Here is a 71,643-nt window from a genome sequence, read left to right as displayed (position 1 = left end):
TGATGTGGTTGGAAAAACACCATTTTTGTGGCAAATTGGCCAGCCCTACCTCCAACACGCAAGCCTTAGCCGAAACGCTAGCAAGAGGCGCTACTGTCCCTTTGGGAAAACACTTGATGGGGTCAGTTTACTATACGATGCATCAAATTGCCGTGAAGCTATCATCTGGGGAGCCCATCGGGAACCCTGGTGGTCCCTGGTGGTTTATCAACCTCTGGCTTAATTTACATATGAGCAAAATCTCCAAAGAATGGATCGAAACCAAGACCTTCCCCAACGTCGAATCAGAGACTGACCCATCGGCAAGGTGCCGTTGTACCTCTTTCGGAGAAGCTGTATCGTCTTTTCCAGGTAGTAAGCTCACTCCCTCAAGAACAGTCGTGTACTTTAGATGCTTTTATAACAGCTTCAGTGAAGAAACAACGAGTTGGTACCCATACCAGAGAGAAATTCCAACTTTTGAGAATCCTGATTGCCTTGACTCGAGTACCAACTCTTTTGACGACAGGATTATGGACATTTTGATCAAACCTGTAATCCTGCTGGCAAACTTCTTCTCTTGGAAAGACTCTCCGACGTACGAATTCTACAACCTGTTGGTAGCAGCCCGGCAATTCAGCCTAGGACAAATGCCCATTGGAATTTACTTCGTCGGCCGGGTGAAATTCCGAGAGTCGGTCTCAAGAGGATTTGAATATAACAGAGTATGTAATCGAACACCGGACCCCAGCACTATTGACTTGAGCACTTGGCCAGTAGCACCCTTCTCTAGTCAACAATTCAAATTATGGTGGGCCGAGTGGAAACAACACCTTTTCTGTGCAGCTTCTGCGGTGTATTGCAATCAGCTGAACCCTGCTCACACCGATCCAAACGCAGAGGTAATGAAACTTTCTCGGCCGATTTCTCGCTTTCACTTTTATGCCACAGAACTTTCATCACTATCTTCTCTTTTCTGCGCAGGTTGATAGCCACATGCCCCCAACACACAGCCGGAGTGGTAGGCCGATAGAGACCCATCATCCGTACACGCCGTACCCTCTTATCGACTATCACACCCCATCGATGGAAGATATAGCCACCGGCCTCAAGATGTCCTTCACAAAGAAAACAAGCCGCAAGGTATGAGCTCGTACCGAATCGGCGATAACTCAGACAGCCGACCAATCGGCCACAACGTCGGCTGAGCCCTTAGTAGCACCAGTCCAAACAGATGTTCTGCCGACGATTCAGGATATCAACCCCCAGGCGGCATCAGAAGCTGGATTGGCGGTTCCATCTCTTCTGGTGGAAGTTATACAGGTAATCTTACATGCTTTAACTCCTTTAAGTGTATTGCCAATACTAAATTCGCCTCTTCTTATCAGGCTGCACAACTTACTTCGTAGCAAACTGCTCCTCAATCGGCCGATCCTCGAGCAGAAACTACACCACCCCAGCAAGCTTTCCAATTGAGGTAAAGAATGTGCTTTTCACTTAGTCTCCCCAATTTTTAACTAAAACTGGCTAATTTTTGGCACAAGATGCTCCAGACATGTCGGTCATACCCTTTGAGCAACCATCGGCTGCGCGATTCCAGAGGTAAGATAACCAAGACCCATATTTAGATCTAATATCCTTTTTATACTTACAAATACTCCCCCTTCCATTTTCCAGGAGGCTGGCCCAAGCACTTTACCAGCTATTACCAGTGAGCCGATTATTGTTGAATCTTCCTCCTCTGGTGAGCTGCCACCGCTGATTCCTGAGACGGGAGCAGCAATTCTGCCAACCCAGGTGGAGGAGATTCATTTTAAAGAGGTAAGGGCCTCCCATCTCCACTAGCCGATTTCTTACTTCTGTTGGGTAAAACACTTTTTTCCCCTTCCTTACAGGAACAAGATACGCCCAACAACAGCCTCTTCTCTTTCGCAGTTGCAGTCTCCAACGACGAGGAAGTCGCATCACGCCAGATAACCTTGGGCTCAATACAAGAAGAAATCCACGCCAAGCTTCAGAATATGCAAGCCCTTCTCCAGGATAACATCGGCCGATTGGTGGAGGATGCCGAGCCGATACGGCGAATATTCAACAAAATCAGAGGCCAAGTCCCAGAAGACGCGAAAGAGGCTCTCGCACCCGCGGCATACATTGAATCTATGCACATTCTAGTGTTTAGAGCCTTGCAACATATGGTTGATCATGCTAAACTGAAGAGGGCACGCCAAGAAGAGGAATCTTACAAGCATCGTGCGCAAGAGGTACACCAGTGGATCGGCATCCTTGAGACCTCTCGTCCGAGCGTCGTCAGTGCAATAGACCGGCTTAAATGGTGCAGAGCAGAACTCGCCAAAGAAATGGAACAGGTCGTAAAGGCCATCGCTGTTGAAGAAAAGAAGCTTGAAGACCTCCCGACTATCATCGCTGATTTGAAATAGGAGAGGCAGACCCTTGCTCATGAGGCCATCCAACTTCATTGCAATATGCCGGAAATCCCAGGGTTGGCCCGCGAAGGGCTTGAGGCTACCTCGTGTCAAACGGAGTCAGGGGAAAAGCAGATGAGCAACAGCGGTCCTTGCCCGATCCACTCGAAAGTGGAAATGGTCATCTCGACTTCTCGTTCAATCCTGACCTTGAGCCATGCCCATAGAATCTCGATCGAGGGGAGGCTAGTGGGCCACCCGAGTCGGTCCCCGGAACGGCTCGTGCATGTGCCGGGAGACGGGTTAAGGAGCAATGGAATGTCACATGAGGGCTATGCCAACCCCGTTATGAACGATGGACCTGGATTCCACTCGGACATGCCCGTTATGAGCTCACCGAGCCCGTCACTCGAGCCATCAAGGCAAGTGACGTCAGCTCAACCCCTCCGGTTGTGGAAACCGTGAACGGGGTGATGCATGAAACTCGACTGATCCCGACCAATCCCAACGAGGCTTGGGGACTCGGGCCGCCAGATCCTGACTCGGGAATTCGACCGGCGACACAGGTCGCGGTCGGGAACACGCACAGACGGATGCCCCAACCCGCAATAGGGAACGCCTCATACTAACTGGTGCGGACACAGGAGTCCGTGACCTTGGAAAGATTCAGCCTCTGACCGACTCCCCAGTCAGCCACAGGCTCAAGGGCTAGACCCACCGGATCTGCTCGTGCAAACCCGGTAGAAAATGGACTACCAGCAAAGTCCCCCCCCCCTCGGGGGCTGGGCGCCTATACCTACTCGACGCACCTCCGCGGCCTTCGGCAGTCCTCTCCTTGAGGGCTAGGCACCTGATCCCACTCGGCAACCTTACACAGCACTGCAAAAAAAGGGGGAAAATGCCAAGGTCCCTATGACAACCCGCCTCCACGGCGTGATGGGCATAGGAAACATATAATGATGAAAGCCTTCATTGAGCTAAAAAGAGCAGTAACCTGCTGGTCAAAATCCAACAACCCCTTCATGGCTTCAAAAAAGCCCCAAAGGGGCTCGGGGGCTACTAACGGGTTCATAGACCCAGGATCCCTAATGGCCCACTTTCCCACAACACTTGGCCCAACAAGAGTTGCAGCGATACTGCATGCCTGGGCCGGCCCATCAACGCAACACAGGTCGAGACCAAGATCCGGCCACCAACCGGCTCCCCCAACTAGGAGGCCTGGTTGGTGCCCCAACTAGAAGGGTCCAGACAGGGATGGGACCACAGTCTGACCCCGACCAAGTTTCCCCGATCAAAGATGCGCCGTACCACACCGCTCTTCCCAACTGGCTCGGTCAGGGTTGACTGGGACAACCGACCAGGGACGCTCACTCGACGTGGGCCTAGGGAGCAAATGGAACGGATAAGAGGAAGCGCCTAGGTCAACTACCATGTGAGGAACCGTACCGCACCACGCCCTGCGCACACCCCGCACAGTACCGCCACAACCTACCCGCTACAACGGAGTGGCCTGACGAGATGAACAGGGACCGAGGATGGTGGCCATACTATACCAGACGACGTGGGCCTCGACAAGACTAGGCAGTGCCCGCACTCTCTCTTTCTTTCTCTCTCTCTTGTAAGGGTGTTCCCTTGTACTATAAAAGTGAACGAGCCCTCCCCGTCTGAGGACAAGGGGGATAGGCAGACACTTCCACGCTTCACACAACACGCGCATACACACTCTCGAACACATAGCACATGTATGAGCCCTTGGTTGCTCTCTCCCACTCATACTAGAGCATGACCAGGTCTCAGATACCCCATCTCATCCCTCTCGTTTGTACCCCCACTGCAAACTTTGAGCACCTGGGCTCAGGAATATAGTCAACCGACCGACCCCAACTGGACGTAGGCCCCGTTGTCTGAACTAGTATACATCTTGTGTCATTGTGTGCTAGGCCATATCCAACCTAATGCACGGTAAAACTACTAACATTTACTAGTTGGCCAGATTCCGCACCGACAAGTAGAGAAGAGGAGCCAGTACTCCAAGGAAGCAGCTCTAGCAAGCCCACCGGGGTTTATAGCAGATCCTTGAGGCCGAGAGGATAGAAAAGGGCTCCTATTAGTGATGATATTGAAGAAGTTGAGGAGAGCAAGAGAGAGACAAGTAGTGATGATGATGAGGAAGAGGAGTACATTGTTAAGCACTGCAATGGCAAGGAGCTAGCTGGCAGTGATGATGGCTGTAGTGATGGTGATAGCAATGATGGTGGTAGTGGAAATGATGATGATGGTGATGAAGAGGATGATGACAATGAGGAAAGTGAGAATGAGGATGTTGGTGACATAGCTATGCGCTCCATTCGCAGGCCAACATATCCCATTCATAGATACCTGCAAATTACTTTGGGGATGGGATGACTGAGACAGTAAAGAGGTTGAGAAGAGAGGATCCATGTAGTGTTCCTAAGAATGCCCAAGAATACAGATTTTGGACTACTTTTTAGCAGGACTTCTATACCACTGTCATTCTTAAGAAGTCCAAAATCACACATGAGGCACAATGGGTAGATTGGGATTATATGAGGAAGAAAAATAATCCTATCTTCAATGAAATAATAGATGCTTGTGCAAACAAAAGAATCAAATATCTCATGGGTTTCAAGCATGGTTGGAACAAGGATATCATTGCATAGTTCTATGCCATCGTATACTTTGGACATGTTGCAAATGAGAGGGCTATATTTTGGATGACAGAGGGTGAGAAGCACCATATCATTTATCCCACTTTTGCATCATTGTTCAGAGTTGTAGATGATGATCACACTTATCCTAAGCTTCATGATGAAGGTGTTCTTGAAACATCAAAGATGCACTTCATGTATCCCAAGAACAAGAGAGAAGATTGGGGGAAGGTAAAAAGCCTCTACACCTATTATGCCATTCTAAACCGGCTATTTAGAAAGACCCTCACTCCTAGAGATAGAAATTCTTCCGATGTGACTCTCTTCCCAAGGAACTTAATGGCGGCTTTAAAACTAGGAGAACCTAAATTTAGTGTGGGTGATTTTATTTGGCAAGAAATCAAGAACTTATTAAAGAATCCTCAGAAGATTTGCAACTACAGTCCCTATATCATGTATATGATTGAGAAGGTGACAAAGACAAAATATCCTAGGGATGTGAAGCACAAGTCATTGAGACCTCCTGTGAGCAAGACTCCTAGAGTTCCATCTCCTCCATCAGAAATAGCACCTGAACAGCAAGGACAAAGGGCAGAAGGGCTTGAGCAGCAGCAGTTTTAGCAGCCGGATGACACCCAGGCAGGGACCGGTCTGATCGGTTTGGACCTGGGCAGCACAGCCACTCACAGAGGCAATGTGAGAATCCCTCCTTTTCTATGAAAAAGCTCATAAATTTTCTGGTTGGCATGTGCAACAGTCAAAGGGACATTGAGGTGGAACAACAGCAATAGTGGAAGGCTAGCAAGAAAGAGATAGATTCAATTAAGATGATGCACACTCACATGAATCTTCAGCCTCCTCCCTCTCCCATTTCTCCCTCACCTCCATAAGTTGAAATCCTATCAGTTGAGGCAAGAATCGGAGAGTTCATGACATCCGGCTACTTGGATCAGTATGGCAGCATGTTGTATCCAGATGTGGGAGGTTCATCGTACTCTCCTCCACCTTTTCAGCCTCACACAGCAGGAGGATTTAATGCATTCATCACAAATTAAAGTCTGAGCGCTCATGGAGGTGTCTATCCATGTTATCTGGGATCCACCTTTGGGCCATTCATAGGAGCTTCATCTTCAACAGCAGCTAGTGGCAATATTCTGGGTTATTCATTTGCAGCAGCTCTTCCACCTCCTACGGACACAGCCGAGTTTGCAGTACAGGCTATCTTTGGGCCTACTCCTCCTCCTCATCCATCTACCCAGAGTAGGTCTGACAACACTCTTGCTCCTCTCTCTGAAATTACAGTAATAGACCCTATTTACCTTACGTCTTCTATGCCTGGATGCATGAAGGCTTTCATTGGATTGAGCACTCACTGGGAGGAACAAGAAATGGACATGAGGATCAGTGACTACAGCTACATCTTCTCCAAGCTCTTTTATGGATGCTTGATGACAAAGGGGGAGAAGAAATGGATTAAAGCAGCTTCATCTTTAGGACTTAGTGTAGCTGGTCAGTAGTCACCGGTCTGACCGGTCAGAGGGACGGTCTGTTCTGTTGGCTGAGAGATAGTTCTGTAATAATTCAAATTTAATTCCTATGTGGACTTGATAACTTGTAATATGTGCTACTGTGTGTGTAGAACTTATTTATGCTCTTAAGTGACTTTGTGTTAGTTTTATATGCATGTTATGGTTGATGATTGTTTTGTGTGTGTGCTGATTGGGCAAACCAGTCTAACCGGTTTGACAGACTGGTCTGGCCCTTGACAGCACACACACACACACACACACACACACACACACACACACACACACACTTATCTCTTGTTGAGTGTTGTAACATGTCATATGCATCACGTATTTTATTTGTTACACACACTTGTTGCACCCCCATAGATTCTGAGATATAAGAGAAGCTTCCACGATATTCATGTTTATGTGCATTTGGCATGTGAGGCCAAATTTTTGAAATTCCACTTAAAGCACATATTAAGGAGGAGCTCATGATATATCTGAGAATCTAAAAGCGCTTTATTGATATATTTGTAAGATTTAATCGGGTTGTCATCAATCACCAAAACACGGGAGATTGATGTGCATCTAGGCCCCTAAGTGGGTTTTGGTGAATTGAATGACAAAATAATTAAAGGATTAACTTGTTTGCTTAAGATTGTGAGAAGGGTTTTATTCTCATATTTATGATGTGATATTGTCTCATAAGTGGAATATGTACTATATGGATCAAAATAAAGAAAAGCAAGCGAGTATGTGATCCCATGATGCAATTATATGATCAATAACAAGCAAGGGTGAAGTAAAACTTGGGAATATGTTTTATGGTTGATCTATAAGTCTCCAAATCATGTGATAGCTTGATTGACAAGTAAAGGGATCATTAAGAAAAGAATAGTGATATTCACAAATGGATATTGCAAGACTTCATGTACATATGATAAAAAAATATGAGCTTATATGTTACATAGTGGTCTTGTTATTGGAAGTTTGCAATTCATGAGACATTCCTTATCAATCAAGAACAAGCATTTGAAGAGGATTTCATATGGGATTTCATTGTTGGTGTCAAAAGCAAAGCTAAAATCAAAGTAGCAAGAATAGGTGAAAAAATCAAGCAAGGTACTAAAGCAAGGGACTAAGAAAACTTTGGTCAAGCGACAGCTTGAACTATGTGTGTTTTGCTAAGGTGAAGTGGCTAGTATCCAGGGGGTTTTGAAGTATCATATCTAAGCCTTATCGAGAGAAGCAATGCAATGAATCTAATCTATTGTGATTGATAAAATGGAGTGACTTAAAGATTCATGTACATCTTATCATGAACTATGGAAAATCTTAAGTCACTAGCTCAAGACGGATGTACTCAAGATGATAGCTATGTTGAGAGCCCTCAAGTGACTATTGATCAAAGTATGGCATGGATGAAGACTTACAAGCTCAAGTGGATGATATAGTGTTTATATTTATTCTTGAGTATAGGTATGCCATACTATCAAGAGGGATGCAACATTAGCTAATTGACAATACCAAAAGTGCTCTTAGTGGACCTATGTGAGATTGTCCTTGAGAAAACCCTTGAGTGAGCTAATTGTCCTGGCTCAGCTGACTTAAGTCGGTTCACTCAGTAGGTGGACTGAGTAAGTGTCTCTGGAGGTTTTTGGGACTAACTCAGCCAAACCGGTCTGACTGGTCAAGGGGATCAGGGCGCCAACAACTAGTTTTTCAAACTAGACCGGCCTGACCGGTTTGAGCAACTCTAACGGCTAGTTTCTAGTGTGTGGGGGTATTTACACCCCTTGGTCCCCTCCTTGAGAGGTTGCTGGTTACACACGTATTTGACATCATCTAGTGACCAAAAAAGCTCTCCCCAACCTCTCTTTGTGAGACTTGAGTGATTCTTGAGAAATCTTTGAGTTGGGTTGAGAGAGTGATCTTGTGTGAGCATTAGTGAGCTAAAAAGAGCAATCCATGGCTTGACCACTTGTGGTTTGCGTCAAGAAAAAAGGCTTTGAAGCATTTGTTACTCTTGGAGGTGTGCCTCCTAGACGGCTAGGCATCGCCGGCTAGCTCCCAAGGTGTGGTGAGCAGCGGCAAGTTTGTGAGGGCTACGATCTTACCTCCGCAAGGAAAGAGTGTGATGACCGGCCCCCTAATCTCCCGAGTTAATCTTAATTGGAGCCCTGATCCCCTGTCTTAGTTTTCCAGGCCTATGTGTTCAACCTTCCAACCGGTCCCGACCCCTGAGACCCGACCCCTCCCCGCTTCGCTTCGATCCCGACCCCGGCAAACTCAGCTCACCGTCGGATCCTTCTAAGTCTTCCTCAAACGCCCGTTCTATCCGCACGGTGGACCCGCGAGATCTTTTTCCCCCAGATCTTCCGCGACAGGCGCACTCGAGTTGCATGCCCGCTTCAGAGTCTCACCGCCGCGTGACTCATCTTCTCCGACACCGCCGCTCAGTTTTGTCTCTGGCTCGCGACCGAATGGATCCTCGCGCCCCCTTCCCCAATGGCGGCAGTGTTGGGATACGAGGTAGGCTACACTAGCGCAAATCAAAATTTCTACCGCGTATAACCAGGAAGAACTGCCGTATAAGGATCACGGGATTACCACTCGACGCACTACTGGTGCGGAAGATGTAGATATGCGTCGGTGCAGTGAAGACGATCACGTAGTCGTACGTAGTCGATCACGTCCAGCAGCTCCTCAGCAGCTCGTCCACGTGCAGCAAGATCGCCTCCGGTGCCGCGGCTCGTCGTCGGCTCGTCGTGGCTCGTCGGCGGCTCGTCCAAGTGCTGCAGGCGCAACACCTCCAAGGTATCCACACGTGCAGGGAGGAAGCGTCGCAAGCCGGATTGCTAGATCCGCGAGTTGCAACAGGCGAGGGCGTGGGAGGCGCGGCAGGTGTGTTTTGCCAAAAAGGTGTAAACCCTAGGGCGCCCCCACCCCTCTATTTATAGAGGTTCCTGATGGGCCTCTGGATCCGAGGCCCATTAGTACTCCTAAACCTAATCCAACTCGGATCAGATCCGAATTGGGCTTCCAGCCCCTTAAGTGTGTGACCCTATGGGTTCGGATACGTATAGACATGGCTCGAGTACTCCTACTCGGCCCAATAGTCGGTAGCGGCCTCTAGCAAGACGTGCCAACTCCTATACGCACACGAAGATCATATCAGACGAACCATCACAACATAATATACATGCTATTCCCTTTGCCTCATGATATTTGGTCTAGCTTCAAGCCGACCGCTCTTTCTCGATCCTGTGATTCGGAATCCCTTTGTAGGTTAACTCTTAACCGTACGTAGCATGGCCATGCATTTTTGGATCCGATCACTCGAGGGGCCCAGAGATATCACTCTCAATCAGAGAGGGGCAAATCCCATCTTGATTGACCATGTCTCATAGCATGCTTCTTGACAAACCCGAAAGCTACCTTTATAACTACCCTGTTACGGCGTAGCGTTTGATAGCCCCTAAGTAGGTCGATCCACATCTAGAATACATGCGACAATCTCAGGTCTAAGGACAAAGCGTATATGTTGTTTAAAGAGAGAACTACTTCTCGTGTTGGGTCAGTCCTAACACATGTCTCCACATGTGTCCACATTATTAGTTCAACATCTCCATGTCCATGACTTGTGAAACATAGTCATCAACTAATACATGTGCTAGTCTAATATTCATGTGTGTCCTCACATGAACTCCAACTAGGGACAACTTTAGATAACCATACAAGTAAAGAGTTTCACATACAATTCACATAATTGCAAATCAATTCAAGTAGCCTTTAATGGATATTCAATGAACACAATATACAAATCATGGATACAAATGGAATATCATCATCTCTATGATTGCCTCTAGGGCATACCTCCAACAGTCTCCCACTTGCACTAGAGTCAATCTATAAGGTACCTAAAACCCAAAGCTCTTACATGCGCATCATGCTTAGCCTGCGGGAGTGGTTTTGTCAACGGATCAGAAATGTTCAGATCCGTGTGTATTTTGCATATCTTGATCTCACCCTGGTTAACGAAGTCTCGAATGAGATGAAATCGCCGCATTACGTGTTTGTTCTTCTGGTGGTTCCTTGGCTCCTTTGCTTGCGCAATTGCCCCATTGTTATCACAGTAGAGATTCAATGGGCTGGACGCATTCGGGAACACACCAAGCTCAATGAGGAAATTCCTTATCCAAACACCTTCCTTCACGGCTTCCGAAGCCGCGATGTACTCGGCTTCTGTCGTAGAATCGGCCACCGTCTCCTGCTTGGAACTCTTCCAACTAACAGCACCACCATTTAGCGTGAACACAAATCCTGATTGTGACTTTGAATCATCTCTGTCGGTTTGGAAACTAGCATCGGTGTAACCTGTTACAACGAGCTCCTCCTGACCTCCATAGACGAGGAACATATCTTTAGTCCTTCTCAAGTACTTAAGAATGTTTTTCACCGCTGTCCAGTGACTCTCACCTGGATCAGATTGGTGTCTGCTTGTCATACTTAGTGCATATGAAACATCTGGGCGAGTACTTATCATTGCATACATGATAGATCCAATAGCCGAGGCATATGGCACTCTACTCATGCGATCCCGCTCATCAGCAGTCGAAGGACACTGAGTCTTGCTGAGATGTATGCCATGTGACATAGGCAAGAACCCTTTCTTTGCCTCTTCCATGCTGAACCGCTTCAACACTTTGTCAATGTAAGTATCTTGGCTTAAACCTATAAGCCTTCTCAATCTATCTCTATAGATCTTAATACCCAGAATATATGCCGCCTCCCCTAAGTCCTTCATCGAAAAACTATTTTTCAGTGAAGTCTTTATGGACTCAAGCATAGGAATGTTATTTCCAATCAGTAATATGTCATCCACATATAAGATTAGAAATACTACAGAGCTCCCACTAACCTTCTTGTAAACACAAGACTCTTCTTCGTTCTTGGTGAAGTCAAACCCTTTGACCACTTCATCAAAATGAATGTTCCAACTCCTAGATGCTTGCTTCAATCCATAAATGGATCTCTGAAGCTTGCATACCTTTCCAGCATTTTTCGGATCGACAAAACCCTCGGGCTGTATCATATACACGTCCTCAGCTAGGTTTCCATTCAGGAAAGCTGTCTTGACATCCATCTGCCATATCTCATAATCGAAATATGCAGCTATAGCTAGAATAATCCGAATGGACTTAAGCATCACTACGGGCGAGAAGGTCTCGTCGTAGTCAACTCCTTGAACTTGTCGAAAACCTTTTGCGACAAGTCGTGCTTTATAGATGTGAACATTTCCATCCATGTCCTTTTTCTTCTTATAGATCCACTTGCACTCTATGGCTTTAACACCATCAGGCGGGTCAACCAAGTTCCAAACTTCATTGTCTCCCATGGACTCTATTTCGGATTGCATGGCACTCTGCCATTTTTCGGAGTCTGGGTCCATCATTGCTTCTGCATATGTCGCAGGCTCATCATTGTCCAACAATAATATTTCCCGCATTTCGCGGAGCCTTGCCGATCTTCGTGGTTGTGGCGGTGCTTCTCTTGCCATGGGTATCTCAACTTGTTCTGCTACGTTAGCATCACTCATTGATTCTTGCCCGATTGGCTCATCTTGAACTTCTTCAAGATGCACTGTCTTTCCACTCTTTTCTCCTTTGAGAAACTCTTTCTCTAGGAAAACCCCGTTCCGAGCGACAAACACTTTGCCTTCTGATCGGTTGTAGAAATAATATCCCAAAGTTTACTTTGGATATCCCACGAAAATGCACTTATCCGACTTGGGTGTGATCTTGTCCGACTGAAGTCGCTTGACAAACACTTCACATCCCCAAATCTTTAGAAAAGACAAACTAGGAACCTTTCCAGTCCATATCTCATATGGTGTCTTAACTACGGATTTAGATGGTACCCTATTAAGTGTGAAAGCTGCTGTTTCTAGAGCGTATCCCCAAAATGACAACGGTAGGTCCGACTGGCTCATCATTGATCGAACCATGTCTAACAAAGTTCGATTACGTCGCTCGGACACACCGTTTCTCTGAGGTGTTCCAGGCGGCGTAAGTTGTGGAACAATTCCGCAACTCTTTAGATGATTGCTAAACTCGTGGCTCAAATACTCGCCTCCACGATCAGATCGTAAGGCCTTAATTTTCTTGCCACGCTGATTTTCAACTTCATTCTGAAATTCCTTGAACTTTTCAAAGGTCTCAGACTTGTGCCTCATCAAGTAGACATAGCCATATCTACTAAAATCATCAGTGAAAGTTATGAAGTATTGGAATCCTCCTCTAGCCGTCATGCTCATTGGTCCGCATACATCACTATGTACGAGTTCCAACAAGTCTACTGCTCTCTCAGGAAATCCTGTGAAAGGCGTCTTGGTCATCTTGCCTAGCAAGCAAGCCTCACATGTCTCGTATGATTCAAAATCAAACGAAGTTAGAAGTCCATCAGAATGGAGCTTCTTCATGCGCTTTTCACTTATATGACCCAAACGACAATGCCACAAGTAGGTAGGACTCAAATCATTAGGCCGAGGCCTTTTAGCACTTACGTTACAGATAGGTGAACCATCAAGATTTAAAACAAATAATCCATTCACAATGGGTGCAAAAGCCATAAACATATTATTCTTAGAGATCACACAACCATTGTTTTCACTCGCAAATGAATAACCATCCTCCATCAAGCATGAAGGAGATAAAATGTTTCGACTTAAACTAGGAACAAAATAACAATTATTCAACTCCATAATAAATCCTGACGGGAGGTGGAGTTGCATCGTCCCGACGGTCAAAGCAGCAACTCTTGCATTATTGCCCACGCGGAAATCAACTTCTCCTCTTTCCACGCTTCTACTTCTTATCATTCCCTGCATCGAATTGCAAATATGAGCAACCGATCTGGTATCAAATACCCAAGAATTAATAATTGTATCAGCGAGAAATATGTTGTCTATAACATTAACAACAAGCGTACCTGAGGTAGAAGTACTCTTACTTCCGCCATTCTTCAAGGAAGCTAGGTACTGCTTGCAGTTTCTCTTCCAGTGACCAAGTTCATGACAGTAAAAGCAGTCTTTGTCTGGAGCAGGTCCAGGTCCAGCTTTAACCTTGGGTGGTGGGTTTGGCTTGGACGTTCCAGCCTTGCCCTTCTTCTTCCAAGAATTGCCCTTCTTCTTAAAGCTGGGCTTGTTCTGTATCGCCATCACATGGCTGGTACTAATGCTTTTCTTGATGTCAGCCTCTGCTGTCTTGAGCATACCACACAGCTCATTCAGACCCTTCTTCGTCCCATGCATATGGTAGTTCGAGATGAAGTTCCCATAGCTAGGCGGAAGAGACGAAAGAATGAAATCAGTGGCCAACTCTTGGCCCAGTGGGAAGCCTAGCTTCTCCAACCGTTGAGTGTAACCAACCATCTTGATTACGTGTGGTCCTACTGCTGCGCCTTCTGCTAGCTTGCTCTCAACAAAGGCCTTAGACACATTGAACCTTTCAGTCCTGGCCTGTGTTTGGAACATGTCTCTAAGCGCCACGATCATATCGTGCGCCTCATGGTTTGTTTCGAACTGCATCTGCAGCTCGGGTTCCATGCAAGCAAGCATAAGGCAGCTTACTTCGAGGTTAGCATCACATGCTTTCTTGTAAGCATTCTTAGCAGCAGCGGGTGCATCATCAGCAGGTTCTTCTGGTAGTGGGTTGTCTAGAACATCTTCCTTTTTCTCAGCCCTGAGAACAATTCTCAGGTTACGGATCCAATCCGAGTAGTTTGTTCCATTCAACTTGTCCTTCTCAAGGACCGAACGCAAAGCAAACGGTGTAGTGCTGCTAGGTGCCATTTAATCTACAATAAAAGTAATGCAAAATACACTAAGACAAACGTATCCAGGATAGAGCAAATTACATTAAACTATTTTAACAGAATCTACTCCCACTAAAATCAATATCCCTCTATTGAAACTTAGTGATTCAGGATCCACAACTAACAAGTCTACTAGTGAGCTTTAGCATCACCGCTAGCAGAGCTTTAGCATCACCACTAGCAAACGAGGTAGATCGGTAAGCAACTTTTGCTAATCATATCACATATGACTCCTGTTGTTGGGGTGACATCTCTATGTCTCGGCGCCCAACCTTTATGCCCCAAGGTCCTTAACCGTTAAGATGACCTTGTTAAGCAAACCAACCCTTATGCGTGTAAGTGTCCGACACAAACCCGTCTAGTCAAGGAAAACTAGTGGCACCCTAATTTCATAGACCCACCACTAATTGTACAAGACATGGGACGGTGCAAGTTTTAGTTGGGAGGGCATACTAACTTAAACTTTGCGAGGGATCGTTCTACTTCTAACATCACAGCATGCAGAAAGTAAAACATAAACAGAATAGCATTCACACAGTTGTGACACAGTATGGCCCGTTTTTCATATGGTGATCTCCATCTCCATAGAACCTGTTCACCATGGTGATCTCCATCTCCATGTTCCATGTGCGCCATCCTCCTGGTGATGAGTCCTCCAAGAACTAGAGCATGCTATTACGCCTAATAGCTAGTAAAGAATCTAGTAATGAAGATTACATAGTTGCTTGGATCATCACAGATTGGTACGCAGACCATTAAATACAATAAAGTGACAACACATATGGCTCCTGCCGTGTTGCCGTACGCGCGACACGCAGGTCACGAATGAGTTACACACATGCATCACATACACAAGGGGCCATACTGATCACAAGATACATACATCCTGCAAAAGAGAGTTAGGCGTCCTAACGTTCCAAACTTCGGAGGCCCGAAACTCCATCTTCCAAGCCGAATTTGGGAAATCTAATTTCGCCGAAAACGGCGAAGCGGTTGAATTTCATGTGTAACTTTTTCTGTAGATCAATTTTCGTATAAAAATCGCCCCGATCCGAGATCGTACCGAAAAGTTACGGCTGATTTACCGAAACATACGCATACGGCAAAAATCCCGACCCCGGCAGTAGATCCCATCTACTATAGCACATCTAATGCGCCTGGCGTATGACCCTGGATCTCGATTCGACCAATCATATTGATCTTCGCTCACTGCAACTGGATTTACGTGTATCACTTAACTCCGATGGCGGAAACCGACCGGTAGGAGTATGTCGTTACACTACCATTGCAGCAAGGGCACGAAATCAGGACATAGATCAAACAGAGAACTCGCATATCTCCATATGCACACATCCCGAATCCAAAACTAAGCAGCTACAGCTCTTGATACCACTGTTGGGATACGAGGTAGGCTACACTAGCGCAAATCAAAATTTCTACCGCGTATAACCAGGAAGAACTGCCGTATAAGGATCACGGGATTACCACTCGACGCACTACTGGTGCGGAAGATGTAGATATGCGTCGGTGCAGTGAAGACGATCACGTAGTCGTACGTAGTCGATCACGTCCAGCAGCTCCTCAGCAGCTCGTCCACGTGCAGCAAGATCGCCTCCGGTGCCGCGGCTCGTCGGCGGCTCGTCGATGGCTCGTCCAAGTGCTCGTCCAAGTGTTGCAGGCGCAACACCTCCAAGGTATCCACACGTGCAGGGAGGAAGCGTCGCAAGCCGGATTGCTACAGGCGAGGGCGTGGGAGGCGCGACAAGTGTGTTTAGCCAAAAAGGTGTCAACCCTAGGGCACCCCACCCCTCTATTTATAGAGGTTCCTGATGGGCCTCTGGATCCGAGGCCCATTAGTACTCCTAAACCTAATCCAACTCGGATCAGATCCGAATTGGGCTTCCAGCCCCTTAAGTGTGTGACCCTATGGGTTCGGATACGTATAGACATGGCCCGAGTACTCCTACTCGGCCCAATAGTCGGTAGCGGCCTCTAGCAAGACGTGCCAACTCCTATACGCACACGAAGATCATATCAGACGAACCATCACAACATAATATACATGCTATTCCCTTTGCCTCATGATATTTGGTCTAGCTTCAAGCCGACCGCTCTTTCTCGATCCTGTGATTCGGAATCCCTTTGTAGGTTAACTCTTAACCGTACGTAGCATGGCCATGCATTTTCGGATCCGATCACTCGAGGGGCCCAGAGATATCACTCTCAATCAGAGAGGGGCAAATCCCATCTTGATTGACCATGTCTCATAGCATGCTTCTTGACAAACCCGAAAGCTACCTTTATAACTACCCTGTTACGGCGTAGCGTTTGATAGCCCCTAAGTAGGTCGATCCACATCTAGAATACATGCGACAATCTCAGGTCTAAAGACAAAGCGTATATGTTGTTTAAAGAGAGAACTACTTCTCGTGTTGGGTCAGTCCTAACACATGTCTCCACATGTGTCCACATTATTAGTTCAACATCTCCATGTCCATGACTTGTGAAACATAGTCATCAACTAATACATGTGCTAGTCTAATATTCATGTGTGTCCTCACATGAACTCCGACTAGGGACAACTTTAGAATAACCATACAAGTAAAGAGTTTCACATACAATTCACATAATTGCAAATCAATTCAAGTAGCCTTTAATGGATATTCAATGAACACAATATACAAATCATGGATACAAATGGAATATCATCATCTCTATGATTGCCTCTAGGGCATACCTCCAACAGGCAGAAGCCCCTCTGCAACCTTTCTGCAGCGCCTCGCCTCCCGCGCCCATCATCACATCACCAGATCCCGGTCGCAGAGCCCAATGTCGCCCGTCTTTTCCGTCACCTCGCCACAGTAGCGCCGCCCGGTCTTTGCTACAAGACGATTCCTCCTCCGCCAACCCCGACCACGGTAGCGACAGCTCCTTTTCCCGCCCCGTCAGAAGCCGCCCCGACAGAGTGTTGCTTCGCGCTCGCCCGCGCAGCAGCAGCCCGCCTGTCTTCTCACCTGTGCGCCCTCGATTCTAGCGCCGTTAAGCCGGTCGCTTCTATCAAATCTTCCGCACAGCGACGCCCGCCTCCGCCAAATCTCAACCACCGGCATACCCGCTCCTGCGCCGTCCTGCCGACAGAACCCAATGACCGCTGGCGTCATCCCCGAGTCCTGCACCACCGCCCTCGTTGCTCAATCGCCGCCCCGGCAGAGCACTCCATTGCTTCTCCCCGACCTTCGCGCCGCTCCCCTTCTCTCTCCCGCGCCGCTTCCCTTCCCCATTCCAGCAGCTATAAAAGGGAATGCGCAAGCCCTGCCGGAGTTTCCCCTTGCCCTAGCTGCCATCTCCCTTGCTCCTCTACTTCGTGCTCAAAGCGCTACAGCCTAAGTCCCTGAGGAACTCTCCTCTCCGCTCCACACCACTTTCCCTGATCCACCCTGCCGCTTGCCCCTCCGTGCTGCGTAGGAGCTTACTTGTGATCCACAAGAAGCACCGCCGTCGCCGGAGCACCGCCGGACATCTCCGCCGCAAGTCTTAGTGTTCCAGTTCCTCCGCCCGAACCTGCTCCTTGCCGACCCCAAGCTTTCCTCGTGAGAAGAAGGTAAGCTGCCGCCCCCTTTTCCGCCTCGTCTGACCCTTCTGTTGGTCCGGCCCCTTTCCGCCTCGTCCGACCCTTGTCCGCTTCGCCCGACCCCTCTTATCCGCCCGACCCCGGTTCCGTCTCGCCCGACCCTGTCTGTTCCGCCGACCCTTCTCCGCCTCGCCCGAGGATTCGGCTGTATCCTTTTCTTTGAACCGAGGGTGTATCTGTAAATCTTGGGGACCCTTCAGCGTTGAGTCTGAGGACCCCTAGCACAGCTGTTTCTCTAGTCTAAGGATCCGATCCTAAGTTCCTTCCTCCGACCCTTACCTCTTGATCTCCATAAAACTCCCTTGAACCTCCCCACCATCTTGTCACTTGTCGCAAGTTTCTGGGCTCAGACTTGCAAGTGTTGCTGTTGAAATAACCGTCTAAATGCTAACTCTTGCATTGCATTCGTGTAGAGTTGCGCCTCGCCGATGGCTTCTACGAGCTGCACCCGGCGCCAGAAGACGACGGTGTAGCCGAGCTCCTGCCCTCCGAAGCCGAAGCCGCCCCAGAAGTCGAGCAGTTCTCTTCCTCCTTGCTCGAAGGCAAGCCCCGGTTGCATTAAAACCCTGTGTGTTTTACCAAACTTGTGCATGCTTTCTGTAACATGCTTGTGCATTTACGTATAGGAGTTGTTGGAACCCTAGATGCATATCTTAGTTCCCATGATCTGAACACTAGCTGTTGGACCGAGTAGCTGCTTGCTTAAAAAGGAAGCGGTAAAAGTCGAGTGATTCCCTGTCACTCGTGAGTTATAGGAGTTGGATGTCTACCTTCTGTTACAACTATAAGGACGATGGGCGGGGCAGGGTTTTGGTAACTCTTTGGTGGACGGATGGTTGCCCCGTCTGTCTCTGAAAACTTGCTAAGGCCCGACAGTGGTGGTGTTCGTGATCAAGTGTTTGAAAGTACTAGCCTCATACTTAGTATGGGATAAGGAAGCCTAGTACCGGATTGAACCTAGACGTGAGCGGTCGCCCCATTGTTCTTGGAACGGAGTTCCCCTGCTGGTTGTTGCACGTGGTGGCAAGCGTGGTCACAGGACGGCAGAGGCCGGGTCTATGGAACCTTGCACCAAAGGAAATGGGCCCGACACGGGTTAGGGGATTGATGGGGAAGGCCGACACAGGAAGTGACCTCCGGGTGCGCGGATGTCGTGAGGCTAGGTTCACCATGCATGGTTAAAGAACTCGAATCGATTCGTCTACCTCTCACAGTTTGAGATTGCTTGATCGCTATGTCACCCTGAGTACATAAGGAATCTGATGATGACATGGTTTTGTTGATGATATATATATACCTTTGGTTGGTTCTATGATTGCTTAGAATAGGAAGCAAAACCTAGATTGGTTAAGGAACTTAGAATTGAAGCTAAAACTTGAAAATAGGGTTCACTTAGTGCTTTTGGCAAACAAACCCCTCAGCCAAAAAGCCCTGCATGTCTAGAAGGAGGAGTAGTTTTACTCCTATCGGTTAAGTCTTGTTGAGCTTAGTAGCTCAGCCTTGTTGTGGCTCCTGTTTTTCAGGTGAAGTTGCTGCTCCTGACCCTTCTCTAGCTGGCACTTGGCCGCCCCAGCTCCCGCTGGGCTGGACGGTCGTGTGGGATCCCTCCTCGGACGGCGAGGAGAGGGATCAGTGATGTCCCAGCTGGCCTCACTAGGACATCCGACCCCGACATTTGCTTCCGCTAGCGTTTTATCTTCGGTTGTTTTCCGAAATCTTGTAAAACTCTGATGTTCTTTTCGAAACTAATTAATTCAGTTGTTAATTTGTTAACATTGGTGGACTCGTTGTACTCTCTGGAACCACTCACCTTCGTGTGAGTTTGCTAAATCGGTCCTGTTCAAAGTGGTTAAATCGGAGGAAAATCCGACGGCACTTCGTGTTTACTCGGCTTAGGCATGAACGTCGCATATCAGGCGGCTAAATCATGTTTAACCTAGTAGACCCGAAGTGGATCCACCACAAAAAGATCATCTAGTGGAGATGAGAAAAGTGGTTTAAAGAGACCTGGCTTGTTGGAAGGGAGTTGAAAGAGACTCATATTCCAATAGGTACCTCAACGGAGACTTAGGATTCATTGCGGTGAATCTGAACTTCGGATAAACAAATCCTCGTGTCTTATTTTGATTTGTCTCACTTATTGATTTCTAGCAAATTACTTATGCTTCCGCTTCGATCGACTTGGATGTGCTTGTCTTGTGTGCAGGGACTACTTTACCCTGCCAGATATCATCTACAAAAGCCACTCTCAAAGTTCAGTTGGTGCTAGAAGTCAAGGAGAAAAACAAGCAGAACTTGGCGTGTGTTCTGCCCTGTACCGGTCTGACCGGTCGGAGGACGGTTTGTCCTGGGCAGTGCTGCTGAGTGGGTTGAAGTTTTGAAAATTGGTCAACTCGCCTATTCACCCCCCTCTAGGCAACATCTGAGTCCTTTCACCGGGTCCAACACAAACTCAGCCCATTTGTGCAGTGATCAGGGGAGTTTTACTGCCAAGAAGGCAGATTTCAGATTCCATTTGAAGGTTTGTTATACCCGCTATTCATTCTTGTAATTGTTATACATTTGCTACAGGTGCTCAACCAGGCATTACTATGTTAAATGAGCACTTGAGCAGTGTGCTACGCTGTGGCATTCCCTCTAGCTAAATATGGATCATGGAGTCAAAAGCTTGATTAGTGAGAACTTTGATCTGTTTGGTCTGGGATTTTAATCACTAATCAGATGATTGTTCTTCCTTTGTGTTTGGTTGCTCCATATCAAACATTGAATTAGATCATATGTATCATGATTTTTCACGTTTGACATTAGTGTTTTTTTAATAACTGGCAAGTGTTTTGGATATGTTTCAGTTAAACATACTGGAATGTGCAATTGCTTTCTTCAGGGGGCAAATTTAAATGTAAGATTGGCCTTGCTTTGTACAAGCTAACATAAGATGTTTCTGAGCCTAAATTATATAATGGAAAATCTGCAATTAGAGGTTCAATATTGTTAGAGAGCCTAGATGATTTAACCCTTAGAGAGTAAGGCTCTGTTTAGCATTGAGGTGGCTTTTGAAAAGCACTCCTTTTTTTTTCTAGATTTGAGGATATACTTGGGAAGCATATTTGTAGGAACCATAACAGAAAACTTTTACTACAGTAATTAATATTCGTTTAACATACTAGATCCTACAGCACAGGGCAACACACAAATTGTCCTTAAGCTGAAGTGAAATGTTTTCCAGAATGAAATCATTGATTTATTATGACATCAATTACATTATGTTGCAGAGGTCTGGATCTGTATGTACAGTCTATTTATATTTACACCTGCACATTTTTGTGACTTCTAGCTTCCGCTTTCATTTAAGCTTGCACAATTTTTTAAATATTATTCTCCTTTCTTGTTGACTAATACTAATGACATCATAAAAGGAAGATCCTCTATATTGTATAAAGAAATATATATGACAATGGATGGATTTGGCAATCTTAAAAGCAATAGGGATTCATGTAAAATAAATTGGGGATTCCAGTTTTAAGTTCCCTTAAAAAATATATCATAGAAATATGTAGCCAAATTCACTCTGTGCACCCATTTATATTAGATTATTTCCCTGCCATGCTTCTTACATTACTTCACTTTGCCTGATTGCATTTCAGGTGACCTACACAGTTCTGTCACCATTTTGTTTCGAGAATTCTGTAATTTCAGCTAACGATTGAGGGGTGGTGGCCATGAAGAAGACGAATTCAACATTCATGAAGATTCGTGCTGGAATTTTTTTTTCTGAGTATTTGAACACTGGATGTTGACACAGGATGTTGCTGCAACAATGCTTTTTGCATGGTAATGGGACTTCTGGGTGCCAAGTGGACAATTTTATGGCCTGAAACTTATGATAACGTTACATCCTTATAAGTTATAATATGGACCTTTAGTTCATTCTAGGATGCTTTCTGAACTATGGTATGTATCTATTTGCGTTGGAAGCCCAAGCTAACGTATTCTGATGGAGACAAGTTGTGTCGGTTCCGGTGGCAACAATGATCTTAAACTTTGTCTATCTGTACTCTGTAGGGTGGTATATCCATGTGTGTAACTGTGTTTGCACAGGTTAGACATCTGAGGCTGCATACAGGATCTCAGCCTTTTTGGTGCAACAATAATTTTTTTTTGAACCAAAGGGGCATGATAGTGTGCCTATTTCATTGATAAAGATGGGGGTTACATCCGGCTAACCGGAAAGAAAAATGAAAGGAAAAGAGAAATGAAAAAAATCAGAGGCGTTATACTCGCAGAAGAAGGCCCGCTAGACTTTTCGCTCCCGCTGCGGTCCAAAGGCTGGCTGAGGATTTGATTTTGGCCATTAGCGATGGCGCCGAAGAACCTTGTTGACAGAAAATTCTGGAGTTTCTCTCATTCCATATTTCTCACATAATAAGGAGAGTGAGGCTTCTAGTCGCTTTACGCGAAATTCCTATTATCGATGTGATATTGGTCCACCACTCCAAGATCGTTATGCTATGTTTCCATTGTTCTGGGTGCAGCCTTTCTTGTGTTAGCCACAGAGCCACGTGCTTCCAAATTCGTTTTGTGAATTTGCATTCAGCTAGAAGGTGGTGCGCAGTCTCCATCGTGCGTGCATCAGCATAAGGTGCAAGTTGGGGTGTGGTCCCATCCGCGTTTTGCTAATCTATCTGAAGTCCAGACCCTGTTCGTAGAATTAGCCAGGCAAAAACTTTGCATTTTGGTGGGACCCAAGCCTGCCATACTGTTGCGAGGTTAGTCGTCCTCATGCAGCCTAGAAGTTGCACCTTGTATGCTGAAGCAGTGGTGTATTGGGCACTCTGCGTGAATTTCCAAGTAATTATGTCTTCCTGGTTCGGTAGTAGCTCATATTGTTGTACCAGGGTCCATAGTGTTATGAACTCGCTCAAGTGAGATCTTGTGAAACCTGTTGTGTGATGAAGGTCTCTGATCCACTTGTTATTTTGGAGCGCTTTGTGCACCGTCCTCTTTTTCTTCTTTGTTTTTGCATACAGCTGTGGGGTGATGTCTTTTGTTCGACGGCCTTGTATCCACACGTCCTGCCAGAAACGTGTTTTCTCTCCATTGCTGAGGTGGATTGCCGTGCATGCCGCGACAAGCAGCCTATCTCAGTCGTCACATGGTGTTTCTGTTCTTACCCACGTTTTGTCTAGTGAAACCCATTCATGCCATAGCTATTTGATACGGAGTGCCCTCGCAAATTTGTCGAGGTCCAGGATTCCCACGCCGCCTTGCGCTTTCGGTAAAGTTGTCCTTGTCCAATTAACCTTGCATTTTCCTCCCATAAGTTCCTTGTCTCCCACCCATAGGAAACGCTTTCTTATTTTGTCGATCTCTTCTAGAACTTCTTTGGGCGTTTTGAGCGCCGATAGCATGTAAACGGGTTGTGAGGATAGGACTGCTTTGGTGAGGCATAGACGACCAGCCTGTGTGAGGTTCCTTCCCTTCCAGTTTGACAGTTTGCTCGCAGCTTTGTCAATCATTGGTTGGAAATCTATTCATCATAGGCGTGTGACCGTTAGAGGTAGGCCCAGGTATTTTATCGACAGTTTGCTCGCAGCTTTGTCAATCATTGGTTGGAAATCTATTCATCATAGGCGTGTGATCGTTAGAGGTAGGCCCAGGTATTTTATCGGGAAGTTCCTCCGTGCGACCGGGAGGTTGCGTAGCACTTCGTGAATGTGAATGTTGGCGCAGCTTATTGGTGTGATGCTTGTTTTCTGGATGTTTGTCTTGAGGCCGGTCGCTTCCCCAAAATTTTGCAGTAGGTTCTTCAAATTCGTGACGTCTCGTGTGGTGGGTTTGATGAAAATTACTACGTCGTCGGCGTACATGGATGTTCTCATTCTTGATGCTCGGTCGTTCATCTTGTTAAGCAGGCCTTTCTCCGTGGTGACCATCAGGAGGCGTTGTAGCGGGTCTATCGATAGGATAAAAAGTAGCGGTGAGAGCGGGTCACCTTGTTGAAGTCCTCTTCCATGTTGTATATGGTCCAAGGGGATCCCGTTTAGTAAAATTCGTGATGTTGATGTGGTCAGGATGGTCGTGATCCAGTGTGGCGTCCCGCCTCCCCGGGGTCGGGCCCACTTACACCTGGTAGCTCTCTAGGATATCAAGAATTCCCTCACAGACCAACACAAGTCTTTTCTGCGCACTTTGTCCTCACTCGTGCGCACCCGGGAAGAACTTCCCGGTCGGTCACCCATCTCGAAATTGCTCCGGGCCAAGTAAGCTTAACCCCGAAGTTCTTTGAGGATGAGCTTCCGGAAAAGAAGTTGCAACTTGTTGGTATGAGTATTCTATCAATCCTATTAAGCATTGGGCCAAGATGTCACATCCAGTCCCTCCATTTCTGTCGGAATCCTCTGTGTTACATCATCGTGAGTAGGTAGTCCCACCGTACTGAGTCGAAAGCCTTGGATATGTCGAGCTTCATGAGCAAAACTGGTTGTTTGTTTCGGTGGAAACGGCGTGCCAGGTTTCGTACATAGAGGAAGTTGTCATGGATGCTTCTTCCTTTGATGAAGACGCTTTGGCAGGGTGAGATCAATTGGTTCATGAATGGGGCTAGGCACAGGGCTAAGATCTTTGTTATGATGTTTGCAATAGCGTGAATTAGGCTAATGGATCTGAAATCTGCGATGTCCTCCGCGCCATCCTTTTTGGGGATTAGGATGATTGTGGCCTTGTTTAGCAAGTTTAAGTCTGCACAGCGAGAGTTGTGTAGTGAGGTGATTGCCGCCATGAGGTCGTACTTGATTGTCTCCCAATAGGTGTTGAAGAAGATACCAATGTAGCCGTCAGGTCCCGGTGCTTTGTTTTTTTGGCATCTGTGTGATGGCACGCCGGACTTCCTCTTTTGTAAAAGGGTTGTCGAGTGAAGAGAGGTCAACCACGGGTAAATATAGCGTTGTTCAGTTTAAATCGAGCGTTCTGAGCGGCGGTTCCCACATAATACTGTCAAAATGGTCCTGCACGACTCATTGTTTGTCATTATGGGAAAAGACCCATCCGTTGTCTTGATGTAGTCTTTGTACGAAGTTCTTTCTTCTTCTTCCGTTTGCCTTTAAGTGGAAGAACCTTGTCGTTGTCAGGATTTGCGGATCGAGACTTAGACTAGTAAATTTCTTTTATGCGCGTAAGGCTTCAGATGGTTGCGTGGGAGACACGGGTTTAGACTGGTTCGGGCAAAGAAAGCCCTACGTCCAATATCGAGGATGCTCGTATTGCCCACGCGGGGTTCTGTAGTAGGGGTTACAGGTTGACGAGAGAGGGACTGGTCCCACGTCTCTTTGTGCTTGTGCTCTCAGGGACCGTAGTTGTGTGCTGTGGCTTGTGGGAGAAGAAGCCGATCCCCTCCTCCGGCCCTTGGTGTCCCCTTTTATATCGTAAGGGGGGTGGCCGGAGTTACAGCTGGGATCGGGCAAAGAGGATCGTAAAAAGTGTAAACGTAGTACGGTAAAAAATACGGCAGGAAGGGAGGAACAAGTTACTAGACGCCCGACGCCTTTGCCAGCCCCTGACGAGCGTCAGCGTGCATGCTGGAGGGGGGCGGCCGTGTGCCAACTGTCGTCGCGCCATACAGGTAGCCCCTTCGGCATTCGTAGGCGTCGGGTTATGATGAAGGCGTTTCATCGTCACCTCGGTGTCTGTTGGGGAGGACGGCGGATGCCACCGTCCTGATGATGGCTTCTGGAGAGAGGGCGTCACATCCCCGCTGCCGGGCGTGCGGGACCCAAGGGCGCGCGGGGTCCGAGGACAGGCGAGTCTTTCCTCCGCTCCGGTCGGCGCAGGCCATGAGTACCCTGCGGCGAATGGAAGGGAGCCGCCAGTGCTGTAGCTTGTACAGTATGGTCGTGCATGGGTACTTGTAGCGGGTTGCGTGAGGAGCGCGGTCATCCTTCCCCCTGCCAGGCCTGCGGCGCATTTATGACGAGGCCGACGGGGGGGACCCACAGGATTGTTATCTTGTCCACCTGGTCCACATCTGAGGGGGATGTCAGCCCTAGGGGCCCCAGCGAGTCCGCCCCCTGTGCTCGGGGTCAGACGAGGCGGAACCTTGTGGCGAGGGGTCGGGCGCCCCCGACCCCGGGGTCACAGTCGGACGAGGCGGAGCCTCGTGGAGGGAGGTCGGGCGCTCCTAACCCTAGGACCGCGGTCGGGCGAGGCGGTGCCTTGTTGGCGGGAGGTCGGATGTTCTCGACCCTGAGACCGCGGTCGGGCGAGGCGGAGTTTTGATTATGCTAGGTGGGCCCGGGCCTTCGCGTCTGCTCTTTTAGGCGGTATTCAGGAGATCGTTAATATTTCCCCCCAACAAACCTTGTGTTGGCGTCTCCTTCTTTTAGGTATGTGATCCTGGAGCATTGCTTTTTCCGAGCCCTCTCTATGACTGCCCATCCCATAAGTCGCTGTTTTAATTTTCCCCTTAGTCACGTTTCTGCCATGGATAGTGTCCTGACATCTTGTGCCTCATCGAGACGCAATATTACCTCCTGAGCCATGTGCATCTTCATTCTTGCGTTAGATAGCATTGACATGCTCCATTGCTTTAGCGCCTTCAACGTTACGTATAACTTATGGCCCAACCTGTGGAAAGGTTCCGTGTGATGTGTCGAGGATTCCAAGCCATGGAAACCACCTGTTGGAAATGGGGCAATCGTACCCAAAAGTTTTCGAATTTAAAAGGTGTAGGGCGTTTGAGGGTGACATGGTTGGTTAGTAGCAGGGGGCAGTGGTCAGAGTGGGATGATGATAGCGGGTGGAGGAGGCAATTGTCGAATTGGAGGTCCCAACTTTGGTTGCAAAACACTCTATCAAGACGAACTAGCATGGGTGTCCTTCGCTCATTGCTCCATGTGAATTTTCTATTTTGCAGGCTTATCTCCTTTAGACCGCAGTAGTTGATGGCATTTCTGAAACTATTCATTAGACTCCGGTTGAGATTCATATTGTTCTTATCTCTTGCGCGGTAGATTAAGTTGAGATCCCCTAGTATTATCCATTTTGTGTTGTCAGGTGGTTTTAGTGTCCGCATGTGTTGTAGGAAAGCTTCTTTTTCGGGTCATCTCGCCGGGTCGTATACCATGGTTAACGTGAAGGTTGTCATGCAATGTCGAATTGTTACATCTGCCGAGATGGAATATCATCCGATCATTACATTCTGAATTTGTACTGCCATGTCATTCCATAGTAGGAGGATTCCTCCTTTCGTGCCTGTCGCCGGTTTATACGCAAAACAGTTTAGTTTGTAGGCTCCCAAGAAGGTAGCCAAAGTGGAGTCGACCGATTGTAATTTCGTCTCTTGTAGGCACGCGATTTGGCACGGCATCGAATTCATCATTTCGTGTAGGGTTAGACATCGGGCTGCCGCGTTTAGGCCTCGAACATTCCACGATAAAATATCTATGTTGCCGTACGACATGATGCAGTGATTTGTCTCCTGTCTTGCATGCCGCTTAGTTCATCTGAATGTTCGTATTTGTTGGCGGCTGTACGTTCATAGTCGTTGGCAGTTGCTATTTATAGCGTTTGTTTGGCGTTGGTAGTAGGCCGTCCTGATTGCATAGTGGTTTGTAGGTTCACGGTACACATAGATGCCCGAAGGTCGAAGCCAGCAGGGCGTGCAGGTTTAAGAGCTCGAAGGTCGCAGCCAGCAGGGCTTTGGAGTACAGATGATGATAAAGACGAAACGAAAAAATACATGTAGTGCCGGTTTACGCTCGAAGTTGTTGTCGCAGCTCTATGCTGTAGCCTCCCCATTTACCTGTTGTATCTCCGCCGCGGCCGTACCTACGTGATGCATTAGTGCTTCATCTAGCATGTCCGCTCCTTCGTCATCGAGGTCAAAGATGGCCGCATGGCTGCCACGACGTTCTCCGGGAGGGGTCCACGGAACATGGAGAGGAAGTCACGTAGAATCTCATCGATGGGTGCCATCTCGTCGTTGGAGATCCCTAGCTTGCGCCATAAATTCCTTTGCGCCTTTTCGGCCGCCAGGATGGACGGTTTCTTTGCTAGCCACACACTTCTTCTTACGACCGTCATGTCGAAAGTGCATTGGTAACGTTGGCAACATTGTCTTGGTTCTTGGAGCAGTGGCGGAGAGGGAGTGCGAACTAGAGAGTTTATCTCTCTCAAGTCCTGGTCTCCGCCACCCTGCCCCTCCTGCTGGGCTTCATTGGCTGCAAAGGCCGCGATGGCCTCGCTAATCGCGGCCAGGGTGTCGAACATGGGCCTGCATGGCCGAGCCCCCACTGTGGCATCCGCCTCTTGGGCTGAAGGCAGAGCGTGGGATGGAGGGTGGGTCGCTGCAGCTCCCAGCCCCTGCTCGCCTGGGCAGGCAGTGGCCCCGAGCAGCTGATCCGCACTCACCTGGGCCGGCTCCTTCGGCCCAGGTGCGCCAGCGTGAGCCACGGCCCAGCCTAGCTGGCATAGTGACTGGGTCGTCTGGCTGCCTAGGTGGGAACGGGCTATCACCGCCAGGCTCGTCATCTTCTGGGCCGTTGGCCCATCTGCGGGTGCCCCAAGCTGCTGGTTGCCTTCACCGCCGCAGGCCGCTTCTGCTTGCTTGAGCCCGATGTACATGTCGTCCAATGCCCGTTCGACGCCTGCCACCGTCGGCGGTGGTGGTGCTGGTAGGAGAGCCGCCCGTAGGGTGCCGAAGACGTGAGGCAGCGGGATGGGCACGGACCATGCTTTTTCCCCTGAGTTGGTGTCGTCAAAGCCGAGGTGGTCGGCGAGCTAGGAAACCTTGCAAACGTGGTCGTCGGTGCCGATCTCCCTGTTGTGCTTCCTAGCGTCCAAAATAAGATGGTTAGTTGCAGCCGTCAATACCTGCTTGTGCATGCATGTCTTCAACGCATTCGCCTGGGCAAGGAACAGAGCCCGTAGCTGAGACAGAGCAAGGTTGCTCAGCCCCTGTTCACCCATGCCATGGTGTCGTCCCTGTGGAGGCGCATAGCTGCGGCGTGGCGGTGACCTTGTGCGGTCGTGATGAACAACTTCCGTGCAGCCCCAGTAGGCATCGCCGTATTTGCGCCCGTGGCCTGAGTGGTCGTAGTCACAGTGGTCGTCGTCATCGTCGTCCCCGCGGCGGGGCGGCCAGACAAAGTCATGGTTGCATGTTTGTCTAGCCGCCCGGTGCTTGGCGCGGCCCCTATCCTCCTGGCGAGCATGCCGTCCACGCCCACTTCCACCATCATCAGCATCACCCTCACTGGGAGCACCGCGCCTGGCGCCTGTGGCTGCTCCTTCCCCGTCCATGGTCACCAGGGTTCCTATCACCACCGTCATCGTGGTTCCACTATTCCGGCTCCCACGGCAGTCGAGGCAACCGAGTCAAGAATCACAACCTTGCATCCGATGGAGCACCATCAATGAGGCCATATCGCCACTCATATCGGCGTCGAATCGGAGTGATGCTCTCTGGGTTGTTGACGGCTTGCTGGAGATTGCATGCGGCCGCCGTGTAGTCCTCCAGTAGAGGCATATGTATGAAGACCTTGTAGCGAGTGCCTTGTTGCCAATATGTCGACGGAGGCTCGGCCGACACAGAGAAGGTGGAGGATTTGGTCACCGGACTATGCATGAAGGCGAGCCAGACCTTCTTTGGGATCTGCTCGGGTCCGCCGTCCACGCCCAAAGCTCAATGTGCATGGAGTCTGCCAGTTGGATGAGGTCGGTGACGATGTGCTGCAGAGCACACTTGTGGCTGATGACTCTCTCAACGATTTCGGGCGTCCATGCGTGGGACGGAATACCGTCAAGACAGAGATGTACCCTGTAAAAAATGCGGAAACTGAGGGCGTGCGTGAGGCTGTGCCACGGGCGGAGGCAGATGTCGATGCCCCCACCGGTGAAGCGTCCGTGGTGGCACGCCTCCGCCACATGGGCCGCTCTGTTGAAGTGGACAAGGTAGGGCTCCGGTTGATGTAACATGACGGCGACATCGCCGGGGCGTAGGTGAAGCTCTATGATGATGAGACCTGCAATGTCTCGAGCTCCGGCACCCGGCGGCAGGTGCAGCGCCCACAAGACGAGTGTGCAGGCCTCCCACTCCCGTGCGTCATGCTCGAGGTGGAATGAGTTGGAGACAAAGATCGTTTCCACCTCTGGCCGCGTGTGAGGGTCCCCAATGGCCATGTTGTTGGCTGTCATGTGGCTTGGTGGCGACGGTGGGGGAGGATGCGCCGATGGTGCAGACAGAGGACGAGCAGTAGGCCTGGGGCACGGTGCAACAGAGGTGTGGGGTGCTTTGGCGATGAGCATGGAGGTGCATGGACGGGCAACTGGTTTGGGGCGTGGCACATAGGAGGTGGGGTGTGGTTGAGCGACAAGCTTGGTGGCGTGGTCGCAGGTGCGAGCTCTGGGGCGGGGCGCAACAAGAGCCTGTTTTTGTGAGTAGGCGATGGAGGTTCGCGCCGCTGTTTTGCAGGTGCACTCCTTGTGGCCGAAGCGGCGGCACCGGAAGCAACGCATAGGGTCTCGGCACGAAGCAGCGCGGTGGTCTGTCGCTAGGCAAACGAAGCAGTGCCCCGCGGTCGCTCGATTGAAGGTGAGCAGAGCTTTGGTAGGTGGCTTCCTTGAAGCATTCCTGTAGCGGCGTTCACCTCACCGTCGTGTCGCAGCTTCTCGGGCGGTGCACGCAGACGCGCCCTACGGCGCATCACTGGCTGCCATTCCTGCCGCATTGGAGGTTGCTGAGCTGGTGCTCGCGTTGGATGTCGTGGCGTCGTGTCCCGCTTGGCCCCGGCCTGGCGTGCCGTTGACGCCGCTGAGTGGTGATTGCGTCATGGAGCTATCGCTTCATCGGAGTTACTGCTTCTTCCTCTGGCAGGGACACGCTGGTCTTCTCTGTAGTGCTGGACGGATGGGCCTGTGGAGGAATTGAAGGCCCCTCTTCTGACGAGCTCCGCGTAGGAAGCTCCTCTGGCAAGGTGCCGCTCCAGGGCAGCTGGCTCCGGATCCGTCGTGGGGGAGCGCAGATTAGGTGACGTGATGCGCAAATCCGGCGAATCCGGCACCCAGTCGTCGTCGAGGGGTGCCGGCCGGCTGTCTTGGGGAGGTGGTGGCGGGGAGGGGGAGAAGAACTTCTCCTAGGAGGACCGCGCGCGCGGGGTGGCCGGTGGTGGGGGGCACTGTTGCTAGGGTTGCTGGTGGGTTAGGGATATGTGGAGGAGGCGCAAAGGTGAGGGGGCCGCCGTCGTCGCCGGCGGTACGCGGGGCGGCGGCGGAGGAAGGAGGGCGTGCGGCATAGTTGGCGGATGGAAACTGGTGCAACAATAATTGTACAAAATGGAGGTGCATGAACAAGTAGGACCCCAAGTTGATGTTACTACGGGTCCAGTTGTTATCACGCTGGGACTTCAGCCTAGATCTAGATGAATGCCATATGAATGTAGTTTTCAAATGTTTTTTCTCTGGATTAATGAATTAAACACAATTGTGAGGTGAGTTGAATGCATGGTCAGCCTACGCCTAAATTGCACGCTCGTTTGTGGGCTTTTAATACGGTTTCAGACACACTGGGCCTAATGCAGGTCCCCTAAATCTATGGGCCAGGTTTTCGATTGCTCCGGACTCCAGCCCACTTGGACCAGCGAAGCCTTGAAGAAATAAGACTTTGTTCAGCTAAAAAAACGACTTTGTTGGCAGCCGTTTAGCCGGCCGCCGCCGCCATGATCTGGCACCTGCGGAGATGCATCTTTCCTCTTGTCCTTCAAACCCCACCCCGCCTCCCGGCCTCGCAAGCTACTCCGCTCTTCTTTCTCCACCGCCATCGCGCTATCTCCAGCGCCGCATCCACCATCTCCCCCAAACCCTTCGTCGTCGAGGACTATCTCGTCGCCACCTGCGGCCTCTCCCGAGCCCAGGCCCTCAAGGCGTCCAAGAAGATCTCCCACCTCAAGTCCCCCTCCAAGCCCGACGCCGTCCTCGCCTTCCTCGCCGGCCTCGGCATCCCCCGCGCCGACGTCGCGAGACTCGTTGCCGGCGCCCCGCGGTTCCTCTGCGCCAGAGTGGAGAGGACCCTCGCTCCTCGCGTCGCCGAGCTCGGAGGCCTCGGCCTGTCGCATCCCCAGCTCGCGCGCATCATCCCCTACTTCTATACCTCGCGCTGCAGCTCCCTGCGCCGCACAGTGGGTTTCTGGCTTGAGGTCTTTGGCTCCTTCAATAAGCTCCTGCAGGCCCTCAGGATGAACCGCGGTATCCTCAGTGTTGACATCGAGGGTGTGGCCAAGCCCAACTTGGCCTTCCTCCAGCAATGTGGGATAGGTGCCTGTGAAATTCCCGGTATGAATTTGTACTCCAGCCGGCTGTTCATTATGAACCCCAAGTCTCTCCAGGAAGCCGCCGAGTGGGTGGAGGAGTTAGGCCTGAAGCGGGGATCGCGGATGTTCCGCCGTGCACTTGCTTTGGTTGCTTTTATGAGCAAGGAGGATGTCACTAGGAAATTAGAACTGTTTCAGAAGTTTGGCTTTTCACAGGATCAAGTGCTAGTAATCGTGAGGAAGGCGCCACTTGTTCTGCCCTTAACTGAGGAAAAGATTCGGCGAGTTATGCATTTCTTGATGAGGGACATCGGTCTGGAGGCACCGTACATTGTGCAAAGGCCAGCGCTGTTTATGTATAGCCTTGAGCGCCGGTTGTTGCCCCGGCATTGGCTGCTCAAGGTTCTGAGAGAGAAGGGATTGCTGAATGTTGCTGTTGACTACTACTACACAGCCAAGTTGGCTGAGAGGATTTTTTTGCAGAAGTTTATGCATCCCTTTAAGGACCGCGTCCCAGGCCTCGCTGATGATTATGCTTCCAGATGTTCTGGGAAGGCTCCAAGTGGGGCTGCTTTGCAGGAAATCTGAACTGCGTGATGCTAAGTTGCTAAGTTTGTTCTGGGAAGGTACAAATTCGTTAGTGCACTGGAAGGAAGAACATCAAGGTTCATTGTTCCGTTAATATGTGCTGTCAAAGTGTCAATCATTCTGGTTTCTATTGGTAAACATGTATAATATAGTGATATGCCCTATCAGACATCATCATTTGGCGCCTGATATGACTCTAGCTACATGCTTGTGATCTATTGTTTTATTTGAATCAGACATTCAGTTATGGAAGTAGCAAAAAGTTAGTGAGTACAAGATAAATAGCTCATTTTCTGTATGTGATCCTGCTGTTTTTCCTCAAATAATGACAGTGATGTTTTCAGCCATTTCTAGGTTTCTTCTTATTTAAGTACTTATATCTGTTGACTTCTCAAAGGTTCAAAATGTCTTGTGCATTTATGGGTCTAATTGCATCCGCCCCAGCTGCTACATTTTAGGGGAGTTTTTCGGCAATGAAAATTGTTAAAGCTTATTTGCACAGTTATACAGGCACTCAGTTTGTGAGTGGTGGGTTTACTTCCAATGTAGAATAAGAAGAAATCAGATTAGTTATAAACGATTTATAAGTAGGGTATTCTCCTTTATTCGATCATTCTATGATTTTGCTGAAATTTTATAAGTCCTTTGTTTTCTGTTTTGTTGGTATTGTGGCCAGATGTTGTATTTTGTCGATGCTATCCATCTTTCATCTAAAATTTGGTCCTCTGTCCTCCCTTTAGTCACTTCTGTTTGAAAGTGTTTTTTCCGTGGGAGAACCCTGTTTTTTATGATATTGTGGCTTCAATCGATTGATTTGTATTATTTGGGAGGAATACTCAATTCTGTCCTAGCTTTTGTCTCTTTGAATTGTGGAATACCTATGTAAAAATCTATGAACAGGTACAGAAATCTGAGGTTGTATACATGATCCCAGTCACTAACGCAACAGATGGGGAGTAAATGAGTATGGAAATGCATGTAGGAACGTTGATTGCCATGGTTCCAGCTGTTACTCTTGTAAAAGACTTAAGCGAATATGAGTGTTATCCGAATGTAGGCTTCATATGAGGAGAAGCTTGGCAGAAGACCGTTGTAGTGTAGTACATTCATGCCCACTGGCATCTAGGGGTAAACCTGTAACCTCCACAACTTTTTTCAGTTTTTTCTTTCTTTCCATTTTAGATCAACTGGAAGCGTCTATTTATGTTTAGAAATAACTGAGGTTTTTTTTTCAAAAGAATACTAGGATTCTATTAAATCGATGGAGCTGATTTTTTTAAATGGAACTCAAGCTTATTTGATCAACTCAAACGCGGTTTTTTTTAAAAAAAAACATAAGCACAAATGTGATCAACAACTGACAAATCCGAACTAGGCCTTGCATGGGACGGCGTTGTGAGCCCATAATATAAATTCGGACGTTTCAATCCAAATGGGCCTAGGGCACTATAGGCCCGTTATATATGTGGGCCGTATTTTGTATTCCTATTCCATTCGGTCCGCTTGAACCGTCGATGAACCATTCAAAAGCGTAAACTTCATCTGGTTCGCAAGCTCCAAACACGTCTCTCTCTCTCTCTCTCTCTCTCTCTCTCTCTCTCTCTCTCTCTATATATATATATATATATATATATATATATATATATATATATATATATATACCATGCTCCCACTATAGTGAAACAATATTTTCATACTCTTTCTTCCCAAAAAAGGGCGCCCGCCCAATATATATCGCTGGTCGATATGTTGGTTTGCTTTGCTTGCTTGAACCAGAAAATTCGGTAAATTCAACCACGTTTGCATGGTTGAATTTTCTAGTAAAAAAATCACATGGCATGCTAGAAATAATAGCTTAAGTTATTACTACCTCCGTCCCAAATTACTATTCGTTTTGGCTTTTCTAGATACATAATTTTTTATATGCACCTAGTTATATATTTATATCTAAATACATAGCAAAAGTGATGTATCTAGGAAAGCCATGCACCTAGTTATATATGTATGTCTAAATACATAGCAAAAGTGATGTATCTAAGAAAGCTAAAACGAATAGTAATCTGAAACGGAGGGAGTAGAAGCCAGCACCCATAGGCCATAGCTGTTGGTGTATGTGTGTATTATGGTCCAATAAGGCCCATGTATGCTATATAGCTACCCACTAGGGTTAGCCCAATAGATAAGATTTACACTCTAATATGGTATCAGCCTAGGTTAGGGTTTACCTGGTGCCTGGCCGCCGCCGCCGGCCGGCGCCATGGCCGGCGACCCCCTTCCCCCTCCCCTCTCCTCCTTCCCCTCTCTTCCTCCCTCGTGGGCGCAGGTCGCCTCCTCGGGCTGGCCTCCTGCGGCCGCGACACTGGCTGCCGTCGAGGCGGGCCACGCCGCCGCCGCCGCCGACGGGGCTGTGGACGGCGCGGATCCCGCCGCCGCTGCGGCTCGCCGTGCGGGCGCGGGCGGGCGGGCGGGCGGGGATCCCGCCGAGGTGGATCCCGCCGCCGCCGCCGCCGCCGCCACAGCTCTCCGCGCGGGCGCCGGCAGGCGTGCGGGCGGGGATCCCGCCGCCGCCGCCGCCCTCCACCAGGACGCGGGTGTTCTTCTGCCGGGTGGGCATGCTCCTACTAGTGCCCCTGGTGATGTCCCCACGGGCGTAAGGGGGAGGGCATGCTCGCCTCCCTTTCCCCGCACCGCCTCCTCTGCCACCTCTGCCCCTACACGCCGGAGGAACTCCCGAGGTAACTCTCACTGCGGCCCTCGTCGCTGCCCGGGCTGCTGCTGCCGAGGGACAGGCTCGCCTGCGCGCGGCAGCCCTGGCCTGGGAGCGGGAGCGGGATGCGGCCGACGTCTTGGCCCGTCAGATCGCCGAGGCGGAGCAGCTCCTCGCCCACCCGATGTCCCACGACAGCACTGCCACCTCCTCCGGCTCCGGTGCTCCCCGTCCGCCTGTGGTGGCCTGGACCGATCCGGCCGATCCACTCGTCGCGCAGCTACACTACCAGGCCGGGGGTGTTCAGAACATCAAGAGCTTGGTCCCCGTCGTCCTCGACCCTGAGTCGCCCTCCTACGCCCGCTGGCGGGACATGGTGCTGCTCATTCTCCGCCGCTACGCCCTCGACGACCATGTCCTCACCGACACCTTCCCTACGGCCCGGACAGCTACGTGGGTTCGCCTCGACAGCATCGTCATGTCGTGGATCCTGGGGACCATCTCCCTCGACCTCCACGATCTCGTCCGCGGCACCCCCAACACCACCGCCCGCCGGGCCTGGCTGGCACTCGAGGGCCAGTTCCTGGGCAACGCCGAAGCCCGGGCCCTTCGTCTCGATGCGAGCTTCCGCACCTTCGTCCAGGGCGACCTCTCCGTTGGCGAGTTCTGCCGGAAGATGAAGACCATGGCGGACTCCCTCGGGGACCTTGGCTGGGCCGTGGAGGACCGGATCTTGGTTCTCAACGTTCTTCGCGGCCTCAACGAGCGCTACGCCCACCTCCGCACCTGGATCACCCGGCAGCGGCCCTTCCCCACCATCCTGCAGGTCCGTGATGATCTTGTCATGGAGGAGCTTACTCAGGGCATCCAGCCTGGGTCCCTTCCTGCGCCGGGCTCCGCGTCTACCTCGACCGCTCTTGCTGTGACTCCACCGCCACGACCCTCCGCTTCGCCACCGTCGTCCCTTCTTGGTCCTCCTCCTCCTGGGCCGAGCGGGGGTGGGGGGGGGGCCGTGGCGGCCGCCGTCGCCGCGGTGGGGGGCGTGGTGGGGGGCGCGGTGCGGGCACACCGGCGCCTCCACGGGGCTCTCCCTGGCCGTCCTTTGCCAACCCATGGTCAGGGCGCATCTCTATGTGGCCCTTCCAGGCCACCGGAGGCGAGCCTTGTCCACCGACCGCCATGCTCGCTGGCGCTGTCCCGGCTGCTCCGTTTGCGTCGCCGTGGGCTCCACCTCCCGGGGCCTCGCCTGGGCCTGTCGGGTGGGACCCGACAGCCTTGGCACGCTCCTTCGTCACCATGGCCCTGACTCCTCCAGTCGGTCAGGACTGGATCGCCGACTCGGGTGCCACTTTCCATACTACACCCGACCCTGGTATACTCTCTTCCGTTCACCCTCCTTCTTCCTCCCACCCTTCGTCCATCATGGTCGCAAATGGCTCTTGTCTTCCTGCCACCTCCGTGGGTACCGCTCACACTCCCGGTTCTTTTCGGGTTTCTGATGTTCTTGTTGCTCCCTCCATGGTTCACAACCTTCTTTCTATTCGCCGTTTTACCACTGACCATTCATGTTCTGTTGAATTTGACTCCTCTGGTCTTACTGTGAAGGATTTGGCTACCCGGCGACCTCTTCTTCGATGTGACAGCACCGGGCCCCTTTACTCCCTCCGATTTCCTGCGTCCACTTCTTCCGCTTCGCCCTCCGCTTCTTCAGCTGCTTTTGCCGCCACAGCTTCTTCCACTACATGGCACCGGCGTCTTGGTCATCCTGGCCGTGCTGTCCTAACACAGCTTAGTCGTAGTTCCGACATACCATGTACTCGGGCTCATGATGAGCACCTGTGTCAGGCGTGCCAACTGGGCCGTCATGTTCGACTTCATTTTCCTACCTCCTCTTCACATGCGACCCATGTGTTTGATCTTGTACATTGCGATCTATGGACATCGCCTGTTCTGAGCATTTCTGGCTATAAGTACTATCTTGTTGTGGTTGATGATTTCTCTCATTATTCTTGGACTTTTCCCTTGCGTGCCAAGTCTGATACTTTCCCCACGCTTCTCCACTTCTTCGCTTGGGTGTCCACTCAGTTCGGTCTCACCATCAAGGCCGTCCAAAGTGACAACGGCCGCGAGTTTGATAACACCACCTCCCGTGCCTTCTTCCTCTCTCACGGCGTGCACCTACGCATATCATGTCCCTATACCTCCTCCCAGAACGGTAAGGCTGAACGCATGATTCGTACCACGAACGACACCATGCGCTCTCTTCTGTTCCAGTCTTCTCTCCCTGCCCCCTTCTGGGCTGAGAGTCTTCACACCTCCACCTATCTCCTTAACCGACTACCTTCCGTTGCCTGCCCCGCTTCCACTCCACACCACGCTCTCTTCGGTACCTCCCCCCGCTACGATCACCTTCGGGTCTTCGGGTGTGCGTGTTATCCTAACACCGCTGCCACCGCTCCTCATAAGCTGGCTCCCCGTTCGACTCAGTGCGTCTTCCTCGGGTACTCCCCGGATCACAAGGGGTACCGTTGCTTTGACCTCTCCTCTCGGCGGGTCCTCATCTCTCGCCACGTGGTGTTTGACGAGTCCGTCTTCCCTTACTCCACCACCTCCCCACCTCCTTCCACCTCCGACCCTGATCTCTCCTCCCTGTTTCCCACTGACCCGGTGGACCAGCCACCACTACCGTTGTGTCCTGCAGGTACTGCTCCGCCGTGGTTCTCCTCGGGCTCGACGTCCACCGGTGCTGTCCCTGACCCTGCGCCCAGCGCGGGTCCGACGGTGCCGGCCTCTGGTGCTGCTTCTACCCCTTCGCCCTGCGCGGGACCGGTGGCACCGCCCGCAGCACCTGCTGTCCGGTTTGCGCAGCCCGTGCGCGTCTACCAGCGCCGGGCGCGGCCGGCTCCCCTGGACCTGCAGCCGGCCACGCCACCGCCGTCGCCGCCTCAGTCATCGCCGGTGGACTCGTCTCCGCCAGCGACGCCTACACCACCACCACCTCCGCCGGCCCCGACTGCCCGTGTCGCGCCGTCGGTGTACCATCCGTCTCTCCTACACCGGCACCCGCGTCACGTTAACCCTATGGTGACGCGACTTGCGGCTGGTACCCTGCAGCCCCGGGCTCTTTCAGCGATGCCCGGCGTGCCGCAGGTTTCTCCTGTACCCTCCTCCGTCCGCGGCGCCCTGTCGGATCCTCACTAGCGCCGCGCGATGGAAGAGGAGTACGCGGCACTCCTCGCCAACCAGACTTGGGATCTGGTGCCCCGTCCGCCTGGCTCCAACGTCGTCACCGGCAAGTGGATCTGGACACACAAGCGGCGGGCTGATGGTACCCTCGAGCGGTACAAGGCTCGCTGGGTTCTCCGGGGTTTCACTCAGCGCCCTGGTGTCGACTACGACGAGACGTTCAGTCCGGTGGTCAAGCCAGCTACTGTCCGGACTGTTCTCTCACTGGCTCTCTCCCGCTCCTGGCTAGTGCATCAGCTCGACGTCAAGAACGTCTTCCTGCACGGTACTCTGACTGAGACTGTTTACTGCAACCAGCCAGCGGGGTTTGTTGACTCTTCTCGGCCTACTATGGTCTGCCGGCTCAACAAGTCACTTTATGGCCTCAAGTAGGCCCCTCGAGCTTGGTATTCGCGGTTTGCTGCCTACCTACTGACGCTGGGGTTTGTGGAGGCCAAGTCCGATACTTCACTGTTTATCTATCACCATGGTGCTGAGACTGCTTATCTGCTGCTCTATGTTGATGACATTGTCCTCACTGCCTCCAGTCCGTCCCTCCTACGGCGGATCATCACCTCACTTCAGCAGGAGTTTGCTATGAAGGATCTGGGTGTGCTCCATCACTTTCTTGGGGTCACCGTCGAGCCTCGTCCGGCTGGCCTCTTTCTTCACCAGCGGCAGTATACTCTTGATATCCTGGAGCGAGCTGGGATGACTGACTGCAAGCCCTGCTCCACTCCAGTTGACACTCAAGCCAAGTTGTCAGAGGCCGACGGCACTCCTGTGACAGATGCTACTGCGTACCGGAGTCTAGCTGGGACCCTTCAATACCTCACTTTCACCAGGCCGGATATCACTTATGCGGTTCAGCAGATTTGTCTCCACATGCATGATCCCAGGGAGCCCCATCTCACTGCTCTCAAGCGCCTACTCCGTTACCTCCGGGGCTCTGTGGACTACGGCCTCCTCCTTCACAGGTCTCCCTCCACTGAGCTCGTTGTCTACACCGACGCTGACTGGGCCGGGTGTCCGGACACTCGGCGCTCTACCTCTGGCTACGCCGTCTTTTTGGGCGGCAACCTGGTGTCCTGGTCGTCCAAGTGTCAGCCGGTGGTCTCCCGCTCCAGTGCCGAGGCGGAGTACCGCGCTGTCGCTAACGGCGTGGCCGAGGCATCATGGCTTCGGCAGCTCCTTGCTGAGCTCCACACCCCTTCTTCCCGGAGCACTCTTGTCTACTGCGACAACGTCAGTGCGGTGTACCTCTCCACCAACCCTGTTCAGCACCAGCGGACCAAGCATGTGGAGATTGACCTTCACTTCGTCCGGGATCGGGTCGCCATCGGCGATGTTCGGGTCCTCCACGTCCCGACCACCTCTCAGTTTGCTGACATCTTCACCAAGGGCCTCCCGTCACCTGCCTTCACCGAGTTTCGCTCCAGCCTCAACATCACCTGTGGCTAGTTGCGTCTGTGGGGGGGCTTGTGTGTGTGCCTTTCTTTTCATATCCAGTCTGCAACTCCGCTGCGTCGGTAGTTCAGACTGCGGGGGAGTGTTGGTGTATGTGTGTATTATGGCCCAATAAGGCCCATGTATGACTGCTATATAGCTACCCACTAGGGTTAGCCCAATAGATAAGATTTACACTCTAATAATAGCCAGTCTTTGTGAGCGTCACAAGAACACTGGAAGCAGTATAGGGCAGAGAAACATCAAAATGTTAGTACTACTAAGAAGCAATATCAAAATCTGGAAGAATGTTTTAACCCATCAACTCATCATGATATGTTCAGGTGTGGTAATGCTGCATGCTTGGATTGGATGCCAGCCATCTCACAGAATGAAATAAGGGTCCCAAGAAGAAACTGATCGAACAAAGAAAAAAAAACTGTGCAGAAGTAAACTAATGCAGTCATGTAAATCCTAAAAAGAATGATAAATAAAGATTTCAGGCAACACAGGATAAACACTGAACTTTTGGTGTACGCCATGAATTAGAAGGAAAAAAAACAATTATAAAGTTAACACAATTAGGCAGTTCCTTTATGATAACCATAAGTTGCTTGGCATACGCAAAGACAAGCAATCCTAGGAACAAAAGTAGTAATAATAAGAAAGAGAGGATGTGCCTTATCAAAATAAACAAAACCATCAACAGTTTATTATTAACGCAAAGTGATTCAATGAAAGACACAAGACCTAAATGATAAATGCAGCAATAGCATCAACATAATACAACATCCAGACAGCCTATAGAACAAGAGCAGATGACTTTGTATAAATTTCAAGTAAAATAGTATGATACTATGATCATCAAACAAAGGTAAATACATTACTTATGATTCATTTCAGACTTCTCGAACTGCAGAGGATGAAATTGCAGCATGATCAATTTCTTCTTTTTGTGCATAGCAAGCAAAGTGATCGATCATGAACTGATTGGCAATTGAATCTTCAAATATACTTCCACAATTTTAATGACCGACAAGCATATCTCTACTGCAGCAGCTGAGTCAGAACCAAGTAGGCTGGTGGGCGCACAAGATTTAGGTCTAAATTCTCCACGTAGCTTGCCACTTATGCCTTCGAGAAGTCAACATCAACTTTCTTATACAAGAATGCATCTGAAAAAAGCAGGATCACATGCTCACAGAAAGCAAGCTGCTAGTTTGTTATACTCCATAATCTGTTCCGGCATTCATTACTAACCAAATAATAATACTAATTTGACCACAAGCATGTAGCTTGAACGTTAAGAGTGATACGGAGAACCAAATAGCATGTCAATATCAATATGTGTCCCCATAGAAAATTGGAAAGATTACTGGAATCAGTTGAGGTAATGGCCTCTGCAACAATCAACTTGTACTTTTCGGGAACAAGATTTACCCTCATCCAGTTAACACTCCTTTACAAGCAGCCCACTCATACTGGAATGTCCAGAGCCATAATCTTCAGCAAGGCTTGGGACAATGTCCTTATATGGAGTCACAAACTTTTCCACGAAAGTCTTCTCACCCATTGCTGCTGTATAGTAATTTAACTCAAGATTCCGCAAACGCTTTGCCCTGAGAACATTGAGCAGACGATGGCGGGGCAATAACCGTCGCTCAAGGCTATACATGATCAGTGCCGGCCTTTGTGCAATGTACTGTAACTCAAGGCCAACATCCCTCATCCAGAAATCTACAACTCTCCGAATCCTGTCCTCACTTGCACCCAAGACAAGTGGCGCTTTCCTCACAATCTTCGACACATGGTGTTGTGAAAACCCAAGCGTCTTTAAGACCCCTATTTTCTTAGCAACATCCTGTTTGCTCATGAAAGCGACTAAACAAAGTGCATGGCGGAACATTGGTGAGTTCCGCTTAATGCCTAACTCCTCCACTCGCTTAGCAGCTTCACGGAGACAATCGGGCTTCATAGTGAGCAGTCGGCTGGAGTACACATTCGCACCAGCAATTTCACAAGCACTTACCCCACACTGCTGGAGAAAGTCGAGGTTGGGCTTGGCCACATTCTCGAAGTCGACACTGAAGATACCGGCATTGTTCCTGAGGCCTCCGAGCAACTTATCGAAGGAGCCAAAGACCGGAAGCCAGAAATTAACCGTCCGGCTGAGGGAGCACCTGCGGAAGGAATAAATGGCGACCGGGATGAAGCGCGCGATCTCAGAGCGCGACAGACCGAGGTCGCTGAGCTCCGCGACGCGGGGAGCGAGGGTCCTCTCCACTCTGGCGCAGAGGAACCGCGGGTCGCCGGCAACGAGTCTCGCGACGTCGGCGCGGGGGATGCCGAGGCCGGCGAGGAAGGCGAGGACGGCGTCGGGCTTGGAGGGGGACTTGAGGTGGGAGATCTTCTTGGACGCCTTGAGGGCCTGGGCTCGGGAGAGGCCGCAGGTGGCGACGAGATAGTCCTCGACGACGAAGGGTTTGGGGGAGATGGTGGATGCGGTGGTGGAGAGGTAGCTGCGGAGAGAGACGAGGGGAGAGGAGATGTGGGGGCCGGGGGCGCGGGATAGGGAGTGGAGGACAAGAGGGAAGATGCGCTGCCGGAGTTGGCGGATCATGGCACCTGCGGCGGCGGCAGCGGCGGCGGCAGCGGAGGGGGAAACGGCGGCCGACGGTATCGGCTTTACACTTTCCAGGGTTCAAGTGGACCGGTGGCCGAAGCAGACGAAGATTTGGCCCATTTCATTAGCGGGCCTGTACGCCAACATTCTACTGGGGTGTGTGCTCTCTTGCCGCTTCAGCTCTTCTTCGTTCGTGGTGGTAGCAGACGGTGGAAAGGGCTGGTCGGCTCTAGCTCTTCTCGCCGAACCGCCTCCTCCTCCCCTCAAATCGGCGAGGACCGCCGCGTCGCCGCCGCCGCCGCCATCATGCTCCGCCTCCAAAATCACCTCCTCCGTTTCCTCCGCGTCGCCTCCCCGCTACCCTCCCCAATCCACCCCCGCGCCCGTCTCCTCCTCTCCACCTCCACTGCCCCCGCGCCCTTCTCCCTCGAGGATTACCTCGTCGCCGCCTGCCGCCTTACCCCAGCCCAAGCCCGCAAGGCGTCCAAGCAGGCGTTCTGCAAGGCATCCAAGCTCGCGGGGAAACCATTCGAGGAGTTTTCCTGCTCCCGCCTCAACTCTGCATCCAACCCGGACGCCGTCCTCGCCCTGCTCTCCGGCTTTGGCCTCTCCCGCGCCGACATCGCCGCCATCGTCGCAGCCGACCCACTGATCCTCCGATGCCGTGTGGAGAAAATCGGCCCCCGCATCCTAGCTCTCCGCGACCACGCCGGTCTGTCCACTCCCCAGGTCGCTCGCTTCCTCCTGGTCGGCTCCCGCGGTCTACGCAGCGTCAACGTCGCCACCCATGTCGAGTTCTTGATCTCCTTCTACGGCTCGTTTGAGCGGCTCCTGGTGGTCGTAAAGAGGAACATCAACCTTCTAAGTTCGAGCCTTGAGAGGGTGATCGAGCCTAACATAGCGTTGCTTCATCAGTGCGGTCTAAGTGTTCGAGACATTGCCCAGCTGTGTTCAAACGTCCCGAGGTTGCTTTCGTTCAACCAGGAGCGCGTGAAGGAGTTTTTGCTGCGGGCAGAAGAACTTGGGGTGCCTCGCACTTCGCGGATGTTCAAGTATGCGGTGGCGGTGGTCGTGAGTAATTCTAGAGAGAAGGTTGCTGCCAGGCTTGACTTTTTGAAGAGGACGCTTGATTGTTCCAAGGTCTCCATTGCAGTGTCCAGGTTGCCATTAATTTTAGGATTTTCCCCAGAGATTCTTCTCCGCAAGATTGAGTTCCTGATCAATGAGGTTAGGCTGGAACCACGGTACATTGTTGAAAGGCCCTACCTGTTTGCATTAAGCCTGGAGAAGCGTATGATACCCCGGCATACTGTCATGAAGGTCCTGCAGGAAAAGGGATTGCTAAATAGCAACAAGGACTTTTATTCCTTATGCAAAATTCCAGAGAAGACTTTCAAATTGAAGTTCATCGACTGTCACAAGGACTCTGTTCCTGGGCTTGCAGAGATTTATGCTGCAGCTAGCGTGCAGGTTAGGCGTTGAACATTAACACCATGAAGTATTTAAGATTCATTTTATCGTTCAGGTGGATGGTAGAATTGCAACTCATTCTCGTTTGGGTCTGTCCATGGAACAGGCATCCTCGATTTTTTTAGTTTCAGCAATAGAACTACTACTTATTACTGCTCGCTGTACAAATTTGAGTTTTGGCTATCTATGATGGAACTTGTTTGACTTGTTCTGGACCGTTACTTTATGTGTGTGCTAGTCATTTCTGCCTAGAAATGGCCAAGGATTATCCTTCTGCGGATGGGTCCTAGTTAAAGCAACGGGATATAGATAGTATTTAGGGCATGTTTGGATCTCTCACCAGCTGCTTGCCTGGCCTGGCCTGGCAAGAAATCATCATGGTCCTGTCGTTTGGTTGCTTTGCTACCTGCCTTGATGCCTGTGATTTCCAGGTTTTACAATGCAAGCTCAAGCGAGCCAGATTGCCTCTTGTTTCCCCTTCTTTCTGATCGTGTTTGATCGGTATGTTTGTATCCAACTGATGTGGACATAACTCACACTAGTCACTGATACGTCTTTGAGGCTTGCTATTTAATGTCTAGTTGAATGGGCTACTCTACATAGAAGAGTTCTCTAGGAAACACTTGTGAAAAACCAGTGTCGTTAATTAGGATTAATGCTTCTACTTGCTCTCCTTTTGTGTCTGCCATGGGCCTCATCTCAGAAACCAAAGACGATTGTCTGTTTGACCTGAAGGGCATGGGGTAATAGGTTCAAATTGAAGGTCATCGACTGTCATGAGGACTCTGTTCCTGTCCTTGAAGATACTTATGTCACAAAACGTGCTGGTGTTGTGCCCTCTAGAGTCTAATTTGGATATACCATTTTGTATTTTAGGTGGATAGTGGAACTGCAACAGGTTCATTAGCAGTTGTCCATGGGGCAGGCTTTATCAATTCTGGTTTCTGCAATAGAACCACTAGTGATCTGCGACTGCAATGTCCAAGTTCAAACTCTGGTTATCTATGATGGAGCTGGTTTGACTTGTTCTGGTGCCTTACTGCACGTGTTTGTTAGTCGCTTCTTTTGACTAGCACATGGCTGAAGATTACCCCTCACTTAGTTGTTCTACTGCAGATAGGTCTTTGTTGTAGCACTAAAGCTTGAAATTTGGCAGTAAGTCTTTTCATTTTACTTAACCATGTTTGTTTGCTATGTGTTATGTCAATTGATGTTTTACTTAGGCACTTGGCTCCCACTAGCTGATGGAATTATTTTTATATATGCTGATGTTTGCATTCTACTTCACTGAGGCTGAATTAGTGCTTTCAGGTTGTGGCCTAAATTACTACTGAGAAGAGACTCCAACGATTTTATAAAGCCGCAGTTGTAAGGGCTGACATAGCATTCTTGATTCTAAGAAATTTTTTGGTACTATGGACCTCCGCTCATGTACCTAAGATGGTTGTCTGAGATACTAACAGCTGAAAATAGATGGCAAGTAGTAATGGAGAATACTTCCCTTGACAGAGTACTAATTTGTTGCTCTTTCATTTTTCATGTAATATTATAGAGAGAATATGTCCCATTTATAGGGCGATCTTGACTTGGCCACCTAAGATTATGGAAATTGATCTCTCATATACACAGAACATATCTCTTCTGGAAATATACCATTCAGATAAGGAAACCAATTGTCCTTAAATCTATGTATCAAACTTGTTTATTAGCATTTTGGTTAGTTCTATGATTTTAAGAATGAATTTCTCTCACAATATTTCTACTCTTTTAGCCTGTGGGTGATGGATAACAAGCATGATGCATGGTGGTTTATAATGGTTCTCTTGGTATATGTCATATACTATGCATTCTGGTTGAGTTATTCTAGATCCTTACTGCACGAGTGTACTAGTTAGTCACTTCTGCTCCTAGAACATGGCTGAAGATTATCCTCAAGTTAGCTAGTCCATGTTATAGTACTTAAGCTACTAGGAATTTTTCAGTATTTGCCTCCCCTTTTGTCTTACCTTTCTTGTTCAGTATGTTTTTGCATCTCAGAGTGACTGATACTTCAATGAGGCTTCCCCAATTTTGTATTTAGCTGAATGGATTACTTTTATGTCTACTCCGCTTTATATTGTACCTTACTTTATTGATGGTTAACTAGGTAATGGAAATCACTGCCAAGAAGGAACTCCCTATGACACACTTGCGTTAAACTATTTGTAAGAACTGCAGAATGTTCATGCTTTTTTTTTTCTGGACTGTTTTGATGCTTAGGACCTTAGCCTTCTCAACAGAGATGTTTGTCTATTTGGCCTGAAGGGGATAGTAAACAACACAACTGACTGCTTGTGTCCTGCTACGACTGCTAGCTACATGATTGAATCATCATATGTGGTTTGAGTTATGAATTGCAACATGATAATAGATTGGTTTGCTGTATGCAAATCGTGCTGCTTTCATCTTGCACAATCCAGCAGCTTTTGTTTCATATAACAAATTATGTATTGCCTTCGATCAATATCTAATACTCCCTCCAATCACAGATGTAAGCAATTTAGGGCTTTGACATGGTCTATAAGGTGACATTTTGACAATCAATATCTATAGAAATATATTATTCCATATAGGAAAGGTTTTCTATTATGAAATTACTTTTCCTAATGAATCTAATGGTACAAGCGTTATGTTGTAGAATTGGTTGATTTTTGATATCCATGGTCAAAGTTAAAATGAGTTTGATTTAGAATGAACCCTTTTTTTTTTGGGGGGGGGGGGGGGGGGGGGGGGGAGGGGGGATGTTAATTTACAATGTAAAACTGACTTCACTAGATTTGTAAAAAAATTTACCTTCGTAATTATATAAAACTATTTCCATTATAGATAATATATTTTTGTAGACAAAGCTAGTCAAAATGTTATATTGTAGACTGTGTTGTCCTAATATATTTCTGATTGGAGAAAATAATTAAAACATAATTTGTAGAATATTAATAGTATTTCTTACAAAAAGAAATTAAATAAAACGGTACTTATTCCGCATGTGTTTCGCGTTCAAAAGATGCAAAACATTGCCAAGTTGCCTTTCGAGTTAACAAAAAGGTGGGAAATAGCTTGAAAAAAATAGTAAACGAAATATGGTACTTACTGCATTTACATTATAGCAGGAAAATATGAAGTGAAAATGATACTCTGCTGCATTTATAAATAATCAGCAAAAAGAAGGGTACTATACGTGATAATGTCATACTACAACTATTCAAATGTAAATTCACGCCAAGCAAGGCAAGGTGCAGCCATACCATTTGCAGTATTTTCTCTTTTGATTTCTTCATAATATAAATTTCTGACAGTAATCAATATAGATTCATGCATAAATTAGAATCTCCAGCTTCGAGAGGTGAGAAAAGGGGGCCCGGAAAAAAAAACAGAGAGGTGAGAAAAGGGCAGGTTGCGGCATGTCCCTCTCACGCGGACGGACCCGCCCCCTTCCCTCAAACCGGCGACGACCGCCGAGGCGCCGCCCCTCCGCCGCCGCCGTCATGCTCCGCTCCAAAATCACCTCCTCGGCTTCCTCCGCGTCGCCTCCCCGCTACCCTCCCCAATCCACCCCCGCGCCCGTCTCTTCCTCTCCACCTCCACCGCCCCCGCGCCCTTCTCCCTCGAGGATTACCTCGTCGCCGCCTGCGGCCTCGCCCCAGCCCAAGCCCGCAAGGCGTCCAAGAAGGCGTACTGCGAGGCATCCAAGCACGCGGGGAAGCCATTCGAGGAGTTTTCCTACTCCCGCCTCAACTCCGCCTCCAACCCGGACGCCTTCCTCGCCCTGCTCACCGGCTTAGGCCTCTCCCGCGCCGACATCGCCGCCGTCGTCGTCGCCGACCCACTTATCCTCCGATCCCGTGTGGAGAAAATCCGCCCCCGCCTCATCGCCCTCCGCGACCGCGTCGGCCTGTCCACTCCCGAGATTGTTCGCTTCCTCCTGGTCGGCTCCCGCATTCTACGCTACGTCAACATCGCTGCCCATGTTGAGTTCTTGATCTCCGTCTACGGCTCGTTTGAGCGGCTCCTAGTGGTCTTAAAGAGGAACACCAACCTCCTAAAGATGAGCCTTGAGAGGGTTATAGAGCCTAACATAGCGTTGCTTCATCAGCGCGGTCTAAGTGCTCGAGACATTGCCCAGCTGTGTTCAAACGCCCCGCGGTTGCTTTCGTACAGCCCGGAGCGCGTGAAGGAGTTTTTGCTTCGCGCGGAAGAACTTGGGGGTGCCCCGCAGCTCGCGAATGTTCTGGCAGGCGGTGAGTGTCGTCGCACATGACACCAAGGAGAAGGTCGCTGCCAGGCTCGAATTTCTGAAGAGTACTCTTGGTTGCTACGAGAGTGAAGTTGCCACTGCAGTGTCCAAGATGCCAAGCATTCTAGGAATATCTGAGGAGTGCCTTCACCGTAAGATTCAGTTCTTGGTCAATGAGGTTGGACTGGGGCCTCAGTACATTCTGCAAAGGCCTGCCCTATTCGCATTCAGCCTGGAGAAGCGGCTAGTGCCCCGACATTGTGTCATGAAGGTCCTGCTGGCTAAGGGATTGCTGGATAGCAAACGGAGTTTTTACACATTAGCTCAATATGGAGAGGAGACTTTCAAATTCAGGTTCATTGACAGTCACCAGGATTCTGTTCCTGGGCTTGCAGATGCTTATGCTACAGCTCATGCTGGTAGCGTGCCGGTCAGACATAAAACATTAACGCCCTGAAGTATTTAAGATTCATTTTACTGTTCAGGTGGATGGTAGAATTGCAACTCACTCTCTTTAGGGTCTGTCTATGGTACAGGCATCCTCAATTTTTTTGGTTTCAGCAATAGAACTACTACTTATCACTGCTCGCTGTACAAATTTGAGTTGTGGTTATCTATGATGGAACTTGTTTGGCTTATTCTGGACCATTGCTTTATGTGTGAGCTAGTTACTTCTGCCTAGAAATGGCCAAAGATTATCCTGGGAGCTCGGGAATTTTTTTTTTTTCAGCGTCGGCGCTCTCGACCTTTTATCCCGGTTGGTATTACCAACCGGGATAAAAGGGGGTCTTTTGTCCCGGTTGAGTGACCCGGGATAAAAGACCCCCCTTTTGTCCCGGTTGGTTTATCCCGGATGCATTTTCGGGATATTTGCACCCTACCAACCGGGATTAAAGCCCAATTCTCTACTAGTGAAAGTGCCAGCGGTGTTTGTTCTAAGGGCGACTCCAATGTATTTGGACCAAGTAGACCTTAGTGGTGGATCCTATGACAGTAGACCATAGCTATTGCATACTTCATAATGATCTGTAAATTGATAGGACATAGAGAGAGAGGGGGGAGAGGAAGGAGAGAGATAGAGAGAAAGTGGATGGAATGAGAGAGATAAATTGTATTTTATCTCTTATAGGTAGCCCTTAAGTTTATGGATGATTTTTACTATGGACCACTATATGGACCACCCTCATAATGATTTAGGTAGGTGGATTGGAATATTTTAGTCCCTATGGACTGGTTTTGAAGCACATTGTGGACGCCCTAACTAATGTCCCAGGCGCTGACCCGCATCGAACCCGGTTCGCGGAAGAGGCATCGTTCTGCGTTCCATGTGACAGCCCTGCTCCTCTCAACCGGCGCCGCCCCATCGTCCCCTCTGTCACTGCCATGCTGCTCCTCCGAAGGCACCACCTCCTCCTCCGAGCAGCATCCCATCTCCCTTCCCCAATCCACCACAACGCATGCCCCCTACTCTCAACCTCTACCTCTACCTCTCCCTCCGCCACCCCTTTGTCCCTCGAGGACTACCTCGTCGCCGCCTGCGGCCTTGCCCCAGCTCAAGCCTGCAAGACAGCCAAGAAGGCCTTCGATGGAGCATCCAAAGATAACAAGAAGGCAATCGACGGGTTCAACAACTGCCACCTCAACTACGCCTCCAACCCCGACGCCATCCTCACCCTGCTCTCTGGTGTCGGTCTCTCCCACGCCGACATCACCGCCGTTGTCACTGCGGACGTGCTGCTCCTCCGCTCCAAGCCCAACAACATCGGTCCCCGCCTTTTTGGTCTCCGTGACCACCTCGGTCTGTCCGCTCCTCAGATCGTTTGCTTCCTCCTGGTCGGCTCACGCGCTCTCCTGAAAGAGCATCTAGCCCCTAAGTGGCTTTTGGTGAATTGAATGGCAAAAAAATTAAAGGACTAACTTGTTTGCTTAAGATTGTGAACAGGATTTTATTCTCATATTCATGATGTAATATTGTCGCATATGCTGAATATATATTATATGGCTCACAATGAAGAAAGAAAGCAAATATATGATCCCGTGATGCAAATGTATAATCAATGATAAGTAAAAGTAAAGTGAAATTGGGGATGTGATATCATGACTGATCGATAAGTCTCCAAATTATGTGATAGCTTGATTTACTAGTGATGGGATAATGAAATAAAGAATAGTGAGATTTACAAATGGGTATTGCAAGGCTTTATGTGTATATGATAAAAAGACATGGGATTATGTGTTACATATTGGTCTTATTATTGGAAGCTTGCAATTCATGGGATATTTCATTATCAATCAAAGAACAAGCATTTGTTAGGAATTTCAAATGGAAATTCATTGTTGATGTCAAAAGCAAAGCTAAACTCAACTGGCGTCGCCTTGTCATCCCCTCTATCACTGCCATGCTGCTCCTCCGAAGGCACCTCCTCCTCCTCCTCCTAGCGGCATCCTGTAAGTGCATTTGGCCTCCTAAGTGGGTTTTGGTGTTGATGACTAGCATAGTTAGGGGATTAATACAATTATTAAGTGATTAACAGGTACTAAGTTCATCAGAATGCAAAGGTGTATGAAAAGACTCTCAAAGAGCCCCTATTACAAGGCTAAGACAGCATTAAGCTCAAAAGAAGTCTCTTTTTGTTATTTCTAATTTTGAATTGGAGTTTAGGAATGTCGTACTATAAAGGGGGATGCGAATGGATAGCTTGAAGATGCTAAGGTGCTCTATTGAGATGCTAACTAACCTTTTGAGAGACACAAATCTTCCACGTACACAACCTTTACCTCAGCATTTCTGTGCCTGTCGTAAGTTCCGATGGTGTGTCGGAAGTATCCAGATAGTCCCCACAGAGGTCCTCTGTGCGTCTAACTCAAAAGTGTTGGAAGTTCCGATACTCCATCGGAAGTTCCGGTAAGTGTCGGGTGTTTTTGGAAACTCCCGACAGGGGTCCTCTGCTCGCCTGAGCTAACTCAGTCGGAAGTTTCAACCCTGTGTCGGAAGTTCCGACAGGTCTATAACCTGTCTATAACGGCTAGTTTTTGGGGGCTGGGTGTAAATACCCCCTCAGCCCCCCCATTCAATGTTGCTGACCTAACTCGAGCCAAAACACTCCCATAGCATTGAATACTCCCTCTCCTCACCCCTTTGAACCCAATCCTTGAGTTCTTGAGCTAGGGTTTGGGTGAGAGTGAGATTGAGAGTGTGAGGGACTTGAGGGTTGAGTGGGAGGTTCAAGAAGTTCATCTCAAGAGCACCTCAAGCATCCTCGGTGTCGATTCGCATTTGTTACTCTTGAAGCTCGCTTCTAGACAGCTAGGCGTTGCCCGTTTGAGAGCCCTCTTTGTGTGGTGCACTCGGGAACGTTTGTATCACCCATCCTTTGTGGATTCATAGTAAGTGACTCAATCTTCCTTTGTGGTTAATTGAGGGAGGTAAAAGGGTTAGTGAGGACCTGGCTCTTTGTGAGCTCTTCAATGGAGACGTAGCTCTCTTAGTGAGAGTGAACTCCAGTAACCAATCCTTGTCTCACGTGCTTATTGTGTTCTTAGTTCTAAGTCTTGCCTAGAAGCTTGTTTTTAGCTGATCTATACATTTGAGTTGTTTCTTGCATATATATCACCTGGAGTAGCATCTACGCTTCATTTACTATATTTTGATTCAAATAGTTTTGGCAGAATCAAGTTGCATTTTGAATTTTGTTCAGCTCACTTTATCCTGTCGGAAGTTCCGATCCATCGGAAGTTCCGGCACTGCGTTAGAAGTTTCGACAGATCTAATACCGCTGCGAGTTTTTCAGGAAAATTTGAAGTGAGCCTATTCACCCCCTATCTAGGCATCACAAGATCCTTTCAATTGCTATCAGAGCCTAATCCCTTGATTAAGGCTTAACCGCTAAGGGATCAAGGATGTCTCGTAGTGGAGATAGTGCCACCGCCGCCGAAGAAGCCGCCACTCGAGCCGCGGCCCCGCCGCCGTTGCTGTCATTGGAGCAACGACAAGTCATGGTGGTGGCTTCGTCGACCCATTTAGCCAATTCCAAAGGAGTCGACCGCCATTCGTTCATATCGTAAGCTCCAGCGATGACTCAAGCTCAAGCGACGAGCTTGAGGGGGAGGACTTGAATGCCAAGAAGAGAAGAAATGAAAAGATGAAGGCCAAGATCAAAAAGAGAGCAAACAAGTTGATGAAGAAGAGGATCAAAGAAAAAAGCGAGAAACATCCCTTCTTCGGATATCACCAAGTTCCTCCTAACTACCCTCCACCTTCCTCTCAATATCCTTCCTCGCAAGTTCAATCCGTTCACTTGGGAAAACCCCCATATTTTGATGGGACAGATTATCCCAAGTGGGCTTATGACATGAAAATGCACCACTACGGGCTTCACCCTTCTATTTGGGAAGTTGTGGTTGTAGGTGTGACACCACCCAAGAATGGAATACCAACGGTCGAGCAAGCTCAAGACTACTTCCATAATGCTCAAGCCGTAAGAGTCATCACTAGCTCATTGTGTGCGCAAGAGTTCAATAAAGTTCGGTCCGTTGAAATTGCCAAGGTCATTTGGGACACACTCAAGGAAGCTCATGAAGGAACTGACCAAGTGAGAGAAGGGAAGATGGATTTGATTCACGGAGAATTAGAGCATTTCATCATGCTTGAAGAAGAAACCATGACTCAAATGTTCGATAGACTAATGCTCCTCATATCGGACATTAGAACTCTTAGGAGCACAGATTGGGATGATCACAAGGTTACAAAGAAGATGCTTAGAGTGTTCACCCCAAGGAATCCAACACTTGCCACTATGATTAGAAGAGATTCAAGCTTCAAGATGAAGACTCCCAATCAACTCCTTGGTGAGATTTTGCATCAAGAGTTGGTTGAGAGATATGTGGCAAAATCACTTAGTATGAGGATGAACAAGAGCTTAGCCCTCAATGCTAGCTCTAACACTATGAGTCAATCAAGTCCCAAGGCTCTCAAGGAAAAGAAGGAAGACTCAAGTGAAGAAGGAAGCACCGATGAAGAGACTGCATTTGCTATTAGGAACTACAAGAAATTCTTAAAGAAAAAGACTTTTAAGAAGAGTGGTGATGATAGGAAGAAGTCCTCACAAAGGAGATGCTATGAGTGCAAGGAAGTCGATCACTTCATTACCGATTGCCCGCACAGGAAAAAGAAGGAAATGGAGGAGAAGAGGTTCAAGGACAAAAGCAAAGACTATAAGAAGAAGTATCAAGGTCAAGCTCATGTTGGTCAAGAATGGGACTCTAGTGAAGAACAAGATAACAAAGAAGGTATAGCAACACTAGCCATACTCAACCCTACTACACCAACAAAACTCTTCAACAACATCTCCGACAATGAAGATGACGCTCCTTTTTGTCTCATGGCAAAGGGGATTAAGGTATCAAACACCACATCCTCTTCATCCATCTCCTCATCTATCTCTAGCAATTCTCAAAATGAACTAGATGATGAGGAAGAAAAACTTAAGGCCAATATGATAAAAGAGTTTGGTAAGAAAGGCCACAAGGAAATTAAAAAGCTATTGGAAAAATTGGAGAAAAAGAAAGAGTCTCTCATTAGGTAAGAAGACTTGCTCATCCTTGAAAAGGAGAGAAACCTTACCTTAGAGAAGTCTCTAGCCGAACAAAAGGCTGAGGGTGAAAAATTAGCTATTGACTTGTCTCTAGCTAATTATTCATGTGAAAGGATGTCAAAGGAGCTTGCTTTGGCAAATGAATCTCTAGCTTCCCAAAGGCCACTCATAGTGAACTTCAAGAAAGATTCTCATGCTTGACGGTCAAACACAAAGACCTTGAAGTTAACTATAGTGCTCTTTGGGAAAGTTCCAAAGTTAATCCCAAGGCAAATCTTGACTCCAAGGCCTTCACTAGTGAAGGTTGCTCAAGATGTTACAAGTTTGATATGAATGCTTATGTTGCTAACATTGCTAAGCTAGAAGCTTCAATCAAGACTAGAGATGTTCAAATAAAGAGGTTGAACATGCTAGTGTAACAAGGGTATGAAGGTAACACCAAGCCCGAGCCTAAGATCAAGTATAAGGATGGGAGACATCCTAGGTATATGGACGGGCTTGGACATTACAAGGGAAGCAAGGTAAATGACCGCAAGGTCATAAATGGTAAGGAAGTCATCAAGTTCAACAAGGGTGCAAACCTTGGTGACTTGATGGACATGGCACATGGCAAGACCAAGACAAGCACAACTCAAGTCAAGCCAATGGGCAATGGGCAATGTAACCACCAGGGTAAGTGTCATGGAGAAGTCCATGACTAGATCAAAGGATAAGGTGGTTGCATATGAGCCCTCATCCAACTACACCACCAACTACATGGTAACAATAGACCACAATGGTAAAATAGTGGTCAAATATGTTGGTGCCTACACTAAAAAGGCTATCTTTAGTAGTGTAAGGGTTTCAAAAGTTTATCCTTCTAACCAACAAGGACCCAAATCTTTTTGGGTATCTAAATTCTAAACTTAACTTATTTTGTAGGCCTACTCCTCCGGTGGAACTTCATGGTTGCTTCATAGTGGATGTTCAAATCATATGACTGGGGAGAAGGAAATGTTTTCATCCCTAGAGCATTATGACACACCCAAAGAAAGTATTGTTTATGGAGACAATAGTAAAGTGGATGTAATTGGAATCAGTAACATCGCTATCTCAAATGACAACTCTCTTTCTAATGTTTATTTAGTTGAATCCTTGGGATACAATTTGTTGTCCATCTCACAACTTTGTGAGAAGGGCTACAATTGTCTCTTTACTAATGAGGGTGTGACCGTCTTTAAAAGGGAAGATTTCTCTATTGATTTTATGGGTCATTTGAAGGGCAGGATTTATCTTGTTGATTTCACAACGAATAAAGTTGAGCCTAAGATTGTTTAGTGGAAAAAACTAACTTGGGCTGGCTTTGGCATCGCCAACTAGCCTATGTTGGGATGAGGAACTTGGCCAAACTTCAAAAAGACGATCACATCCTAGGACTAACAAATGTTGTCTTTGAGAAAGATAGGATATGTAGCGCATGCCAAGCTGGAAAACAAGTTGGAGCTCCAGATCCCACCAAGAACATCATGACGACATCAAAACCATTGAATCTTCTACACATGAACTTGTTTGGACCCATCACCTACATAAGCATTGGCGGTAACAAATATGGTCTTGTTATTGTTGGCGACTTTTCCCGTTTCACTTGGGTATTCTTTTTGCAAGATAAAAGTGAAGCCCAAGGAATCATCAAGAAATTCATTAGAGGAGCTCAAAATGAATATGAGTTGAAGATAAAGAAGATAAGAAGTGACAATGGCTCAGAATTCCACAACACAAATGTCGAAGAATTTATTCATGAAGAAGGAATCAAGCATGATTTTTCCACTCCATACACACCTCAACAAAACAATATTGTGGAGAGGAAGAATAGAACAATGATCGAAGCCGCAAGAACCATTCTTGATGAGTACAAGACCCCGGATATCTTTTGGGTCGAAGCAATCAACACCGTTTGTCATGACATCAACCGCCTCTACCTCCACAAGTACTTAGGCAAGACTCCCTACAAAATAATCACCGGTAACAAGCCCAAGGTGCATTACTTTAGAGTTTTTGGGAGTAAATGTTTCATCCTTAACAAGAAACCTAAAAGCTCAAAGTTTTCACCAAAGGTTGATGAAGACTTTCTACTTGGTTATGGTACTAACGAACACGCCTATCGTGTTTTCAACAAAACCACCGGTTGCGTTGAGATCGCGGTAGATGTGACCTTTGATGAATCCAACGGCTCTCAAATAGAGCAAGTTGATAAAAACCTTGTAGATGATGAAGAAACACCAAACCAATCAATCATGAGGATGGGATTAGGTGAAGTGAGGCCATGTGAAGTTGAAGCTCAATCTTCGGAAGAGAACATCAATAATGATCCATCATCATCAATAAGAGTTGAAACATCAAGCTCTCAACAAACCCAAGATCAAGGTCAAGATCATGGTGACGATCAAGATCATGGCATTGATCAAGGGGGAGAACAAGATAGTCAATCTCAAGAAGACAATCCACAAGTTGAAAACGATGATGATGGACCTATTCAACGACAATCACAAGTGCTCTTTCCTAGAGTTAATCAAAGCATTCAACGGGATCACCCCATTGACAACATCATTGGAAGTATTCAAGGAGGGGTAACTACTCGTTCACGTTTGGCAACTTTTTGTGAATGTTACTCTTTTGTTTCCTTTTTGGAGCCTTTCAAGGTAGAAGAGGCACTTGAAGACCCAGATTGGGTGATGGCCATGCAAGAGGAACTAAACAACTTCATAAGAAATGAGGTATGGGAGTTGGTGGAAAGACTGAAGCAAAACGCGATTGGCATCAAGTGGTTCTTCTATAATAAGCAAGATGAACACGGTGTGGTCACAAGGAACAAAGCAAGGTTAGTTGCAAAAGGTTTCACCGAAATTGAAGGGTTGGATTTTGGTGAAACCTATGCACCCGTAGCTAGGCTTGAGTCAATTCGTATATTACTTGTCTATGCTACTCACCATGATTTCAAGCTATATCAAATGGATGTGAAGAGTGCATTTTTTAACAGCCCCTTATCCGAGTTGGTGTATGTTGAACAACCACCAGGCTTTGAAGATTCAAAGTTTCCAAACCATGTGTACAAGCTCCATAAGGCACTCTATGGACTTAAGAAAGCACCTAGAGCATGGTATGAATGCCTTAAGGATTTTCTTCTCAAGAACGACTTTGGGATGGGCAAAGCTGATTCCACTGTCTTTATTCACAAAGTAGGTAAAGATATATTTGTTTGCCAAATATATGTCGATGACATTATATTTGGCTCTACTAATGAAAAGTTTTGTGAAGAATTTGGTAGTATGATGACCAAAAGGTTTGAGATGTCCATGATGGGTGAATTGAAGTTCTTCCTTGGATTTCAAATCAAGCAAATGAAGAAAGGGACATTCATATGTCAAATGAAGTATACAAGGGATATGCTCAAGAAGTATGACATGGCCGACGCTAAACCCATCAAGACACCAATGGCGCTAAATGGGCATCTCGATCTCAATGAAGAAGGAAAGACGGTCGATCAAAAGGTATATCATTCCATGATTGGCTCTCTTCTTTACCTTTGTGCATTTAGGCCCAATATAATGCTTAGTGTGTGCATGTGTGCAAGATTTCAAGCCAATCCTAAGGAATGTCATCTAATGGCCGTTAAGAGAATCTTTAGGTATTTAGTTTACACTCTTAACCTTGGATTATGGTATCCCAAGGGCTCCACTTTCGATTTACTTGGCTACTCCGATTCGGATTATGCCGGTTGCAAAGTAGATCGAAACAGTACCACGGGGACTTGCCAATTTCTTGGAAGGTCCTTGGTGTCATGGAGCTCAAAGAAGAAAAATTCGGTTGCTTTATCCACCGCCGAGGCCGATATGTGGCCGCCGGTGCATGTTGTGCCCAACTTTTGTGGATGAAGCAAACGTTGAGTGACTTCGGTTGTGAGTTTAGTAAGATTCCACTCTTTGTGACAATGAGAGTGCTATCAAGCTAGCTAACAATCCGGTGCAACACTCTCGAACAAAACACATAGATATTAGACATCACTTCTTAAGGGATCATAAGGCTAAGGGAGATATTGCTTTACATCATGGAAGCACCGAGAGGCAACTTGCCGATATCTTCACTAAGCCTCCAGATGAGCAAAGGTTTTGTGCTTTGAGGAATGAACTAAATATCTTGGATTCTCGTAACTTGGCTTGACCTATTGCACACACAATTGATTGTTGCCTAGATAGGAAAAATGAATTTATTTGTGTTGCGTTTTATTTCAAAACTTGGTTTTTGATCCTCGGATCAAATCTTGGCTCAAGTGATCATTGTAATGTAATGTTGTTTGTGGGCTGATCACTATTGATTCAAGATGTCTTACATGTTCATAAACCGTCTATCTAGAGATCTCAATCGAAATCCATCTCAAAATCTATCTTTTTGGAGCCTTTTTGCACTTATCGGAACTTCCGACACTATGTCGGAACTTCCGATACCCCTCGGAAGTTTCCAGGAAGTACCGACAGGTACCCTCCGCTGGATCTCTTTTATCCCGTTGGAACTTCCAACAATGTATCGGAACTTCCGATACCCCTCGGAAGTTTCCAGGAAGTCCCGACGGGGTTCCTCTGTTGATCAGCTCTTCTCCTGTCGGATCTTCCGACAAGGCGTCGAAACTTCCGACAGGCCTCGTGGGTTTATATACCCCTGCGCCGGCCTCTTAACCCTAACAGCTCTTTTCTTCTAAACCGACACCATCCTCTCTCCTCCTCTCCACCCCTTCAGAGATTTCGAGTTTGGACCATCAAAAGCTCAAGGGATCATCTTCTTTGGATTCTCCACTTATCGGAACCTCTGATCCACTCTTTGTATCCTTCGATCCGCGTGGGAGTTCATCAAGGTAACTCATTTCAAAACCCCGGCACCCAATCTCTCAATTCCCTAGGAGTTAGAGGTTCATCTTTTAGGGATAGTCTCTAGGATGATCATAAACCCTTACCTGCAATAGCAAACTCTTTGGATGGATATATTTCAAATCCCATGGATTTAGGTTGAAATCAGGCTCTGTCAGAACTTCCGATAGAGTACCAGAACTTCCGATGCGTTGGAAGTTCCGACACTGTCTCGGAAGTTCCGATAAGTGTCTTTTGTTTTGACATCTCAGTCCATGTGCATCCTTTCTAATCCATCAGTCACTCCTTCTCTTTGTCTTGTCAGATGGTTCGCTAGTCAAGAAGATCGTCCTGAAATCCAATCAAATTCCTCCACCGAGTCCGATGATGACATACCAATAGCTCTAAGAGGTGGAAAGAGAAAGGCTATTCCCAAGGTGCCTGCCTAAGATCGAGGAAGGGGGAAGCGTAGTGCTGTTGCAGGTTCTAGCCAAGTGCCTCCTCCTCGTAGAAAAAATGCATCCGCTCCGGGAGCTCATTTGGACGATAATGAAGATATCAATTTGGATGCTCTCCAGTAAGTCATTCTTAGGGTAAAGAAGCCTACTCGTCATGAAAGGTCGGCTACACCCCCCTTCACCCCGTGGACTATATGAAAGGGAGGCATGATGTGCGAGCTTTGAGGTATGATGACCCCTTTAAGTATCAGAAGGAATTTTATGGGGATGTGCGCTTTTGGCTTCGCTTTCATGCGGATTGGTACGAGTCCATCATCCTTAGCAAGTCACATCCCACCACGAAGATGAAGTCTATGGATTGGGACTATTTCTGTGATGTGGACTTGCCGGTTGTTGGTCAGGTCAATGATGCTTGCAATAATAAGTTCGCAAAATCATGGAGTTTAATCAAGATTGGAATGAAGAGGTGGTGGCCCAATTCTATGCCACTCTTTATATTGACAGGCCCAACAAAGTTATGCATTGGACTCTTCAAGGGAAGCCATTGTCTGTCTCATATGAGCACTTTGCACACATTCTTGGCTATGGAGGACCCTATCTTATTGGTCCAAAGATTCATGATGGAGAAATGACATTTATGTATGATATTGCATATGGACCTATTGAGCATGGAACTACAAAGGGGATAATACCATATTATTGCTGTTGAATCAGCTGTTTCGGTACACCCTTTGTCCCAAAGGTGGAGACTCGAATAATATTTCAAATATGTCCAAGAATATACTTGCATGGATGCATCCGAGCAAAGGAGACTTCAATGTATTTGATTTCATTTGGGAGGAAATCATTATCTGCTCTTATTCTCCAAGGAAGAGTTGTCACTATACCCCGTACATTTTTGCTATGATCAAAGAAGTGACACACTTGGACATCTTGATTGACAAAGCTCATGCGATCTATAGGACAAAGAAGGGTCAACTTGAGAGGCTCTTGAGGATTGGTTCCCATGCTGTTCGCCTTCTGCCTCCAAGCTCATCTCAAGGACCTCCAGCTTCTTCTCAAGGACCCTCACATGTTCACAGACCTTCTTCTTCACATGGTCCTTCCTTGGAGCCCTCATCGTCTAGGCCATCCACTTCTAGGGGTCCTTCTCATGCCCCTAAGAAGAAAGGTATTCTAAGCTTCATCTCACAAGGCTTATTTGCATGCTTCAATGTGGCAAAGCACAATGCGGATGAAATATATGCCCATAATAAACACATGGATGAAGAGCTCTTGAACATAGAGAAGAGGCAAAAGGAGCTCATGGCTAAAAGTGATCTTCCACATTCTTCGGTTCGTGCTCCTCTTGACTTCCCTCCACCACCGGTGTTCTATAATCCTTGGGAGGAGTTTGGGCAGCCCTTGATCTTCTTAGGACTTCCCAAGGTGGTATGGAGGAAGAAGATTTTGGTGGACAGGAGGAGTCTAGTGAGGAGCAAGAGGAAGACATTCCCAAAGCCAACACTCCCGAAGATGAAGATGACACTAATGATGATGAGAGAGATGACGACGAGTGAAGGCCCGTGGAAGGGCCTCCCCTTTTTGGCGCTTGATGCCAAAGGGGGAGTGACACTCACCATGGCTTGTGGACTTGTAAGACAATTTATGTGTGTAGTGTAATGGTTGGTGTGCCAAGTGAACTTTTAAATTTGTAAGACTCATTTGCTATGCTAGTGTGGCTTAAGACTCCTATTTGCTTGTGATGAGTTGTTTATGACTTGTGTGGTGTAATATTCTTTCATACTTTTGTTGAAGTGCCCCATCTTGTCATATGCATCACGTTGATATTCTTGACACACTCTTGCACCCCACATTTGCAAGGATATAGGAGGAGCCCACTCAATTTGTGCATTTGACATTTGAGGCCATTTATCTTCTCATGCACATATTAAGGAGGAGCTCATCTATATAGTTGTTTTTGAAGCATTTATATCTCTCTTGTGAGCCCTAATTGTGTTGTCATCAATCACCAAAAAGGAGGAGATTGTAAGTGCATTTGGCCCCCTAAGTGGGTTTTGGTGTTGATGACTAGCATAGTTAGGGGACTAACACAATTATTAAGTGATTAATAGGTACTAAGTTCAAAAGAATGCAAAGGTGTATGAAAAGACTCTCAAAGATCCCCTATTACAAGGCTAAGACGGGCGTTAAGCTCAAAAGAAGTCTCTTTTTGTTATTTCTAATTTTGAATTTGAGTTTAGAAACGCCGTACTATAAAGGGGGATGCAAATGGATAGCTTGAAGATGCTAAGGTGCTCTATTGAGATGCTAACTAACCTTTTAAGAGACACAAATCTCCTACGTACACAACCTTTACCTCAGCATTTCTGTGCCTATCGGAAGTTACGATGGTGTGTCGGAAGATCCGACAGGTATCGGAAGTATCCAGATAGTCCTGACAGAGGTCCTCTCTGCGTCTAACTCAAAAGTGTCGGAAGTTCCGATACTCCATCGGAAGTTTCGACAAGTGTCGGGTGTTTTTGAAAACTCCCGATAGGGGTCTTCTGCTCACCTGAGGTAACTCTGTTGGAAGTTTCGACCCTATGTTGGAAGTTCCAACAGGTCCATAACTTGTCTATAACGGCTAGTTTTTGGGGGCTTGGTATAAATACCCCCTCAGCCCCCCCCCCATTCAGTGTTGTTGACCTAACTCGAGCCAAAACACTCCCATAGCATTGAATACTCCCTCTCCTCACCCCTTTGAGCCCAATCCTTGAGTTCTCGAGCTAGGGTTTGGGTGAGAGTGTGAGGAACTTTAGGGTTGAGTGGGAAGTTCAAGAAGTTCATCTCAAGAGCACCTCAAGCATCATCGGCGTCAATTCGCGTTTGTTACTCTTGAAGCTTGCTTCTAGACGGCTAGGCGTCGTTCGTTTGAGCGCCCTCTTTGTGTGGTGCGCCCGGGAACGTTTGTATCCACCATCCTTCGTGGATTCATAGTAGGTGACTCAATCTTCCTTTGTGGTTGATTGAGTGAGGTAAAAGGGTTAGTGAGGACCTAGCTCTTTGTGAGCTCCTCAACGGAGACGTAGCTCTCTTAGTGAGAGTGAACTCCGGTAACAAATCCTTATCTCACGTGCTTATTGTGTTCTTAGTTCTAAGTCTTGCCTAGAAGCTTGTTTTTAGCCGATCTATACATTTGAGTTGTTCCTTGCATATATATCACCTGGAGTAGCATCTACGCTTCATTTACTATCTTTTGATTCAAATAGTTTTGGCAGAATCAGGTTGCATTTTGAATTTCGTTCAGCTCACTTTATCCTGTCGAAAGTTCCAATCCAGTACTGGAAGTTCCGATCCATCGGAAGTTCCGACAAATCTAATACTGCTGCGAGTTTTTCAGGAAAATTTGAAGTGAGCCTATTCACCCCCCCCCTCTAGATATCACAAGATCCTTTCACATCCCCGATCCCTTCCCCAATCCACCACCGCGCATGCCCCCTACTCTCAACCTCTGCCTCCACCTCCCCATCCGTTGCCCCTTTGTCCCTCAAGACTACCACGTCGCTGCCTGCGGCCTTGCCCCAGCTCATGCCCACAAGATAGCCAAGAAGGTCTTCGATGGAGCATCCAAAGATAACAAGAAGGCAATTGATAGGCTCAACAACTGCCTCTTTAACTACACCTCCAACCCCAACGCCATCCTCGCCCTGCTCTCTGGCATCGGTCTCTCCCATGCCGATATCACCGCTATCATCAGTGCGGACCAGCTACTCATCTGCTCCAAGCCCAACAACATCGGTCCCCACCTTTTTGGTCTCCATGACTGCCTCGGTCTGTCCCCTCCTCAGATCATTCGCTTCCTCCTGGTCGGCTCACGTGCTCTCCTGAAAGAGCATCTAGGCCCCTAAGTGGCTTTTGGTGAATTGAATGACAAAACAATTAATGGACTAACTTGTTTGCTTAAGATTGTCAGCAGAATTTTATTCTCATATTTATGATGTAATATTGTCGCATATGCTGAATATGTATTATATGGCTCACAATGAAGAAAGCAAGCAAATATATGATCTCGTGATGCAAATGTATAATCAATGACAAGCAAAAGTAAAGTGAAATTGGGGATGTGATATCATGACTAATCAATAAGTCTCCAAATCATGTGATAGCTTGATTTACAAGTGATGGGATCATGAAATAAAGAATAGTGAGATTTACAAATGGGTATTGCAAGGCTTTATGTGTATATGATAAAAAGGCATGGGCTTATGTGTTACATATTGATCTTATTATTGGAAGCTTGCAATTCATGGATATTTCATTATCAATCGAAGAACAAGCATTTGCTAGGGATTTCAAATTAAAATTCATTGTTGATGTCAAAAGCAAAGCTAAACTCAACCGGCGCCGCCCCGTCATCCCCTCTATCACTGCCATGCTGCTCCTCCGAACGCACCTCCTCCTCCTCCTCCGAGCGGCATCCCCGCTCCCTTCCCCAATCCACCACCGCGTATGCTCCCTACTCTCAACCTCTGCCTCCACCTCCCCCTTCGCCGCCCCTTTGTCCCTCGAGGACTACCACATCACCGCCTGCGGCCTTGCCCCAACTCAAGCCCGCAAGATAGCCAAGAAGGCCTTCGATGGAGCATCCAAAGATAACAAGAAGTCAATCGACGGACTCAACAACTGCCGCCTCAACTACGCCTCCAACCCCAACGCCATCCTCGCCCTGCTCTCTGATGTCGATCTCTCCCACGCCGACATCACCACTGTCGTCACTGCGGACCCGCTGCTCCTCCGCTCCAAGCCCAACAACATCGGTCCCTGCCTTTTCGGTCTCCATGACCACCTCGGTCTGTCCGCTCCTCAGATCATTCACTTCACGCGCTCTCCTGAAAGAGCATCTAGGCCCCTAAGTGGCTTTTGGTGAATTGAATGACAAAATAATTAAAGGACTAACCTGTTTGCTTAAGATTGTGAGCAGGATTTTATTCCCATATTCATTTTGTAATATTGTCGCATATGTTGAATATGTATTATATGGCTCGCAATGAAGAAAGCAAGAAAATATATGATCCTGTGATGCAAATGTATAATCAATAACAAGCAAGAGTAAAGTGAAATTTGGGATGTGATATCATGACTGATCGATAAGTTTAGTTGGTGCTAGAAGTCAAGGACAGACTCGAGCAGCACTTGGTGTGCCACCCTGCCTGGACCGGTCTGACCGGTCTGACCGGTTTGGCCTGGGCATGAAGTGCTACTAAGAGGGTTGAAGTTTTTGGTCAACTCGCTCATTCACCCCCTCTAGGCGACATCAAGGTCCTTTCAATTGGTATCAGAGCTTGGACTCACATTTAAACTTAACCGCCGTGAGACAAGATGTCAACAACATATGAGGTATCTTGTGAGCCACCCGCTTGCAATATCTCAAACTACGCTCCTTGGTCTACTCATATACTCAATGCTTTTAGGATCATGGATCCATCTGTTGAGCAAGTTTTAGTTGCTAGCATTATTCCTCCAAATTTTGACATTGACCGTATTGATTGGTCCAATATCACTCAAAAGGAGTTAGATTGCACACAACTTAATGCTTGTGTTACTAACTTCTTGCATAGCACTCTTTGTCAAGATATTCAAAATATCATCTTTGAAATAAAAGAAGTTCGTAATGATGCACATCTCATTTGGGCACTTCTCATGGAGACATATGGAAAGCCTGAATGTGATGATGAAAAGCAAGCAGAGGAGATATGGAAAGCCTGAATGTGATGATGAAAAGCAAGCAGAGGAGAAGTTACTTGAAGAGTGCTCAACAACAGCAATTAGCATTGATCCTCAGGTGTCACTTCACAATGAAGAAGAAGGCCAAAAGGATCAAGCCACGGTTTCTCTGCAAAATCCGGTTAGACCGGTTTGGCCAACCGGTCAGACCGGTTCAAGCAAAGAAACTGGCCCTGTGTGTGACATGGATGTTTGTCAAGATTCAAGCCAAACTACATCTCTTCCAAAATCTACTCCATCCAATGATGAAGTTGATTTGTGCTTTATGGCCAAGAAGAAGAAGAAGGGCCAAGAAAGGGAGCCAAAAAATTGAGGTGTCAAGTCCTTTGGTTAAAGAACTTGAGCTCCTTAAATCCAATTATGCCTCCTTGGTCTGTAACTATGATTCATTGGCAAAAGATTATGTATGTGCTACTAAATCTCTATCTTGTGTAGCATCCTTAGAAGAAGCCAATAAAGTGCTCGTAGCTCAACTTGAGAAGCTCACTAGTGAGCATATGGCTTTGCAAGCTATTCACAAGGAATTTGAGTATTCCCATGAGAAGCCTGTGGAATCATATGCTATACTAGACATAGCTCAGGAGATTGTTTTAACATCAGCAAAATCTATTCAACCTCTCTCACACACATGCAGATGCTCACGAGTCAACGTTGATTTATCTTGCACTAAACTTTGTTGTTCTCAAGCAAGCCAATCTAGAATTGAGCATGTATTTGTAGAATCTTGTGATGACCACATTGCCCAAGAAAATGATGAACTCATGCAAGAGGTTGAAAGGATCAAGAAAGACTTGAGTAAGTTGAAGAGCAAGAGCCAAGTGCAACCTTCCCAAGATAACTGTGAAATCATGGTGGAGAAGATTGAGAAGGGATCAACCGTCACTTGCTCAGCCCCTCAACATCTCAAAATCTGCAAGAGCAAGATTCAAGAAAATAATAAATTTGAGCATATCAAATGCTTCAATTGTTCAAAAATGGAGAACTTTGCATCTACATACCCCGCCAAGCTCAAGGGTGAGGAAACTCTCTCCAATAGGCAAAGAAGCCTTGCTAGGAAGAGGGTGTGTTATGGATGTAAAGAGAAGGGACATGTGATTGCTACTTGTCCCACTGCCACAAGTAAGGATGGCTCTGACCTAGACCAGTCCGACCAGTTCCTCAAATCGGTTAGACCGGATCTGGAGCCGCCATTCCTCACTGCAACAAGAAGAAAGAAGCCTCCTCTTCAACCAACATGCCCAAAAGCAAGCAAAGGCAAGAAAGAAAGAAGATTTAGTGTCAAGCAAGCACAAAAATCATATTTGCTACACTTGCTGACAAAGGTCACATGGGTAAGGATTGTCCAAATGGTAACACTCTTAAGTCAAACCTTGTCCATTGCAATTTCAGTAAACTTAGGAATGACAAAGCTGGTATTTGTGCTATAAGAGTGATTGCTTCACCTCGAACTAGCATAAGGTCCATTCAGGTTCCTAAGCATCTTGTGGCTAACCTTTACGGACCCAACAAAGTTTGGGTACCAAAGAATGCTTGCTGAGCTTGTAGGATTGTTGGGATGCATTGGACACTTGGCTAGAAGAAAAGAAACCAAAGATGGATCAAATGGCCAAGTGAAAAGCTATGATGTTGAATTCACATAACCAATGTCATCTCGGTAAGTAGTGCTTAATGTCATGTCTTAGAGAAACTCCAAGAGATTGAGAAAAATAATCCCCTTTCCCTATAATACTCAATAAAGGGGATTGAACGGGGAAAACATAGCTTCAACAGATCCCCCTTTGAATCCCCTTTCCCTTTATTTTTTCCTCAATTGAGAAAAATCATCTCCCAATCCCCTTTAGAAAGGGGACCCTAGAGCCTCTCCGCTTTCTCCCCTTTCCTCTCAACCACTCTCTTTCCCTCAACTCGCTCATTCCTGGCCGCCACTACCGGCACATCCATCGATGGGGCCATCGCCGGGAACTACCAGAAAGAGGTTTGACTCTATATGACAGGTGGATCCCACATGTAAGAGAAGATGGAAAGGGAAAGGGGAAAGAAGATCCGCTGCAGCACCTCTCCCCAATATCATCAAATTGTGAAAGGGGATTCCCCTATACCAAGAAAAAAGGGAAAGAGGATTCTCAATCTGTTGGAGTTGCTCTTAGTCACTCTCAGTTCTAAATGAACATTAGTGTGTTACAAGCATTGAGCTTGTGAAATACGTGAAAGTGACTTTGACACATTTATGAAATTTATTCTCTCATACCATATGATGCCTTTAATGGCTCTCTGGGAGAGCATATGTCTGGTTCTCATGCGGAAATTTATATAATGACTGGTTCATTAATTCTTGGAGCAAGACATAATCAAGATCATCAGGTTGGTCAGCCCCTGGCTAGACCGGTCTAACTGGTCTGGTGAACCGATCTGACTGGTTTGACCCTGAGTAGACCAGCTGAGCCGACCGTGTCGGGTGAGCCGTTCTCACCTCGGGTCACCCGACCCATCCGCTGTCTTGATCATGCTAGCGTGCAATCTATTCCGGGTGAGCCGACTTGGCCGGGTGAGCCGAGTTTCTTCGTGAGCTTATAATGTTCAAGCCCTAGCTTAGGTTATGATGATCATGCATCGATGGTAATGAGATCTTTGGCATAATTTCAATTGATAAAATTATCTATGTGCCTTGACCTAGATTGTGAATAATCTCATCTATGTCCGTCAATGGATAATGTGCAATAAATAAGAAATTCAAATATCTTTTGCACTAATTGAGGGGGAGCTTATTCCAATACTTGTGTCACTCTTGAGACTAATAATTTCTTCTAGTGATCTTGTAGTCTTATATACTTCTGCACTATATGCTATCTCACCTGTTTGTGCTATGACCAAGAAAGATCAAATAAGAGCTAGCATCGTGTCTAAAATAAAACATGCACATGATGGATGGCCAAGGATGAAGGTATGTTCTCATGCACTCTTTTTCCTACCCTTATGCATCTAGGCCATATTCTCATGCTAGTGTGTGCTCTTGCATGTAACCATTTCAAGTTATCTTGTTGTACCTCTTTTAGATATTTAGTTGATACCTTCTTTTAAACTTGACTTGGTGTCATGTGTTTATCTCTTGTGTAAGGTATGAGCTAAATATTCTAAAATGGTCATTGACTTGAACAAGTTGCATGATCTTTGTGGCATAGGATAGAATCTTTGAAAATTCAACTATTATGATTAGGAAGTGTGATTATTTGAAAATATTTGACTCTTGGTCTTTGTGACCCAATTGACCCGCTTGTGACTATTGTTAACCTTGATTGATTGTTGGCTAGTCACAAATGGTGAAATTTTCTCAAGTCCATAAATCTTCATCTATCTCTAATATCTCTCTTGGAAGAATCAAGATGTGATGAATATTTTGGAATATCTAAAATTCTTCTAAGACATGTCAACTTTGGATCAATATTTATCTTAAATCCTATATTCAATCTTGTGAGAAAGTGTAGGGCTCAAAATCACTCAAATCTAACATTTCTCTGGTTTCCTGGTGGAAATCGGTCTGACCGGTTGGCTTGACCGGTTTGACGGGTTGCCCTAGGGAGTTACTTTTTTACCCCTCCCATGACTTAACTGTGGCCAACCTTAACTTTTTTACCCTTTCACCACTGAGACCTTCTCCTCGATCTCCCGTGCGTCCCTCCACCAGCCTCTCTCTCTCCCCCCCCCCAATGGCGATTTGAAGTTTCAACCAAGAATTTGGTCGCCCCTTTGAAGGATTCTAGTCTCCTAAGATAGAGTAACCGGTTCCCCAACCGGGGGTTTGGATTCAAGTCAAGTTCTTCTCTCCAAAGGTATTCAAATCTTGTTTTTACCCGATCTATCAACTCCTTGAGTAGATTTAAATTTTCCTTGGTGAATCATCTCCTAGCAACCTTTTTCCTAAAGAATCATTCCACTTTGTTGGGTACATTGTCGGGAATCAAGATTTGGGGGTGGACTGCCCTGACCGATCTGGATTGACCCAACCCTAAGTCGTGCCTAGCTGGTCTGACCGGTTTGCATAGAGCTTCCCCAATTGCTCTAGTTGTTGCTCTTATCAATGTTTGATCTATTCAATCAATATCCTAATGTCTTATACACTATTGTCATACTCTTTGTGACCCAGGACCAACAGCTATGCCTAAGGGACCTCACGCCAAAAGAGTCAAAAAGAGAAGACAAGAAGACTTTGTCATTCATGGAAGCGGCTCTAGCAAGCCTACCAAGATTTATAGCAGATCCTTGAGGCCAAGAGGAGAGAAGAGAGGTCCAGTTGATGATGAGATAGAAGAAGTTGAGGAGAGTAAGAGAGAGACAAGTAGTGATGAGGAGGAGGAAGAAGAGTACATCGTTAAGCACCGTACTGGCAAGGGACCAGCTAGTAGTGATGAGGGCAGTGGTGATGGTGATGGAAATGATGGTGATGATGGTGGTAGTGGAAATGATGATGATGGTGATGGAGAGGATGATGACAATGAGGGAAGCAATTATGAGGATGTTGGCAACATAGCTATGCCCGCCATTCAAATGCCAACATATCCAGCTCATAGAGGACCTACAAATTATTTTGGAGGAGGGATGACTGAGATACATGTAGCTTGAGAAGGGAGGATCCATACAATATTCCTAAGAGTGCTCAAGACTATAGATTTTGGACTACTTTTCAGCAGGACTTCTACTCCACTGTTATTTGCATGAAGTCCAAAATCACACATGAGGAACAGTGGGTGGATTGGGATTATATGAGGAAGAAAAATGGTCCTATATTCAATGAAGTATAAATGCTTGTACCAATAAAAGAATTAAGCATCTCATGGGGTTCAAGCATAATTGGAACAAGGAGATCATTGCACAATTATATGCTACTATCTACTTTGGGCATGTTCAAAATGAGAGAGCTATATTTTGGATGACAGAGGTTGAGAAACATCATATCACATATCCTACATTTGCATCAATGTTCAAAGTTGGAGGCAATGATAGCACTTATCCTAAGCTCCATGATGAAGGTGTTCTTGATCCATCAAAGATGCACTTCATGTATCCCAAGAACAAGAGAGGTGATTGGGGGAAGGTAAAGAGCCTATACACCTACTATGCTATTCTAAACCAGCTCTTTAGAAAGACTCACTCCTAGAGATGGAAACACCTCCAATGTGACTCTTTTCCAAAGGAACTTAATGGCAGCTTTGAAACTAGGAGAACCTCAATTTGTGTGAGTGACTTCATTTGGCAAGAAATCAAGAACTTATCAGAGAATCCTCAAAACATTTGCAGCTATAGTCCCTACATTATGTATATGATCGAGAAGGTGACAAATACAAAAATATCCTAAGGATGTGAAGCACAAACCATTGAGACCTCCAATGAGCAAGACACCTAGAATTCCATCTCCTCTAGCAGAGATGGCACCTGAACAGCAAGAACAAGGGGTAGAAGGACTTGAACAACAATAGTTTCAGTAGCTGGCTGGCACCCAGGCTGGGATCGGTCTGACCATTTCCCCTAACCGGTCTAACCAGTTTGGGCCTGGGCAGCGCAACCACTCACAGAGGCAGCGTGAGAAGCCCACCTCTCCAATAAAAAAAATTCATCAACTTCTTGGTTGGCATGTGCAAGAGTCACAAGGACATTGAGGTGGAACACCAACGATAGTGGAGGGCTAGCAAGAAGGAGCGAGACTCGATTAAGATGATGCACACTCACATGAACCTTTAGCCCCCTCACTCTCCCATTTATCCTTCACCTCCAGAAGTTGAAATCCTATCAGTAGAGGCTAGAATTGGAGAATTCATGTCATTGGGCTACTTTGATCAATATGGCAGCATGCTCTCTCCGGATGTGGGAGGTTCATCCTCAGCTCCTCCACCTTTTCAACCACACCCAGCAGGAGGATTTGATACTTTTGTGTCAGATCTTGGTCCGAGCAGTCATGGAAGTGCTTATCCTTTCTTTTCGAGATCCGCCTTTGGGCCTTACACAGGAGTCTCATCTTCGGCAGCAGCTAGTGGTAGCACTCCAGGTTATTCCTTTGCAGCAGCTCCTCCACCTCCTACGAACACTGCCGAGTGTGCAGTTCAGGCTATCTTTGGACCACCTCCTCCTCATCCATCTACCTAGGGTATGTCTGACAGCACTATTGCTCCTCTATCTGAAATTACTGTATCAGACTCTATTTATCTTATGTCTCATATGCATTCGATGCATGAAGGC

At 47.7% G+C, this 71,643-nt stretch overlaps 3 protein-coding genes and 1 pseudogene across 6 annotated transcripts; 3 read left to right on the top strand and 1 right to left on the bottom strand.

Annotated features, from left to right (window-relative positions):
* The first annotated feature begins 31,797 nt into the window (after positions 1–31,797).
* On the top strand, positions 31,798–32,976 carry LOC101757182. Its single transcript, XM_004966759.1, has one exon. It carries the CDS (start codon positions 31,798–31,800, stop codon positions 32,974–32,976), a length of 1,179 nt encoding a protein of 392 aa, XP_004966816.1.
* Positions 32,977–41,804: 8,828 nt separating this feature from the next.
* LOC101752571 lies at positions 41,805–42,974 on the bottom strand. Its single transcript, XM_004964964.4, has one exon. The coding sequence runs from the start codon at positions 42,972–42,974 to the stop codon at positions 41,805–41,807; it is 1,170 nt and encodes a 389-aa protein (XP_004965021.1).
* Positions 42,975–43,146: 172 nt separating this feature from the next.
* On the top strand, positions 43,147–46,131 carry LOC101786181 (transcription termination factor MTERF9, chloroplastic). 4 transcript variants are annotated; one of them, XM_022826026.1, is made up of 3 exons: positions 43,147–44,447; positions 45,324–45,602; positions 45,759–46,131. In XM_022826026.1, exons 1-2 carry the CDS (start codon positions 43,284–43,286, stop codon positions 45,453–45,455), a joined length of 1,296 nt encoding a protein of 431 aa, XP_022681761.1. In that variant the 5' UTR covers positions 43,147–43,283; the 3' UTR covers positions 45,456–45,602; positions 45,759–46,131. The 4 variants fall into 4 exon arrangements, with proteins under 4 accessions (XP_022681761.1, XP_022681760.1, XP_004965020.1 ...); XM_022826025.1 differs by having other exon boundaries at positions 45,750–46,131; XM_004964963.2 differs by lacking the exon at positions 45,324–45,602.
* Positions 46,132–46,361: 230 nt separating this feature from the next.
* On the top strand, positions 46,362–49,358 carry LOC101756764 (annotated as a pseudogene).
* Positions 49,359–71,643: the final 22,285 nt, after the last annotated feature.

Source organism: Setaria italica, chromosome IV (genome assembly GCF_000263155.2).
Source record: "Setaria italica strain Yugu1 chromosome IV, Setaria_italica_v2.0, whole genome shotgun sequence".
In the NCBI taxonomy this organism is placed as follows: Eukaryota; Viridiplantae; Streptophyta; class Magnoliopsida; order Poales; family Poaceae; genus Setaria; species Setaria italica.
The sequence above is the reverse complement of the archived record's forward strand: the minus strand, read 5'-3'. Positions and strand labels throughout refer to the sequence as shown.

Coding starts and splice junctions, on each gene's coding strand:
- LOC101757182 (XM_004966759.1), top strand. CDS start 31,798: ATGATCTGGCACCTGCGGAGATGCATCTTTCCTCTTGTCCTTCAAACC.
- LOC101752571 (XM_004964964.4), bottom strand. CDS start 42,974: ATGATCCGCCAACTCCGGCAGCGCATCTTCCCTCTTGTCCTCCACTCC.
- LOC101786181 (XM_022826026.1), top strand. CDS start 43,284: ATGCTCCGCCTCCAAAATCACCTCCTCCGTTTCCTCCGCGTCGCCTCC. Junction 44,448..45,323: donor ATGCTGCAGCTAGCGTGCAG/GTTAGGCGTTGA, acceptor TTTGTATTTTAG/GTGGATAGTGGAACTGCAAC.